General features: G+C 32.8%; 1 protein-coding gene across 1 annotated transcript; it reads right to left on the bottom strand.

Moving 5' to 3' along the window:
* Nucleotides 1-52,981: 52,981 nt before the first annotated feature.
* LOC124926695 lies at nucleotides 52,982-57,445 on the bottom strand. The gene is made up of 13 exons (XM_047466973.1): nucleotides 57,409-57,445; nucleotides 56,771-56,997; nucleotides 56,520-56,699; nucleotides 56,322-56,432; nucleotides 55,894-56,235; nucleotides 55,629-55,808; nucleotides 55,206-55,493; nucleotides 54,995-55,117; nucleotides 54,521-54,718; nucleotides 54,190-54,443; nucleotides 53,905-54,109; nucleotides 53,505-53,819; nucleotides 52,982-53,423 (listed from the first exon to the last, which is right to left on the bottom strand). Exons 2-13 carry the CDS (start codon nucleotides 56,957-56,959, stop codon nucleotides 53,130-53,132), a joined length of 2,679 nt encoding a protein of 892 aa, XP_047322929.1. The 5' UTR covers nucleotides 56,960-56,997; nucleotides 57,409-57,445; the 3' UTR covers nucleotides 52,982-53,129.
* Nucleotides 57,446-72,089: the final 14,644 nt, after the last annotated feature.

Genomic DNA, 72,089 nt, shown 5'->3' with positions numbered 1-72,089 from the left:
ACCATGTTATTGAGTGCAGTAACCAAGTCTTCTTAGGTGAATTCCTCAGAGGCAAAGTCAAATACCTCTTCTTCTTTTTCCATAAGACAATGGATTCCTTCATCGTCACTGTCCGAATCGTTATGTGCCCACTGGCTTCCACCAACATTAGCTATCAAGGCCTTTTGGATCTTCTTGCCTTGACTGTTTGATTGGTATCCTTCCCTTTGATTCTGTTCAGTTGGCTTTCGTTCGTCCCTTCGTGGCTTTCGGCACTCCGACCTGTAATGACCTAAAACATCACAATTATAACAGCGAACATTAGCTTTGTTACTATTAGAGTAGTTATAGTTGTATGAGTTGGTTGGTTGATTCTTCTTCATGAACTTTCCGAACTTCCTAACTAGTATGACCATCGCATCATCACTGAACTGCTCGGCTGATTTGACCGGTACAGGAGCTGCTGGTTCCATAGAGGTCACTAAAGCCTTGGTAGCGGTTGAGGATGAGATCTCGTTTTCATTTATGAATTTCATTTCGAACTCATATGCTCTTAGATCTTCAAAGACGTCGTGCAACTTCATCTAATGAAGACTATTTGATTCCCTCATCACCATGGTCTTAATGTCCCAAGAGTTGGGGAGTGATCTTAGAGCCTTAATAATCGTTTCTTTCTTATCATATTTTTTCCAAGGAGTGAGAGTTCATTCACCACACTTGTGAACCGGTCACCAAATTCCTTCATAGTTTCTCCTGGACGCATCTTGATGTTCTTAAACTTTTGAGTGCCCACCATTATCTTATTTTCTCTAGTTCTCTCATTCCCTTCGTGGAGTTGAATGACTGTCTTTCACACCTCTTTTGTAGTGGTACACCCTCGGATTTTGGCAAAAGTGTTTTTGTCCAGCGTTTTGTAGATAACACTTTTACAAATGTTATCAAGGTTGTTCCTTCTCCGGTCATCCGTTGTCCATTCGCTCCTTTCCTTGTCAATCTTTATTGGACCATCAGAGAGGATGAACATCATTTCATCGTCCACGGTGGTCAGATGCAGTTTCATGCGAAGCTTCCAATCGACAAACTCTTCGTTTTCTAGCATTGGAGGTTTGTCGCTGTAAGACATGTTTCTTGAGTATAGAAACTACCTGGCTCTGATACTACTTGTTAGGATCGGGATCGCCGAAATAGACTAAGGGTCTTTCTAGGACGAACGCTTACACATCTTTTAAAGGAGTTAAACGTCCTCGTCTAACTACGCTTCTCTTTAGACCACGTTTAAAGGAGTTAGATGACATCGTCTAACTACGCTTGCCTTTAGACCTCGTCTAAAGGAGTTAGACGACCTCGTCTAACTACGCTTTCCTTTAGACCTCGTCTAAAGGAGTTAGACTACCACGTTTAACTACGCTTCCCTTTAGACCTTGTCTAAAGGAGTTAGACGACCTTGTCTAACTACTCTTCCCTTTAGACCTTGTCTAAAGGAGTTAGACTACCACGTTGTTAGGATTGGAATCGCCAAAGGAGATTGGGGTCTCTCTAGGACGAACGCTTACACAACACGCTGGTTGATATGAACTCAGTTAGAAGTTAATATCGATCTCTATATTACGCAAACCATCACAAACTCTTGAACCGAGTTCAAGTGCGGAACTATTTGTTTCGATTTGAAGCAATACACACATGGTTTGGACAGAGATAAGAGAGTATGGAATGAAGAAGAAATACAACACATGATTTATGGATGTTTTCGGAGATAAAGCTCCTACGTCACCCCTTCTTCTCAAACGTTGAGAAGGACATTCATTCAGAATATTCAAAATAGTTTACAATACGTCGAACAACTGAGGCTTATTTATTGCTCATTTTCGACTTACAACACTCACTACTTAGACAGAATAGATGAATTTGTAATACAAGTGAAATTCTAACACACACTTTGAACTGTTTTACACAAGAGATTTTTGATGTGCTTCAAAAGTTGGTTGTCTATGTTTGTTGGATGCGCTTGTTCACTTGTCTATGGCATATGTTTCTGCTTGTGTACTGATCTCCTTAAGTAGTAAATATGACAACGGTCATATTTCTCATCTTCAACGGATACCTACATGGTATCCCTTTGATTCTTGATTCTGATTGGTTGATTAAGGAGGTACAGTAGGGCATTTAATGGGTTTAACACTTCCTAAAGAGCAGATCAACATGTATCTTTGTCTTCTACTGATTTGATTATCTGAAGTAATATGCCAAACATCTGCTCCAAGTAGACTTTTGTTATACTTATACCAAAATGGGTATCTGAGTATTTTGACAGTTTTCTGCTTCCCAAAAGATATCATCATACTTGTATTAAAATGGCAATAATATAGTTTGTACGTTTGAAAGCTCCCTTCTGTATTTCACCGAAATGGAACCAGCCGCTCTTAGTGTAGATCTGTCTTGGCATAGAGTTTGTTTCGTCTCTGATCGGTCAAACTACCGATCATCTTACAAATTGTCTTTGTATAGTAGCTTAGAATTATACTAAGTAGTTTGTCGAACAAACCATCGGTTGCTTTGCCTTTTTGATATCGGTCAACCGGTCATACTGCCGAAGTATGGAAACCGATTTCTCTTCCTATGATATAACAGATTCCTGGGACTAGTAGAGCTGATTTCTTTAGTTGATGAGGCTGAGCGGTAAAACCGTTATTCACTCCCGAGCTGATCCTCTACTGGTTTCGTTGTCAAGATAGCCGAATAAATAGTTTGTTTAGATGATCCTGGTTTGTGCCGTCTTTTTGATATCGGTCAACCGGGATGAACGATAAACCGATTCCTGCATTTCCTGCACAAATGGTGAGTTTGGTTAAATTCTTTAGATAGTTAATTTACTTACTAATTAGCTATTTATTTTATCTAACACGCGTCTAACTACGTTTCCCTTTAGACCGCGTCTAAAGGAGTTAGACTACCACGTCTAACTACGCTGACGTCTAAAATAGCCTGCTTTAGACCACGTCTAAAATGACATAGTCTTATATATGCACCTGCACAAAAACAAATAGACAACTTAGCTTTATTCACAACTAAGTTTTAACATAGATCATTAAAATAAAGTTATCATAAAATAAGTTTATTCTTTAGTTTATTTTAGACAAAATAATTTGAACCCAACAATTTTCTTCAAGCTTACCATCTAAAGCTTAACCATTTATCATCTCATTATTCAATTTCATTTTAACTTTGTTACAAATTCTGAATCCATTTTAAGTTAGGCAATGTTTATCTCTTTTTTATGCAAGAACTAGAAAAAAAAGCTAGAGCAGTCATGCAATGAATGGAATTTTACCTACTTAATGATTTATGCTTCAATTATCAACCTACATCTTATCTAATAGCCATTCTGAAATTTATTTAAAAATCAGTCTAATGTTCAGGGTTATAAGAATGATGTATATGACATGGAGTAATTTTATAATGTCCGACAATGTGATTCTTGTTGCATTGGACATTGTAAGTCTTGGTTTTTATTTCAACAAAGTTGAATGAACAAAGTTGAATGGAAGAGAATAGGACAAACCAACACTTGATCAAAACCAGGGGCGGAGCCAAGTACAAGCCGGCCCGGGCTGTAGCCCGGGTAGCCTTAAACAGCCTGTATGTATTTTATCAATAACGATGGTAAATTACTGTCGTTATTGGTTATTTTCCGTCGCTAAAAGGCATTGGTGACATCAAACTATAAAACTAGCCCGGATAGATTTTTTTAATAAAAAATTAGCACGGGTAAGTTTCAATTCCTGGCTCCGCCCCTGATCAAAACCCATCAAGTTAAACATTATAATTATGCACATGACACTGCCAAACTATATTTTTTATTTATAAATGTCCGACTTGCTTACATGTTTATGAGGTTTTAGCACTTGTACCACTTTCATTGCCTTATAATAAATAATATTCATTGAACTTTTTAATCTAATATTTTTATTGCAAGTGTTTAACCAAGTTTTTTTTAGCATACATAGACTCCAAACCACTAGAACCGGAGTGAATGATTGAAGAAATAAGAATGAGTTGTCATGTTTGTCTCTTACTCTTGCTCGTGATATTCATGGAACTTTTTATATCATTTTCTTTTTAGTTGTGAATATTATGACTATAAGAATTAGTTATATTTTTTTCTCACAAGATGGTAGGCACATCATTGGTTATATTCTCTGTTCATTTCAGATCAACTGTTTGTGGAAGGCAATGTTGTTTGTGGAAGGCAATGTTGAATAAGACTAAACATCATATGCTATTATATCCTTTTCTTGAAACAAGTATCGGAATATTGTGTTGGTGTTGGCTATCGCTCTTCGGCAGATGGCTTGTGTTTGGTGGATGCATTTTAGGTATTTGACTTAGACATAAATTATTGTTTGGGAACAGAGTCGGCCCGATGTTTGGGATGTCCCAGCCTAAAAAAAAAGTATTTTTGATTGCTAAAAAAATGATAAAAAAAATAAGTTTTGTGAGGTTTGAACTCAATACAAGAGGATAATTTTATGTTATTTTCCCAAACCACTAGACTAGACTTATTTATGTTTAAACAAATATAAAAAATTATTCTTTATTTTATTTAATGGGCTGCCCTGGCCTGCCTACAGGGTCAGCCCTGTTTGGGAAGCTGCTTCTGTTGATCTGAACCTCTAGAAGTTGAGAGGATTATTAGGCTAGATAAGAACATGGTGCTATTTTTGTAAGAGTTAAATGTATATTTTTTCCTATTGTTTAGATTTATTTCTTTTTTTTAATTGGTATAGTTTAGTGGATTTTCAAATGAAGAAAAATAGATACTTTTAGTATATTAATAGGTTTTGTTCCTGGGTTTCGCCCAGCCTAGTTCGGATGCTGACTCTCCAATCAGGCCGCATGACATGGTGGACGGTGTTGGTCCGGTCACCGTGCAAGCCGGTTTCCAACCCTTCAAGTTAATATTATTATTATTTAAATACCAATTCATATACAATAAAATTAATATTAATAATAGACATTTGTCTCCTATAATCTATTTACCAACTTATATATTTATTTGTAAAATTTGGATATTATTGGTCAATTATTCGAAATTAATTATTTTTAGAATTTAATAGATATAACATTATTTTGAATAATAATTTATCTTTAATTCTTGTGCAATCTGTTCATAAAGGAGTTTTCAAATTAATTTATTTAAAATGTAAAATTAGCAAGCAAAAATTGAGTGTATGCACTATCTTATTATTTACCTCTTATATATATATATATATATATATATATATATATATATATATATATATATATATATATATATATATTAAAAAAAAAAATAGAGAATATTATACCTATTATCACTTATTTATAAATTTAAATTAGCTAATTATACAATAAGTATATTCAATTTAACTTTGTGTTTTTTTTTATATTCAATTTAACTCACAGTTACTATGTATTTTATGTATTTATACTAACTTAACAATGATACTATATATTTATGATCTAAGCAAATATAATAAAATAATAAATTTTATTATATTAAAAAAAAATATATTATAAATATAAAAGAATTGTTAAAAAAATAAATAAATATATATTAATATAAAAACAATTTATTAAAATATATGAATGATTAATATAAAATTAAATATTTAAAATATATATGATTAATTTTATATATTTATAAATTAATTATTAAAAATATATTATACAATATGATTATTTTCAAATAAAATATATATAATATTTAATTTTAATATTTTAAAAATAAAATATTTAATTTAGGTTAAAAATAATAAATTTATATTATTTAATTTATTTATTGATAAAATCTTTATTATGAAAATTATTTAAATTAATTTAATTTATAAATAATAATTATTTATTAAATATTATGTTTTTTTAATTTTATATTTTAAATAAAATAATTTAATTTTATATTATAAATTTTAAAAATTGTATTTCTAATTTTATAATAAATTATTATTCTATATAAATATTTAACAAAATAAAATGAAATATCATAAATATAAAAAAGTAAATATATTAAATAAATATAATATTATTTTTTATAATTTTAACAAATAAATTTTATTTAATTTATCTGTTAAGTTATTCAACAAATAAACCTACATAAAATTATAAAATTCTAAATATAATAAAATAATGAGAAAACAAATATTTAATATAAAAAATTTCTTTAAAATAACTTTTCCATATTTTTCATTTTATAATTTAAATTAATAAATTTATTTTTTATAATAATTTCAAATCATATAATTATATTTTATTTATATTAAAATTTCAAAAATATTTTAAATAAATTTTATAAATAATAAATATTAATAATAATATAAAAACTTTTAAATAAAATTTATAAGAAGCAGTGTATAAAAAAAGCATAAGTTTATTATATAAATTTTATAATTTTCTGTTTATTTTATACTTTTCTAACATCAACACTGTTTCATTTATTTACATATTGCCCCTCTCTTTGTGAGAGGCAACATCAGTAGCAGCAGACTAATATGGTAGCAGAGGATCTCAAATGCCAAAATCAATTAATTTTGCATTTTATTTCCTGATTTTTAAAATAAAATAATAATTTTTATATTAGTTTAAATTATATTAATAATTACCATGTTTATTAAATATATTAATGATTAATAAAAAATTAAATATTCAAAATATATATTATTAAATTTATATATTTATAAATTATTATTTTATAAAATATTATAGATTTTTTCTATTTTATAATAAAAATATTTAATTTAAAAATATATAATATTTAATTTTAATATTTAAAAAATAAATATTTAATTTAGTTTAGAAATTATAAATTATAAATTTTATTATTTCATTTATTTATTAAAATGTTATTAATATTAAAAAATTATTTAATGTTTTATATATAAATAATTTATTTTGATATTATGTTTTATATTTTAATATAAAAAAACAAGTTTAAATAAAATTAAATATAAAAATATTTAATTTATAAAATAAATTTTATAATTACACAACCATTTATAAAATTATTCATATATATTTTATTTTTAATTTAATAAATGTGAATTTTATTCATATTTATAAACAATAACTCTTTTTAATTAGTCATTTTTTATTTTATTATATATTTATAATTTAATTTTATATATTTTTATTAATTTTATAAGTTAATAGTTTTGTAAAAATTATTAAAATATAAATTTAAAATATGAAAAACTAATATTTATTTAATTACGTATATTTAAAAATAATTATATAAATTATCTTTATAAATTAAAAAGAGTTTATATTATAAAACTTTATATAATTTAAAAATAATATCCATAATTTTTTTAATATTATTTTAAAAAATTATTATGATATATTGTATAAATATAAATCTCTTTAAATACTTACATTTATAATTAATTATTAGCTTGCATAGAAAATGATTTGTGATATAAAATTGTTTTAAATATTAGAAAAATAGTATTTGAATAAAAGATATTAAGTTTTTTTTTATTTTGAGAATGTTATATTTATTAAATATTAAATATTAAATATATTTTTGTTCAATTTTGAAAAAAATTACCAATATTATAAGTATATTAAAATAATGTATAACTGAATATTGACTTTTTTTTTTTATACTAAAAAAAATGTAAAGTATCACTGACCCAAATGAAATGATTGATAAGATCAATATACATATACGATATTTTCAAAATTTTAGTATATTTAAATAGAGAAATGATTAGATGAGGGAATTTGGTGAGAGAATGACTTAGCATAATCTTATTCGCTGAAAAAATCAAATAATTTCTCTCTTTTCTCTCTTTCCTCCCACTTTTACATTTTTCAACCCAACCAATGAAGGTGATACCAAGTCATTCCTCACCAAATTTTCTCTATCTGTCACTCCTAATTTAAATATGCGGTAAATATCAAAATAATACTATATAATTTTAAAAAAATTAAAAGTATACATTATATAATACTAATTACAAAAACATCACATTTAAAACTAAAATGATTCAATATATACAATTTTTAAATATTCTATTTTACAAAATATAAAACTAATTTTATTTCACTAATGTAATTATTTTATTTCAAAATAGACATAATGAAGTATGTTACCGAGTTAATCTCAAAATTGAAAGTATAATTCTTCTTATTATTATTTAACTTGAATTGTATTATCTGTTAGGATCGGGGACGCCCTTGGAGGACCGGGGTGTTTCCGGTTTCTAGGAAGGGTGGCCGCTTACAACACACACAACTCTTTTGGTGATAGTCCGGTTAAAGACTATAACCGTTCTCAGCACTGCACAAACTGTCACAGACTCTTGAACCGGGTTCAAGGGCGGAAATGTCTGTTTCAGGTTGAAGCAACGAATGCGACTTTAGATGATGTTTAAGAAGGAGTCGGTTTGATGGATGTGAGTGACCGGTTTTAGGAGTAGGTTAGGCTAAGTAATAAAAACAAAGGAAAGAACACGAGACAAGGATTTGTTTATGGATGTTCGGAGCAAACTCTCCTACGTCACCCCTTCTTCTCAGGTTATGAGAAGGATCTCCACTAACTCTTTAGAGTTACAAAGACACTTCCGGTCGAGCCCAACTTCGCTACTCGCCAGTTACACCAAACTCACACTTTGATGTAATACAACAACTCAACAAAAACACACACAAAAGGGCTTCCGGTTTTAGACACACCGGTTTTACAGTATGTAGGACTTTATCTCTCTAGAATTTAATGCTTTTTACAACTTTCAGAACTAATGATTTTGTAACTTGTTGTTGCTTGTGTTAAATGAAGACGTTTGATCTTCCTTTTATAGCTGAAAGTTTCCAACGGTTACTTTCTTCTCTCTCCTGCGGATTGGTCGATCGTCATCACGCCTGTTGCAGAAAAGGTTGCTTGCACGCTTCACTTTCCTCAACACCTGGCATTCATGCAGGCAGCTCTGAGCAAAAGATGACGTAGCCGGTTTTCAGATTGAGACACGTGTTGAACATCCACTTCCGGTTGTCAGCTTCGGATCGATAAAGCATCATTGCTTTCCTCGCATGCTTCCGATCGGATCCGATCTTCTTTTATTCTTTCAAGACACGTTTCTTCCGTCATGGTACGTCACTCTTGAAGTTTGAATCTTCTGACTTTTGTTCTGAACCATCCGGTTTTTGTGTCTTGTGCAGTATGATCCGGTTGGAATGAAAGTTTCTGTCTTGGCTAACCGGTTGCTTGAGAAGGTGAAAACCGGTTCCTCTGATCTTTAATTTCGATCACTCGAAACTGGTTTCTTTGAATTGTAGTATCAGCCGTTTTTACAATGCCAACCTGTTCATACGGTTTTAGAAGTACCTGCACACGAAGATTAACTTCTGTTTAGTTCGTCTGGCCGGTTCCAAAATTAATCTACTTAATTTTTCTATCAATTTCTCCCTTTTTAATTATTTAGAATAAATATTCAAAAATTGTAATGTATGGCCGGTTCCAAAATTAATCTACTTAATTTTTCTATCATTATCAATTTATAAAAAATAATTATAGATGCAAATGCTATTAAAAACTTATTCTCAATCTCATTATTTCACATCCACTTTAATCTAACTTGAAAATTATGGTTATGTTTATTTCTGTTAACTTTAATTTTTATAAATAAATTTAATTATTATGATTTACATGTTTCAAAAAATTATTTAATTTTAAAATTTATATTATTTTTGATAAATATCTTTAATTTTTAATTGTGTGTAACGTTTATGTAGTAACCATATTAAATTATTTTTTATTTAAACTAATATATTTTTTATGTAACAATTGTATAATATTAACACCTTACTAAAATTAAGTAAGATAAATGTATGATTTTTCTTTAACAAAATTTTCAATAAGATATAATGTATGAATAAAAAATGAAGATAACATACCCAACTTACCAACTTTATTTTTTTTAGTAAAAAACTTATTTAGACATATACTTGTACAACCAACTCAATTAAATCGTATGAACTAATAAAAAATCGTACGATGAAAATCTCTCTTAATAAATATAGTTAATTTTTATTTTTTAATTAAATATTAATAATTTTTTTCTCTCATTCTTTATCATTAATTAACCAACATTCATAAATTTCTTATTATTCCTATATGTGTATTTAATATTAATTATTTTAATTTTATATCTTTTCTTCTTTTTTATGTCTTATTTCAATATTAACATTGATTATTAATTATTTTAAAATAGTATGATTTTGAAGGTTGAATATAACATTGACTTATTTCTTCAACAAAAAAAAACCTTCAACAAAAAAAACTATTAATCAAGATTTGGATAATAATAGCAACTCATTCATCAAACAACAAAAGAGTAATAATCAAAATATTAAATAAAACGAATATTTTTTACTACTATTATAAGTCATGAATAAAAAATTAAATAAAAAATTATTAGTTTTATTTTTATTTATATTGAATTAAATAATAAAGAAACTGTTATGTAGACATAGAAATTTGACATACCCCAACTTATATATAATATTATTATTTTTATAATAATATTAGGAAAATATTTAAGTTTTATATTCCAAATAATTAAGAGAAGGATTAAAACTAAAATTAGGACTAATTATTGTGATAATTAAACTCTAATTATAAAAATTATTGGAAAATTCAAAAATAATTTGAGGTTAAAATATTGTATTTATTTTACCCAAATTAGGCCAAAGAAGAGGTTAAAATTTAATTGTGATTTAATAATGAATTATGTTTTATTTATGACTTAAAACAACTAAATAAAATACCATAAAATTCTCAAAAATATCAAAAAAGTAAAATATGAACATAATTATTATTATTTTGATAAAAATATTTTTTGTGTAATTTTTGGTGAAGAAAGGAATTTAAAAGGAATTAAAAATCGATTTTAATAAATCTTTTAAATAAAAATAAAATTGAATGATTCTGTGTAGCAGAAATTTTGTTAAATCTTTGTAGTAGGATTCCGGATCATCAGATGAGTGCTCATATCTCATCCAACAACCTAGAACATGTCAAACCCCCGCTAAAACGGATTTAGCGCGCAACCGGCTGTACTGGATTAACTAACGGGTTAAGCTAACCCCGTTAGCCTAATCATTGACGGACTGGATGGAACGTCTAACGACGCCATGAAACGACATCGTTTTAGGTCATCTTCTTCTCTAGAGCAGGTCGCTCGCCAGAAAACGACTCTCCGGCGCGATTCCTCTAGAAGTTGTAGCTTCCTCAACATGCAATCAAATCCTTTGATTTTTTCGGCCATGTTCTCACCTCAGCCTCGCCTACAATTCATCCTTATCCAAAAAAAATCTTATCCTTTCTTGGATAAGATTCCCACGAATTAGGGTAGAATTAATGATAAGTCCGAAAATTGCCGAAATCAATTTGAAATGGCTTTCCTCGACTGATCCACAACCCCTATAAATAGTCCCCTATGGTTTGTAAACAAAAACATCAAACAATAACACAATATCGATCCCGATCCAAATCCAAAGATCAAAGAATTTCAACGAACTGGTTTTTGTCAAACATTGTTCCGACGACTCCTTCTTTGATCCAAGCATTGGGATAGCTTCTAACACCTCCAAGTAGTGTTCTACAGCTCTTGGTATGCTTCCAAATAATTTGTAACATGATTTGTGATAAAAAATTTGAATGTTTTCAAAAATATATAGTTTTATCTGTTCTTGAGCTTGATTATGTAATTTCTTTGTTTAGAATCATTTTATATATCATATATGAACTTTCCGTTGAAAGAAATCAGATCAAATCACTTTAATTCAAAATTTTCAAAAATTTGAGCTAAAAGCTGAGTGTTTTGAAAAATGTGTGTTTTTTGCTTTAATATGGATTTTCAATCCAAATAGTTTATATACATGTTTGTTGATATGTTAGGATGAATTCCAAGCAACTATAACAACGTTTTGATCACGTTTGATCAAACTGCGTTTTTGAAAAATTAAGCCTAAAACTAGATTTTTAAAAATTATGTGTTCTTGGTTTTAATCTGGAATTTTTAATCCAAATAGTTGCTATACATGTTTGTTGATATGTTACAATGAATTCCAAGCAATTGTAACAATATTTTGATCAAGTTTGATCAAATTGCGTTTTTGAAACATTAAGCCTAAAACTGGATTTTAAAAAATTATTTTTCTTGGTTTTATTTTGAATTTTTTGATCCAATTAGTTGTTATACATGTTTGTTGATTTGTTAGTATCACAAGAAACTATTTCATTATTTTGATCATATTTAATCAAATTGTGATTTTAAAATTTTTTGGATTCTGATCCAATCTTCAAAAATTGTTTTAATGCTTGAATGATGTTCTTGTTTTGGTTGTGTTCAACTATATTCATCATTTCAAAGCAAATGGACAAAAATCAGACCTTGAAATGGTCTAATTTAAAAATCCCAAAATTTGACCTATAAATGACTATTTGAAATCGATCTGTATAAAGGTTCTAAAATCATGATTTTTGTTAGGGCTTTCTTCTTCATAATCATATAAACTAACTGAAGTTTATGTATCATGATTTCATGATCCCAATCAAAAGTTATGGACTTCTGAAATTTTGACCAAAATAAGAACACTCGGTCTTAAGGTTTTAGCTTAGAACCGAGAAAACGACCCCACGTCAAAACCTAGAACCGAGAAAACGAACTTTAGGTCCAAAATTAGGACCGAGAAAATTGACTTGGGACTGAGGATCCCATGGCCGGATTTTCTAACCCAGGACTGGTGTTCTTCATTTAGGACTGAGCCTAGGACCAAACTTTTGAACCTAAGACCGAGGAATCTGACCGAGTTTTTTGACTTAGGACCGAGCCCTTCCCTTAGCTTAGGACTAATTTTTCTAACCTATGATCGAGCCTTATTTTAACCTAGGACCGAGAGCCTTTAGCCTAGAACCGTGGAATAGGACCGAGAGTCTTTAGCCTTGGACTAGTAAAGTTAACCCTAACACTAAACCTATGACTGATGTTTCTAACCCTAGGACCGAGTCATCACTTAGCCTAGGACCGATGGACCCTAACCTTAACCCTAGGACCTTAAATCTAGGACCTTGACATTAGACTTAGGACTCACATCCATGACTAAACAGCCCGAGTCCAAGACTGAGCCTCCTAAACCCCGAGCCTAACCCTTTGGTCAGTTGACCAAAAGTTCCCAAGTCATGATCCAAACCACCTAGTCTAGAGCGAACCCGACTAAGCCCGAATCAATCTAAGTAGACCCAAACCCTAGAATCCTAATCCTAAGGCATGTTTGGTTCTGCTTTTCAAAATCCAAAAGTATTTTGATAATTTTAGAACTCCACTCCATTTTTTAATGGTTTTCTTGGTTAGAAAATAAAATATTTTTTAGATATTTCCTAAAATAAATATTTTTGTCTAAGATCCCGTTTGAATTTATTTTTAAATTCTAATACTTTCCTCTGATATTTTTAGGTTTTGTTAAACATAATACCAGCACAATAGGTACACACCCCTTTCAAATAATTTTGTACAATTATTCCTGCAATATAAGCATATCCTTGTTAGGACCATTATACTACTAATTAAAGAAAATAAATATTATAAATAAATTTATCATATCTAGACTTTATTCTTTTTTAAAAACCGTCCTTAGGCGGGCGTGGAAGACATAGCGCGAAAGCCTTTTCCCGAACGTAAACAGACAACGAACCCCTTTTTAGAAACTCTAGTATAAATGCGTTTGTACGCGTATCATTTTATTGATTTTCATAAAATCACTTGGCGACTCTGATTTTCAAATAAATAATCTTTTAAATTAATCATGTTTAATTAATTTAAATAGGGATCTGGATAAATTGTTATTTAATCCTAGATTTTTAAAATTTGAACAAAGAATTAAGTATTTCTACATAATTAATTTTTTCTACTCCATGTATTATCAAAATCTTTTAAAAACTAAACGTTTCATTTTAAAAGATGTTTGGCACACAAACCAATGTTGAAATGCATCGAACCTCGAGTTTACCCGCAATATTCCCCTCATATTGCCATGCGTCGCCTCGACACGCGTTCTAAGCTATGAGATGGAAGATAGATCCCGTGAGTTGCATACACCTTCACAAATTTATTACAGTAGAAAAAAATTCACAAATAAGTACCTAAAATCTGTTAAAAATGAGAATTTAAGTATTAAGAGAAATAAAAACGGATAAAAAATTAAGATGAAATAAAAGAAAAAGAAACTAGTATATAAATAATAAAAAATTTAAGAATGAGATAAAATTAGATGGTATAATTAATGAAAAATAATGAGAGAGAAAATATTTTAATATTTAATTAATAAATATATAAATTAAAAAATAAAAATTAACTCTGTTTACTAACATAGACTAAATGAACTTATTTTTAGCCTATTTTTGATAATACATATGTTTAAATGATCTTTTATTAATCTATACGTCTAAGTGAGTTAGTTGTACAAGCACATGAGTTTTTTTTTACTAAATAAATAAAATGGTTATTATGTGTTATTTTTAACTTAATTATTTTAATAGTTTATAAACATTTTGATTAAGTTATCTCACATGCAATCTTGAATATATAGATAAACATGTCAGAATGTAATTCCTCTTCTATCGTAACGAAAATAAGAGATGTATATCCTCAGCCTCTTTGAGAGGTCCTGGGTTCGATCCCGTCAGACGGCAAGTTCTGCGCATATGTGCTTAATCCCCTTGTGGTTACATTTTTTTTAAAATGTCAGAATGTAATATTGTATATAAATAAATATGTTAGGATGTAACCTTGAATTTGTTGGATGTAATATTGTAAAATTTGTATAAAAAGACTGCTCTAAGACTAAGGATGATACTTTAAAAAAGATGACAATTTGAAACCTCCCGCGGTAACCAAATCGAATTGTCTTATTTTAACAGTTTTTCTTGATTGAATAGGGGATGAGACGATGATGATATTTGTGTCCCCGCCCCGACCCAATTTTACCATGATTATATCCCGAGCACTGTAAACTCAATTAAATATATAAAATCAGCACTGTATATGTTTATTCATTATATTTTATAATAACTTTAAATTTATTTTTTATAATAATATACAATTTTAATATATTATATTAAAAAATTCATTTATATAATTTTATTATTTATGAATTCCTCGAAACCAAACGGGACAAGTAGTAAAAAAATCTTAGAAGTAAACGGTGATCATTTACCTATCGTGTCTCCCGTGCCGATCTGCCTTGCCCTTGTGCCAATTGCACTTCCTTTGGATAATGGTGATTTCGTCATCGATTTGAAGACTTACGGTGCAAGAAAATAACGTGTCGTCCATGCCCATCGTGTCTTTTTCCTGTGTCGTTGTGCCGATCGTGTCGTGCCGCCTGTGCCGATCGCGCTCCCTATCAAAATCTCACAATATTTTCTTTTTCTTCCATTAATATAGTATTGTCTTTAATGGTTAGCACAAACATTTATCGAAGTACTAAAATGAATCATAATTTGTTATCTATAGGGTTATTTTACGCTAGAAGTAGAATATCCATTTGCGACGCCATATTCCTACAAAGTTGTTAGCAATTATTCGCAATGGCTTTCTACCAAGGCTACACAGATTTATCAACCGTTAGTTGGGAAGAATTATCTATGTCTTAATTTGCAATGTTTTCACACTTCAACATGTTAACAATTACAGAGGCCTGAGAAGAGAATTGGTAAGTTCAACATTTAATGTTCTCTCATATTGATATGACAGTAGGAAACATAAATTATAGCTTGGAGAACTTATGCCTCAAATTCAAATGGAATATCATCTAAATTCTAGCTCAATTACAAATATCCCTTATCTGAAATCATTTGACAAAATATGTTAGATCTATTTTATATATCAAAGTATAAACATTATAATTGTTTGCTATAAGGTCTCCTAGTGAGGCTTAAAATTGCTCATACATGGTAATAAAAACTTGTTATAGAAGGATATATGTATTTAATCCCAATCTCAACAATTTAGAATCTAAGCTTAACAAAATAACTTTTGCAATAGAGCACTTACAAGAATTAGAATAGTTATGTTAGATTATCATGTTGAGTTTGTAAGCTGAAAGGCAACTGTTTGGCTACAGAGGTTTTCCTCAAGCTTACCATCTAAAGCTTAACCATTCCTTTCTCATCTCATTATCCCATTTCATTCTAACTGTTACAGATTCTGAATCAATTTTTTTTTAAAATAATCTAGAGAAGTCATACAATGAATGGAATTTTACCTAGTTAATGATTTATGCTTCAATTATTAACCTACATCATATCTCTAATAGTCATTCTGAAATTTATTCAAAAATCAGTCTAATGTTCAGGGGTTACAAGAATGATGTGTATGACATGGGAGTAATTTTATAATGTCCGACAATGTGATTCTTGTTGCAGTGGACATTAATTGTAAGTCTTGGTGTTTATTCCTACAAAGCTGACTGGAAGAGAATAGGACCAACCAACACTTCATCAAAACCCCATCAAGTTAAACAATAGAATTATGCACATGACACTGCCAAACTGTATTTTTGTTTTATAAATCTCGGACTTGCTTACATGATTATGAGGTTCTAGCACTTGTACCACTTTCATTGTTTTATAATAAATGATATTCATTGAACTTTTTAATCTAATATTTTTGTTGCAAGTGTTTAACCAATTTTTTTTAGCATACATGACTCCAAACCGCTAGTTGTCATGTTTGTCTCTTCCTCTTGCTCCTGATTTCATGGAACTTTTTATATCATTTTCTTTGTTATTGTTTATATTATGACTATAAGAATTAGTTATCATTGTCTTCTCTCAAGATGGTAGGTACATCATTGGTTATATTGTCTGTAAATTTCAGATCAATTGTTGAAACCAATATCGGAATATTGTGTTGGTTATCGCTCTTCGGCAGATGGCTTGTGTTTGTTGGACTTGGATGCATTTTAGGAATTAGGCATTTGCCTTAGACATAAATTATTCTTTGGGAAGCTGTGTTTCTGTTGATCCTGAACCTCTAGAAGTTGAGAGGATTATTGGGCTAGATAAGAACATGGTGCTACTTTTGTAAGAGTTAATTGTATATTTTCCCTATTGTTTAGCTTTATTTCCATTTTGAATTGGTATAGTTTAGTGGATTTTCAAATGAAGAAAAATAGACACTTCATGAGTAGATCTGGGTTTGGGTTTTGTTCATGGGTTTGGCCTTTTCCAAATTACAACCTTTAATTAATGATATATTTTATTTAATATATGTATTATTAATTTTAAATATATATTTATATTTATAAAATAGAGTAATTAATGGATTAGTGTGGAAGATATGTAATTAAAAGAATAATTAATGATTTAGAGAAAGAAAGATGAATAGTTTGAAAAAGTGAATAGAAATGTGGATAGTTTGGGAAAAATTGTTTGAAAGTGGGTAGAAAAGGAATACATATTTGTCTCTGTATTAATCTATTTATCAACTTATATATTCATTTGTGAAATTTAAATTTATTGCAAATTATTCAAAATTTATTGTTTTTGAAATTCAATCGACATTATTTTCAATAAAAAAAAATATATCTTTAATTCTCGTCTAATTAACCCATAAAAATAAAAGGAGTTTTAGAAAAATAATTTTATAAACTCAAAATTATTTAAAATATTAAATTAGTGAACAAAAATTGAGTGTTTATATCATCATATTATTTACATTTACATATATGATTATCCATATTTTTTCTCTTCTAAAAACAATATTCTTCATTAATTAGAAATAATTTTATGTATATAACAAAAACACATAATATTTAAGTACAGAAGAAATAAAAAAAAATTATAGAAAACATTATCCCCTATTATCCCTTATTTATAAGTTTAAATTAGTTAATTATACAAATAATTGTACATCAAAATAATAATTTTTTTAAAATTTTATATTCAATTTAACTCAACATTTACCATGTATATATACTAAACATTTATTGTGTATATATACTAAATTAAGAATGATAATATATAATGATCTAAGCAAATATAACAAATTAATAAATTTTATTCTATTAAAAAAAATAATATATTATAAATATAAAATAAATTTTATTCTATTAAAAAAAATAATATATTATAAATATAAAAGAATTGTTATAAAAGATATATATATATATATATATATATATATATATATATATATATATATATTAATATACAAACGATTTATTAAAATATATGAATGATTAATATATAATTATTTTTTTATTTATAAATTATTTATTAAAAAATATTATAAAATGTTATTATTTTGAAATAAAATAATATATATATTATTTAACTTTAATATTTTAAAAATAAAATATTTAATTTAGGTTAAAAATAATAATTTTATATTATTTAATTTATTTATTGATAAAATCTTTATTAAAATTTTTTTAACATTATTAAAATTAATTTTATATTATAAATAATAATAATAATTTATTAAATTTTATATTTTAGATAAAATAGTTCAGAGTAAATATAAAAATATTATATTATATATATATATATATATATATATATATAAAATTTTAAACAAATTTGATTCTGTATTTCTAATTTTATATTAAATTATTATTTTATAGATATGTTAACTTTTCAAAATCTAATAAAATCAAATGAAATTTTATTTAAAGAATAGAAAAATTATCATAAATATAAAAAATATATTAATAGAATATAATATTATTTTTTTAAATTTTAACAAATAAATTTATTTAATTTAGTTAACTTTCCTTATATTCAAATATTATCTTATCAAACTCTTTACGCAACAAGATGTATTATTATAACTAATAATATATATTATAAATTTATTAATAATATTAAATTTTGAATATTATAACTAATAATATATATTCTAAATTTATTAATAATATTAAATTTTTAATTAATATTTTTGGAATACTTTGTAAAATAATGTATAAACACAAATCTTATAATTAATAATAAAAGATTTTAAAATAAGTTTTCCATATTTTTATTTTATTATATTTATAATTTATTTTTATATTTTTTTTAATTTTATAATTGTTTGAAAATTAATTATTTTTTATTTTTATAAATGTATTTATTTTAAATAATAATTTATAATTTTGAAAAATAAGATTAAATTTTTTTTAAGACTATAAAAAATTATTAATATTATTTAATCATTTAATTCTTATTTTATTTTTAATATTTTTAAATAATTTGAATGATATTTATATTTACAAAATATAAATAACTTTTTAATTTGTTTTATAGTAATTATACAGAAGAATTCATTATTTAAAATAATTATAATGTTATATTATTTTTTAAATGTTATTAATTTAAAAATGGGTGTTATAATATAAATTTAAAATATTTTAAATTTATTTTTATAAAATTGATATAATTATTACAAATATAATATATAAGAAATTTTAAATACTGTAAAAAAATAATATATTATATATAATAATTGTTTATTTATAATTATTAATTTTATTAATTTATAATTATTAATTTTATTAATTTATAATTAATAGTTTTATAAAATTAATAAAAATTATGAAAAACTAATATTTATTTAATTATATATATTTAAAATAATTATATAATTTATCATTATAAATTAAAATGGATTTATATTATAAATTTTTATATAATTTAAAATTAATATCTATAAATATTTTAATATTATTTCAACAAATTATTATGACATGTTGTATAAATATAAACGTTTTTAAATACTTATTTTAAAAATCAAATTAAATTAATCTTTAATTAATTATTAGCTTGCATACAAAATGATTTGTGATAAAAAAAAATATATATATATTAATATTGTGATGATATTAATATTGTGATGGTTAAAAATATTTTTATATAAATAAATTTTAAATAAAATATATATATTTTGTTTTATGTAAATTTATAATATCTAATTAATTAAATACTTTGATTGTTTTAAATATTAGAAAAATAATAGTATTTCAATAAAATATTAGGTTTTTTATTTAAATAATGATATTTATTAAATAAGTTAATATATTTATTTTAATAAAAAATTTATTGATATTATAAGTATATTAATAATAATATAATAATATATCGAATATCAATTTTTTCAATATAAGAAAGAAATTGTAAAGTATGGTGCTTGAGACTCAAATGGATGGTATAGTATATGAAAACTTACCGTTTTTCTTCGCATCAAAACAGTATATATAAAATATATATCCATTTTCACCATAGCTAAGAAAAACTACTCTCATACATTGTCATCTGTTTCATCACTGTTCACAAGCGGAATCAATTCCTTCAAGTTCTTTGGAGTGTGTGGAGTCCGGGGAGGCGTTCCTAGTGTCTGTTGGGAAAACATGTGCCTTACATACCCATAAAACATACACCCAACAAGTGTGATCCCACATCCAATAGCGTTCGAGACGGATATAGGATTTCGGAATATTAGCCATGAAAATGTAATTGCAACTGCAACCTAACAAAATATCAATAACCAAAGAAGGGTATATATAAGAAGTCAATTGGATCATGAACAGAAAGCTTATATTTGAAAAGTGTAACTAGTTAGTTATTAAACCACCTTAAGATTTCCGGCGAGATTGAATGTAACTGCAGTTGTGGAATGGATGACGTAAAAGATAGAGAAGTTAAGGCAGAAAGCGGATAAGGCACTCTTTATGTTTGGGGGATATTGATGTTTGCAATATCCCCTTTTATTGTATTTCTGCTTGTAATTATTTATTTTGGCCTTCCTAATATATGTTTTATTGCAGTAAAAAAATGAGAACATGATAACCCAGTAAATAATCAAAATCATGAGGAAGAATAACGAAAATGTGGCACTCACAAAATCTTCTTCCACCCCAGGAGAAGAGCTCAAGGACCAATTGAACATGACATGATGACTTAGTTGTTCCATAAACAGCTCGCAAGTTCAATACTAACTTGGTATAGTATTATTAAAAGTTTGTGTATTTTTTTATTAATACAAACTTCAAGGTTAATTAGTTTGGTAGGTTCAAACATAGAATGCCTCTATTTAACAATGTTTAATGTTATTTAGGCCTATAAGTTATTTTCAAATAATATTGTTCGATGTAAGTTATATAAAATTATGTTATTTGGGACTAAACGGATAAAAATACATTAGTGGTAAGAATATATATAATGGTTTTTAACTTTTTAAATAGAGAGTAATTTGGTATTATAGTTGATGATTTGAATGATGTTGATTTATGAATAGATTGTTGATTCGATGGTGGGTTATTTGGAATTAACCCACATCAAATAAGGCCTTAAAGGTTAGTTGATAAGGGATTTTGTCCAACCAACCCATTTCCTTTGTGGTTTGTGTGACCAAGGTTCATTACTCAAGGTTATAAGTTCTGTATAAATCACTCCTTGATATATAAAACTATTGCACTTGTTTTACAAAAAGGAAAAGAAAAATAACCTACATCAAATAAGCTCATAGTATAGATGGTTTCTAGTTCACATTGAGACATATTTCATAAATTTGTGAAAAAGCAGTCAAAATTCCATGGCACATAATTGTCTTTTGATGATATTGTTTGAGCAATGAGCAGGTAATGTGTACAGAGTACCATCAAGAGAGAAAAGAATTGATTTAGGCATTACATAAAGACAGAAGATTGGCTGAGCTTCCAAAAATTAATCAGGTGATTTCCTTCTTCTTTGAAATTATTGTTAGTTTTATCTTCCATATTAATTAATAAAGTGGTACACATGTCATATTTGAGTAGTAGCCAAATGTCGTATTTGATTAAGCTACTTAGCCAAATGTTCACTTCGCTAAATGTCCACTTGTTCACTTGGTTAAATGTCCACTTGTTAAATGTCCACTTGTTAAATGTCCACTTGTTCAAACATGGAAATAACACATAGTAGGATCAAGTATATCCCTACATAGCCAAATGTTTACTTGGCAAAATATCCACTTGTCCAAACATGGAAAGAACACATATCTATAACTTTATTGATGGAGAGAAGTTTCTAGATTGCTTCCATGGTTTATATATAAAAGGTCCATAGGCTTATTTTTCATTAAGTTTCATTCACCATCTAAGAGAGAAAAACAAGAGCCTAGAAATACCAAAAAAATCAGAAAAGAAGGTTTAAGTGATTAAGCAATGGCTGGAGGTATGTAACTTGATCTGTTTTCCGCTTCCACGTTAATTGCATGATTTGACCAAATTGTTACTTACATTTAGTATCAGAGCATGATTTTGCCTTCGCCTTGCTAATTATTATGGATATATGAATTTATGGTTTTGTTCATGTATTCGATTTTGCTAAGACTAAGTTATGAAATCAGATGCATGTCAAATACAAATCATGTTTTTGATCAACTTAGCTCAATTTTTCCGATGGAAATTCTTGTTTATATACTCGCATAGTTAAAGTGTAGTGAAAAGGAGCCACGGTTTTGAATAGGTTAAAGTGTATGGTTTAATTTAAAATAACATATTTGATATTATTTTTAAGAGCTCATTCATTATGAATTGCATAAATAATTTATTTTGTAATGAATAAGATATTGTTTAATTTAATGTCAAGTGATTCATATGATTTTATTTAATTGAGGAATAGCAGCATCCCTAATTAACTGAAATTATATATATAGTTTTTAGAATCACATCTGAATAATGATATTAAATTGTGATTAATCCTAAGAAATGTGATAACTTTTATCCCACAGGAATTTTAGAAAAGGAGACTTAATTTAATAGTTTTATCATATAATCAGAATAATTAATAGAATTAGAACCTTAGCTCACAGGTAAGTTTTATGTCTCTAGATTCATTATTTTATTAACATGAATTACATTAGTAACATGTTATAAAATGAGCATGTTTTCTTTATTTAAAATACAGTAGTACAGGCGGTTAATTACTCTGATATGAAATTGGACGTTCCCGAGCTAAATGGGGACAACTATAAGATCTGGAAGGAGAGAATTCTTCTTCATTTGAGATGGTTGGACATTGATTATGCTATTAGGAAGAATGAACCCCTATTATAACTAGAGAAAGTATGCCAGATTATATTGATCTTTATGAAAAGTGGGAGCGATCTAATCGTTTTTGCATTATGTTTATAAAGACAAAAATATCTGATGGTATTAGGGGTTCAATCGAGTAGTATGATAATGTTCATGCATTGTTGAAGGCAGTTGATGATCAGTTTGTGTCTTCGGACAAAGCATTAGTTAACACCCTTATTTTACAATTCTCGTCATTAACCCTTAAAGGGGTTAGAGGTGTGCGTGAACATATCATACGCATGAGGGACATAACAGCTAAGATAAAATTGTTGGAAGTTGAAATGTCAGATTCTTTCCTTGTTCACTTCATTTTGTGCACTCTTCCTTCACAATACAACCCTTTTAAGATTTCCTACAACACACATAAGGATAAATGGTCCATTAATGAATTAATGACCATGTGTGTTTAGGAAGAGGGTAGATTGGCTATGGAAGAAGGTGAGAAAGTGAATATGGTAACACAAGGAAAGAAGAAACAATATCAGGCCAAGGACAAGGGAAAAGAAAAAATTCTTCCTCATAAGGATATCGAGAAAGAAATCAAGTGTTTTTTCTGTAAAAAGAAGGGGCACATAAAGAAAGATTGTCCTAAATTCAAGAAATGGCATGAGGATAAAGGTACTCAGCTTTCATATGTTTGTTATGAATCCAATATAATTGATGTTAATCATAACACATGGTTGATTGATTCTGGTTCTACAATCCATGTTACTAATTTCTTATAGGGATTGCAAAACCCGAGGAAACCAGTGGGAAGTGAGCAAAGCATCTATTCTGGAAACAAGATCCCCTTACATATGGAAGCAGTAAGAACGTGCAAACTAGTCTTAAGTAGTGGTTTTATTTTATTTTCGGAAATCCGAACTTTCCTAGGAATTTAGTTTCAATATCTAGACTAGTGTCATGTGGTTATTCCTTTAACTTTTCATATTCATGTTTAAGTTTTACTTATAAATCTGATGTTATTGGAAATGGTATTTTGTTGGATGGTCTTTTTCGTTTTAATTTGCAAAATGATCACAATATAGCTACCATGCATGTTCATACTACTGTTGGTGTTAAAAGATGTGTTGTGAAGAAGAATCATTTATGTTGTGGCATCGGAGATTGGGACATATCTCCATTGATAAAGTTAAAAGATTGGTGAATGATGAGGTACTCAGTACTCTAGATTTTACTGATTTTGAGACTTGTATTGGTTGTATTAAGGGAAAATAGACAAACAAGTCTAAGAAAGGTGCCAAGAGGAGTTCTGATATATTGGAAATCATTCATATAGATATTTGTAATCCAGATATAGATGCATACAAAGATAAGTACTTTATCACCTTTATAGACGATTACTCGCGGTACATGTATCTCTACTTACTTAATAATAAGAATGAAGCACTTGATGCTTTTAAAATCTTTAAAGCTAAGGTAGAGAAACAATGTGTAAAACAAATTAAAATCTTGAGATCAGATAGAGGTGGAGAGTACTATGGTAGATACACTGAGAATGGATAAGCATCTACTATGTCTGGTTTTCCGGACCAAAATGGTATAGCTGAAAGAAAAAATCGAATATTATTGGACATGGTGCGTAGTATGCTTGTTAGTTCCAAACTTCATAAGTCTTTATGGACTGAAGCTCTTAAGACGGTAGTGTACCTATTAAATCGAGTTCTAACAAAGGTCGTTCAAAAGACGCCATTTGAGTTATTCAAGGTTGGAAACCGAGTTTACGACATGTACGCGACGCCTTTGGGGATGTCCGTCTGAAGTAAGAGTTTACAATCCTCAAGAAAAGAAGTTGGACCCAAGGACTATTAGTGGGTATTTCGTTGGATATGTCGATAGGTCTAAGGGATACAAATTTTATTGTACGTCTAATAACACTAGGTTTGTGGAATCAAGGAACACAAAATTTCTTGAGAATGACTTGATCAGTGGGAGTGATCAATCTCTAGATATTGGTCCTGAGAAAGATTATTCATACGTTCCGTGTACCACTTCGAGTTATGGAGTGACTTGTTAATAATTTGCCTCAAGTTCAAGACAATGTTGAACAATCAGTCCAAGATATTCCACAAAATGTTGAACATAATCTTTTAGATTATGAAATTCAATAGATACATGAACCTGTTGAACAACCTATTGAACAACAGGATCCTGATACTCATGAGAATATTGATCAAATGGTAAGAAGATCTACTAGGATAAAGAGGTCAGCAATTCCTAGTGACTATATTGTGTATTTACAAGAAAATGACTACAATATTGGAGCCAAAAATGATCCTAAGACGTTTTCACAGGCCATGAGTTCTAAGGAATCAGACTTATGGTATAATGCCATGAAAGATGTTATGAATTCTATGGCATGTAATAGAGTATGGAATCTCGTCGAGTTGCCTGATGGTTTTCGAACCATTGGTTGTAAATGGGTCTTCAAAACAAAGAAAGACTCAAATGGCAACATCGAGAGATATAAAGGCAGACTTGTTGCCAAAGGATTCACTCAAAAAGAAGAAATTGATTATACAGAGACCTTTTCTTCTGTATCTAAAAAGGATTCTTTTCGAATAGTTATGGCAATAGTAGATCATTTGTTAGATAAAATTAGACCGGTTAATAGAACTTAACACAAATAAACTTCCTATGCAGGAACAGACAAAGAACCGGACCGGTCAAATCAATGAACCGGTTAAGAAGCTCAACCGGTCAAACACCTAAACTGACCAAAAACCTGACCGAACAAGAAAAAACAAGATCGGTCAAAACTGAAGGCCGGAAACACCAGATAGTCGGTCATTAACCGACCAGAAGTCAAAGCAATAACCGGAAGCCATCCGGTTAAGACAAATAACCGACCAGCATAAGAAGATACTTCGGGTATCTGTTGAGAATGATACCAAAGGAACAGACTAAACATTGCCATATCCATACAAGTCTGAGGACAGTCTGCAGGCTGCAGAAAACCGTCCTACAAGATCTTTCCACTTCAGGATAAATCAGAAAGGCAATCTTCCAAGTACAGACAACTGTCTAACCGACAGTTACCACATTGAGTAAAAGACAAACCTAGCCGGTTTGACCTACACACTGGAAGAACAGACCGCCAGGTCTGAAAAGTTGACCGTCAGGTCTGAATCACTGAACCTCTGCTCAACCAATCAAATTCAAGAAAATAAAATGTGACCGTTGGCACATTTCACCTATAAAAGGAAAAGCTGAAGAGGAGTAAATGCGGGACACAGTAGACAATTAATTTACAAGTGATAAGATTGTGTTCTATCTCTAGAAAAGCTTAAGTGCTAAGTTGAAGTGTGTATTTACAATTTCGGTGTAAATTGTACGGGTGTTATCGAGCAGGAAATAAGTCTCGATCGGATTGTGTTTGTATTCCTTAGTGAATATCCTTCTTGCGGTTTCGAGAGGAATGGGTGACGTAGGAGTTTTATCTCCGAACATCCATAAAAATCTGTCTTGTTATTTACTTTCTGCCGGTTCTACACTCTAACCGATCTATAGTAACCTACCTACACCGCTTTGACCGACTCTACACTACCTAAACCGAATCACCGAACTACAAAACCGACCCAGCAACTTCCAAACATGTCCTATCCAAAACCGGTTCTGCCTATCTCGTGAGTGTGCTGCTTCAACCTGAAACAAACCTCTTCCGCGCTTGAACCTGGTTCAAGGGTTTGTGACAGTTTGTGTAGTATTAAAACCCCGGTGTTAATCTCTAACCAGATTAATCACCACCCTTTGAGTGAAACGCGCTAACCGGCCCAACCCCGGTCCTCCAGCCGCGACCTAGATCCTAACAATTGGTATCAGAGTAGTTAGTTTCAATACTCAAGCAAGCATGTCTTTCGATAGGCCACCAATGCTAGAAGGTGATGACTTTGCCAACTGAAAGGCACGCATGCACCTACACTTAATCACCATGGATGACGAAATGCAGTTCATAATAGCCGAAGGACCGATAATCATTGATAAGGATAGGAAGGATTGGACAGCTGAAGATAGGAGAAGAAATAACCTGGATAACCATGCCAGAAACCGGATCTCCAACGGTGTGGACAGAAACACGTACTGCAAGATCAGAGACTGCAAAACCGCAAAGGAAACATGGGACACGGTCATTCAGATTCATGAGGGAAATGAAAGAACCAAGGAAAACAAGGTAATGGTAGCTACTCAGAAGTTTGAAAGCATATAGATGAAACCGGGAGAAACAATGAGAGAATACAGTGACCGGTTCACAGGTGTGTTAGACGAGCTAACAACTCTTGGCAAGAGGTATGATAACAAGGAGGTCATCATGAAAGCATTAAGATCTCTTCCAAGTGCATGGGATATAAAGACAATAGTGATGAGGGAATCAAACTGCCTAAGCAAGATGAAACTACATAATGTATTCGAAGACCTTAAGGCATATAAGTTCGAAATGAGATCTAGGACTGAAGAAGAGGTTTCGGCCTCAACCTCAACCAGAGCACTGATCACATCCATAGAACCTGTTGCACCTGCACCGATCAGAACCGCCGAACAGTTCACCGAAGATGCCATGGCAATGCTTGCACAGAAATTTGGGAGGTTCATGAAAAGGAGCCAACCGACAAACAACTACAACTATGGTGATAAATCTAATGTAAGATGCTATAACTGTAACTGTTTGGGACATTTCAAGAGGGAATGCAGAAAACCGAGGAGGGATGACCGGAAACCGGATAATCAAAATAACCGAAATAACTATCAACAAACCGGTGAAGGAAGTGAGGTTCAGAAAGCACTGATAGCCGATGATGGAGGAAGTCTATGGGCTCACAGTGATAGTGATGATGAACTCACATACCTCATGGCAAATGAGGAACAGGTATTTGACTCTCCTTGTGAAGAATTTACTAAAGATGAGTTATATAATGCATTAAATGATATGGTAGTAGAGTATAAGAACCTACTAGCCCTATTACCTAAGCAACCCAACTTTAGAGCCGACCTTATAGTACCCACTCTGACCGAACCAGAGATCATACAACCTGATAAAACCCCTGTCTTAGAAACAGAATTAGCACCCGAACCATCCTCTGAAACCTAACAGTTCAATGAGCCAGTTCGAGAATTGACCGAGGAGGAAAATGCCCGACTCCAGTATAAAATGGCCGCATATAAGAGATCTAGTGAAATGGTAAAGAAGATGTGTATTTATAAAAGACACCCTTTTTGCATGTTTGGTCTAGGTTACAAAAATAATAGATCCCAAAACCAAAAACCCGTAGACAAAGTAAGGTTCACAAAGGATGACCTTCCCCTTATAAGTTTCGTTAGAAGTTCCTTAACCGTTGAAGAGGAATTGACCGCCTATTATACGGAAGAAAAACTAACCTATGTAGGTCCAACCGATTCTGAGAAATGGCTTCACCCTGAGAAAAGGAAAGCCAACCTGTTCAATAATAGAAAAGCCAACCCACAACCGCATAGGATAAACCTAAGATCATCCACACACGAGACCTTCTTAGGAAAACCGAAAGACTCAAAACCGAGTGCCAGAAAGATAGTTAAGACATTGACCAGGAAAGTTGTCCGGTTTGTCAAGGTCTGGATACTCAAGGGACTAATCGCATGTGGACCTAAGTAAATGTGGGTACCAAATAGTTGTAAATATGTACATTTTGCAGGATTTAAAGAAATGGCTAGGAAACTCTGAATGGTACTTGGATAGTGGTTGCTCCAGGCATATGACCGGGAATAACAACCTTCTAACCGACATCAGAATAAAAACCGGTGCATTAATCACCTTCGGTGACAACTCAAAAGGTAGAATTGTGGGCAAGGGTAAGATTGTCCATGGTAACCTTACAATTGATAATGTACGCTTAGTTGAAAACCTACATTTTAACCTACTAAGCATTAGTCAAATGTGTGATGTTGGATACACTGTAGAATTTCTTAAACATGCATGCTTAGTTAAGAACTCTCAAGGTACCATACTACTAACCGGAAATAGGCTAGGAAATATTTACAAGGTAGACTGGAAAACTAAAGTAGAATATCCTGTGCATGATAGCCAAGACTGATCAAACCTGGCTGTGGCATAAGAGACTAAACCATCTGAACATGAAAACCTTAAACTATATTCGCGGTAAAAAGTTAGTCGACGGAATTCCTGACATAGTATTTAATAAGGATAAGGTTTGTTCAGCATGTCAAATGGGTAAACAAACTAGGTCAACTTTTAAGAGTAAGGACACATTCAATCTAACCGATGCTTAGATCTTCTTCACATGGATTTATTTAGACCGATTCAGGTCATCAGCCTAGGAGGTATGCTTTACACTATGGTAGTTGTTGATGATTATTCTAGGTTTACATGGGTAATATTCCTACCATCCAAACGTGAAACCGCATCAAACTTGATCACACTACTTAAACGTTTGCAAAATGAAAAATCAACACGCATTAATAGCATTAGAAGTGATAGAGGTACCGAATTTACAAACAGTACTTTAACCGCATTTCTTGATGAATCCGGTATTAGACACGAGTTGTCTAGTGCTAGGACTCCTCAACAGAACGGCCTGGCCGAGAGAAGAAACCAAACTCTCAAGGAAGTCGCACGGTCCATGATAGCCGATTCGGGTATTGCTCAAAAATTTTGGGCTGAGGCTATCAATACTGCATGTTATACACAAAACCGGTCTTTAATTAATAAGTTTCATAACAAAACATCTTATGAGGTATATTTTGATAGAGTTCCCAACCTCAAGTATCTTAAGATTTTCGGTTGTAAATGCTATATTCACATAGATGGTAAAACCTACCTTTCTACTTTTGATGCAAAAACCGATACTGGGATCATGTTAGGTTACTCAGCAGTGAGTAAAGCATATAGAGTGTATAACAATAGAACCTTAACCGTGGAGGAATCACTTCATGTTGTTTTCGATGAATCGGTTGAAAGTAATACTGCATCATGCTTTGATCTACACAACAGACTGGAAAATAACAATATCCACTCTGATAGTGAAGATGAGATTCCGGTTTTCAGGCGGTTTGTCCATGACCAAATGGGTAATGATGAAACCCAGCGGATCAAGCTGTCCCACGACAGGAAGCTGACACTTCGGTCCAAACCGAGGAAATCGGTTGGTCTGACAATCCTATTCAGCCTACCGACATGTCTAGCCTTGATCAAGTAAACGGTAATTTGGTAGACATCGCTGAACCGAACCTTAAAAGGAACACTAAACATCCTCCTGAGCTAATTATAGGTGACCCTTCAGAACCTGTTCGAATTAGGCGTCAAATTCTGGAGGAATACTTTAATTCCGCCTTTATATCCCAGATTGAGCCGAAAAGAGTGGATGAAGCATTGTCATATCCGAATTGGATCTTGGGAATGCAAGAAGAGTTAAACCAGTTCGAGAGTAATAAAGTCTGGTACCTAGTCCCTAGACCGAAAGATCAACCGGTCATAGGAACAAGATTGGTATTTAGAAATAAACTCAATGAAGACGGTTTGGTCACGAGGAACAAAGCCAGATTAGTGGCACAAGGTTACAAACAGGAAGAAGGCATTGATTTTGAAGAATCATTTGCCCCTGTAGCTAGGATTGAAGCTATTAGGATTTTTCTAGCTTTTGCTGCCTTCAAAAATTTTAAAGTTTTCCAAATGGATGTTAAAAGTGCATTTTTGAATGGTGACCTACGTGAAGAGGTATATGTTGAACAACCACCCGGTTTTAAAAATGCTGAACTACCCAACCATGTATACCGGTTAAACAAAGCTTTATACGGTCTAAAGCAAGCTCCTAGAGCCTGGTATGACACACTAACCACATTTTTGTTAAAACATGACTTCACCATCGGTTCGGTGGATAAAACTTTATTTAAGTTTGAGAAAAAGGAACATATCCTACTTGTTCAAATTTATGTAGATGATATCATCTTCGGTTCAACCAATCCTAAGCTATGTGATAAATTCTCAACCCTGATGACTAACAAGTTTTAAATGAGTATGATGGGAGAATTAAGTTTCTTCCTAGGTCTTCAGGTTAAACAACTCGAAGAAGGAACTTTCATTTGTCAACCCAAGTACACTAAAAAACTGTTAAAGAAATTTGGGATGGATACATGCTCCTCAGCCGCTACTCCAATGAGCTCATCGGTCAAATTGGACAAAGATGATGTGGGTCAAGCAGTAGACCTGACCGCGTACCGAGGCATCATTGGTTCTCTTCTATATCTGACAGCAAGTAGACCGGATATTCTATTTGCAGTCAGTGTGTGTGGACGATTCCAGGCCAACCCAAAACAGTCTCACTACACAGCCGCAAAGCGAATCTTGAAATACCTAAAGGGAACACCTGACGTCGGCATGTGGTATCCAAAGGACTCATCTTTTAACCTAACAAGTTATTCAGATGCAGACTATGCAGGTTACAAGGTTGATAGAAAAAGCACCAGCGGAACATGCCAATTTCTAGGTGACCGGCTTGTTTCATGGCACAGCAAGAAACAAACATCAGTTGCCACATCAACCGCAGAAGCTGAATACTTGGCAGCCGGAAGCTGCTGTTCACAACTTCTTTGGATCCAACAACAACTGAAGGACTTCAGTGTCATAGCCGAAGAATCTCCAATCTTCTGTGATAACACAAGTGCCATCGCAATCACCTACAATCCGGTTTTACACTCTAGAACCAAGCACATTGACATAAGGCACCACTTCATTCGGGAACATGTCATGTTGAAGCATATCCGGCTGGAATACGTATCGACAGATCAACAAGTAGCCGATATCTTCACAAAGCCTCTACAGGAAGCTAAGTTTTCTCAATTTAGACTCACACTCGGTTTAACCGACATTAGTCAGATCATTCCTAAGGATACTTAAAGAGGGAAATCGGTTCGGACAGACAAAACCGGTAGTTCCTCCTAAACTGTCGAATTTCAAATCTTCCAAGGTATGTATGGAAGAACCGCCTGGTCCATCAGTCAGAGTAAACCGACCGGGTATTTAGTGCATGCACCAAATAACCGCATCGGGACGAACAACTGATAATTGACCGGTTCGGAAATAGTTTATCTTAGATTATTTGGTCTTCGAACAAAAGTAGAATAATTACTTGTGTTTAAACTTATCTGTCCTGAAATATTACCTTTTCAAAGTAAAATGGTCGCACCTAAAAAGACGTGAAGATTTGATATCTTTCATGTCTAGGTCTATGACCAACATCCTAGGCTGTAGACATGCTTATTTCATGCAAAACTCTTTATCCTATGGTTAATAGACATTATTACCTGTGTTACCTGGATAATAAGATGCTCTCTCCACTAGTATATAAGTTGAACAAACCTTAAACAAAACAATCACAAGTTATAACTCATCCTCTCACTAAGACAAAATGTCTCAATTTCCAAACATCCTTCAAGTGGATTTCAACTCTGCTCAAAGCACTGAGCATTATGAAGTCTTCAAGATGATCAAGTCACTTGAAGACACTGGTCTTCAACACTTTCTAGATGACAAACATGTTATCTATTCTGAGTCTGTCCTAGAGTTCTTCTACAACGCCATGGTTTTTCGTGGAACTCCTCACTTTGACACACACATCTAGTCAAAAGTGGGAGGGATCGTATTCAACTCTACCGAAAATGACTTTGCCAGATGTTTTGACCTACCAAAGCAAGGACTAACCGACCTCAATGTACCGGCTGAACTAAAAGCCGAGATCTCCTTAGCCTTTGCCCGGTCAGGTCATCCAGTTGATGACCACGGTGCCAAGTCACTGTTGAAGGCTGAATACCAGCTTCTCAACGACGTGATCGGTCGAGGCATCCTGGGAAGGGATGTGACCAACACGTACTGCACCGCTGCTTTCAACATCATGGCCGCGATAACCACTGGCACACCGGTCAATTGGTCAAGGGTGTTGTTCGACGTCCTAATCCGGATGATTGGCGTTCGAACAGTCGGTCTCGTTCCTCAAATAAGTTGTCTGCTTCTGGAGCTTGGGGTTCCAACCTGTCCGGGCGAAGGGCTGAACCAAGCCCAGGTACTAACCAAGGAAGTCACCGACTCATTTTATGAGCGGTTTGAGAAGGCTTGGAAGAGGAGGAACCGTCACATCCACTCCAACGGCCACGCCAACTCCAGCGGATATTAAGTCACTCCTTCCTACAACCGGTCATTTTGCTGTACGCACCGGTTGTATCTTTGTTTAACTTCCTTTATGATCATCTCGGCTAGGCTTATGTTATCTTCGGTTTCAATCGGTTACTTTTCTTATAACATCCGTCATTAATGAAAAGTAACATTTAATTAATGAAGTAAACCCCAACTACATGAATAATTACTACCCAACTAACTTGGTTACCTTTGAACTAAATCCCTACCTCGGGCTCCGCAATCGGTCAAAAGTAACCTCTTCCCAATACACTTTGGAAACATAAATATTCTCTTCTCTAATAAGACAAAACTGAACTTCAATGTTGATATTTTCCCTCCAAAACCGGATCTATATAAAGAGCCATCCCCTAATCAACTTAACACATCTCAAAACAAAAAAAATCTCTTGAACTCCATCTCTCTCTTAGCAAAGTTTGAATCATGCCGAGCCGAACTCTACCAAACTTCCTAAGCATTGATTTTGACTCTTGCCTGGAGATCAATGATCAAGAAACAAAGGAGATGTTGTTTGAATCCCTCATTGACACCGGTCTTCGCACCTTTCTCGAAGAATCCGGCCCTATACTCCTTGAGGATGTTAAAAATTTGTTCAGAAGTGCTTGCATAAGAGGAAACTACATTGTTTCCACGGTGAGAGATCACACCTTCTGGCTGGAGGACAAGTTCTCTAGGATGGTTATTGCTTAAGTTGTATCGTCATCTCTTCTGTACTCCTTTTCCTTATATTTTCAAACCGATCCATATATCGGTTTCTATCTTGTACCTTTATTCAATGAATATCCATTTCAGTTTTATAACCGGGTCAAAAGTTGCAAAAACCCCGATCACTCATCTAGCTAACCGGTTGATATTTCTAAACAACTTTGTCTTCATTAAAATATCCGGTCAAATTCATAAACCGCATCTTCGCGGTTAATAAATAACATTAGTTAATAGACGGTTCTCAAAAGAACCGATTGTTCAAAGGTTAAAACAAAAGTCCAATCGAAATTTTTGGAGGGAAATTTCCCGCCCAAAAACTCCCGCTCATAAATCCCGCCTTTGGTTTCCCGCTCTAATTTGCCGCCCTTTTGTTTACCGCCCTTTGCCGCCCTTTGGTTTGCCGCCCAATTCACTTGGAGGGAAAATTCCCGCCCAAAGGTGATGGGACGGTTTGCGACGGTTGAGCTTCCAAACCGCGCCTATAAAAAGGGTCCTTGGCCATTTCATTTCATTCTTACGCGAAACAGCTTTCTCTCTCTAGCTCTCACACTCTCTCAAAGCGGTTTTTTTCTTTTGCTCTCTCGATTCAATCATCAACAATGGGTCGTGATTCCGCATTGTTCAAACATATCATCCAGGTGGACTTTGAGGAAATTAGACAAAACGGTTTGGCTCCGGCAAAGGAAGTTCTATCCCGGATTTCCGAGGCCGGTCTCGAATACTTCTTAGGTGGTCCTTTTGTTTTATACAAGGAAGAAGTTGAAGAATTCTTTAAAACCGCATCTCTCTGGCAGTACAATAACTGCAACCGTCGGCGGCAAACAATTCGACATAACCGAAGAGTCGGTTGCTGAAATCCTACGCCTACCAACAGATGGACGCAACGCTTCAATGGATCTAGATCGAAAAACATTCGAGGCGGCTTGCCAGATTCTCTCGGCAACCGCGGCTCCTGTAGAAGTTTCCGGAAAGAAATCAACATTGCGACCGGAATACATACCGCTTTGTGACATCTTCACCAAGTCGGTTCAGGCGAGAGGTGGAAATTTCGACAACCTCACCAAGGCAAAAATCGAGATGTTTGCCGGTCTACTAAACGGCATAAATGTTAACTGGACAAAGGAGGTTTTCAACAATCTAAAGAATATGGTGAAACCGGATTCCACCCGGTCATGGGAATACGCCATCCCACTCGGGAAGATCATGCTCCACAACAACATCAACACCGGTCCGCGTGTAATTCTTTCTTCAATCAAGATCATAAGGTCTCGCCAATTCTTAGAAAAGAAGAAGCCGGGCCCCGGTTCTACAGGTGGCGGAAGGAAGAAGTCTGCCGCTAAGAAACCGGCTCCGGTAAAGGGCAGGTCCAGAAGCAAGAAGGACAAACAACCGATGGAATCCGCGGAACCGCCATCTGAAACGCGAGATGAGGACGATTCGGCCTCCAGCTCAGACAAAACTGCCTCACATTATACCGATGAAAATCTGTCCGGCAAAGAAAAGGAACCGACTGAAGAAGAAGAACAATCGGCAAGTCTTGAAAATGCCGATACCGGTGCAGACGGCCCTGGGGAAGAAGACGTCCACAATACAAACAACATCCAGGAGGTGGCTGACACTGTAGTGCGCAGAATCATGGAGGAAATCGATCTGCAAGCTCATGCAGCATCGGAAGTATACAGTGAGTGGTTCCGGATCCGGTGCAACAAATTCTTCAAACATGTGTTACCGGACCTAACCACTGGACAAAGATTCGAAAGGATTTTAGAGATAGAGGAAGACGTCATCAGCCTCACAAACTCTACGGATCCCAACGAAGCCATGGACCGACACGCAATAGTAGAACCGCGTGCTCGGCTACAAAAGCTAACCGAACATATGCGAAAGCTTACAGAAAGGTATATTCCAGGAACACCGAAGTCTCAACTACAACTCTTGGTGTTGGATATCCTTGCGGTCAAGAAAGGAGAATTTATCGACGAAGTGGCGCGGCTTAAAGCGATGCGCGAACAACGAAATACAACTCTTGAGACCGGTGACGGTCAGAATCCAGGTGATCGGTCTCCTCTAGCGGATCAGGCTATCAACGAAACCGACGATAGGACAGAGCCTCATTTCACCGACAATCTTGAATCAGATCAAGTCCGGGATTCAGAAGCGGCCGTCAAAGAAGAAAGAGTCAAGTCTCTCATTCAAGAGTTTGTCAACGACGCGGTTAAGCCCTGGAAGAAGAAAGCTAAGAAGGTCGCGGTTCAAGCATTCAAGATGGCCGAGACAACAAGGAATGATCTTGGGAAGGCAAACGACCGGATCACAGAGGTCGAAGTCAACTACCGTGACGACACTGTTTTGTACGACGCTCATCTTAAACGAACCGTAGCCTTGGAAGATACGACCTCAAAGCTGGTGGATGACTTAGAACGGTTTCAAGGGAAAACCGAGCAACGGCTTACAAAGGTCGATGAGGACCTGGGGCGGTCAAGCACCGAAGCCGGTTCCACACTTGACAGGGTCACAAGCCTCGAAGAAAAGAATGCAAGTCTTGAGGAGCGAAACGACAAACTTAAAGCCGACCTCAAGGCAGTCACCGAACAGGTGAATGAACTGATAAATGCCAAGCTTCCTGCCGATAAAGCGGTTGAGGAGGCAAACGCTCAGGCGGCTAAAGAACTTCAAGATGCGCTGGACGAAGAAACGCGGAAAACGAAGGAAGCACCGCTATTGTCAGATGCGGAATTGGCCGAACGCGCACGAAATATAGCGGCCAGAAATCCGGAACTCGCAAAAATCATGACGGCAAAACAAGCCGAAGAGTCCAACCGGTTAAAAGCTCAGCAAGACACATACCACAATTTCGAAAAGGCTCACAAGAAGTCCAAGGCGGCTCCCTCCTCTTCGGTTCCGACAACACGAAAGAGGAAAGTTCCTTCAAGAAAGACTCAAGTCGCCGAGATGCTGGGAAGAATCAACGAGACAGTTGTTGACTCTCTACCGGACCCGGCTCTGTAAACCGAGGATGACTTCGAAGTAGATCTCGAGCCGCGACATACAAGACAGTGGGTTTTCAATGCGGTTCCAGTCAGCACGGTCGCTCAACCGTTCTCTCCTCACAAGGACACCACAGAAGCAGGAGGTTCTTCTTCAAGGCCGGCTCAACCGGCTAGGGGACAACCAACAGATGACCTGATGGGAGACTTCCTGCCATCCAGATTGAACTAGGGGCTTTCTTTTCCACCTTCACTTATGTTTATTTCATTTTTTTTACATATATAATATTTTGGCCCTTTTGCGGTTATCTTTACTTATATATATAGTTATTTTGGGAAAACCGACCTATATTAGCATTCCGACTAGATTTTGAATATTTTAAATAAAATAATCAAAAAGGGAGAAATTGTTAGATAAAATTAGACCGGTTAATAGAACTTAACACAAATAAACTTCCTATGCAGTAATAGACAAAGAACCGGACCGGTCAAATCAATGAACCAGTTAAGAAGCTCAACCGGTCAAACACCTAAACTGACCAAAAACCTGACCGAACAAGAAAAGACAAGATCGGTCAAAACTGAAGGCCGGAAACACCAGATAGTCGGTCATTAACCGACCAGAAGCCAAAGCAATAACCGGAAGCCATCCGGTTAAGATAAATAACCGACCAGCATAAGAAGATAGTTCAGGTATCTGTTGAGAATGATACCAAAGGAACAGACTGAACATTGTCATATCCATACAAGTCTGAGGACAGTCTGCATGCTGCAGAAAACCGTCCTACAAGATCTTTCCACTTCAGGATAAATCAGAAAGGCAATCTTCCAAGTACAGACAACTGTCTAACCGACAGTTACCACATTGAGTAAAAGACAAACCTAGCCGGTTTGACCTACACACTGGAAGAACAGACCGCCAGGTCTGAAAAGTTGACCGCCAGGTCTGAATCACTGAACCTCTGCTCAACCAATCAAATTCAAGGAAATGAAATGTGACCGTTGGCACATTTCACCTATAAAAGTAAAAGCTGAAGAGGAGTAAATGCGGGACACAGTACACAATTAATTTACAAGTGATAAGATTGTGTTCTATCTCTAGAAAAGCTTAAGTGCTAAGTTGAAGTGTGTATTTACAATTTCGGTGTAAATTGTACGGGTGTTATCGAGCAGGAAATAAGTCTCGATCGGACTGTGTTTGTATTCCTTAGTGAATATCCTTCTCGCGGTTTCGAGAGGAAGGGGTGACGTAGGAGTTTTATCTCCGAACATCCATAAAAATTTGTCTTGTTATTTACTTTCTGTTGGTTCTACACTCTAACCGATCTATACTAACCTATCTACACCGCTTTGACCGACTCTACATTACCTAAACCGAATCACCGAACTACAAAACCGACCCAGCAACTTCCAAACCTGTCCTATCCAAAACCGGTTCTGCCTATCTCGTGAGTGTGCTGCTTCAACCTGAAACAAACCTCTTCCGCGCTTGAACCTAGTTCAAGGGTTTGTGACAGTTTGTGTAGTATTAAAACCCCGGTGTTAATCTCTAACCGGATTAATCACCACCCTTTGAGTGAAACGCGATAACCGGCCCAACCCCGGTCCTCCAGCGGCGACCTAGATCCTAACATCATTTTAACCTTAAGCTACATCAAATAGATGTGAAAACGACTTTCCTGAATGATGATCTAGATGAGATTGTTTTTATGAAACAGTCAGAAGGTTTCTTATCTAGTGGTAATGAGAATTTGGTTTGCAAGCTTAATAAATCCATATATTATGGAATGAAACAGGCTTCCCGTTAATGGTATTTAATTTCCATGAAGTTATCACTTCATTCGGTTTTGAAGAGCACCTCAGAGATGAATGTATATATCAGAAGGTTAGTGGAAGCCATATTTGTTTTCTAGTGCTATATGTGGATGACATATTACTTGCTACTAATGATAAATGTTTGTTTTATGAGGTGAAACAATTTCTCTCAAGAAACTTTGATATGAAGGAAATGGGTGAGGCATCTTATGTTATCGGGATTAAAATTCATAAGTATAGATCTCGAGGCATTTTTGGTTTGTCTTAAGAGACCTATATAAATAAAGTTCTTAAGAGATTCCGTATGAAGGATTGTTCACCAAGTATAGCATTGGAGATTCCGTATGAAGGTTTGCTGTTGGAATGTTAGGAAGATATTAGAGTAATCTAGGTCTTGACCACTGGAGAGCTGCAAAGAATGTATAGAGATACCTTCAAAGGACAAAAGACTACATGCTCATATACAGACAAACTAATAATTTAAAAGTGATTGGCTACTCCGATTCAGACTTTGTTGGTTGTGTTGATTCTAGAAAATCAACATATGGTTATGTTTTCATACTTACCAGTGGAGCTATATCTTAGAGAAGTGCAAAGCAGATTTTGATTTCCACTTCTACTATAGAAGAAGAATTAATATCATGTTTTGAAGCTACTAATCATGGTGTATGGTTGAAGAATTTCATATCAAGACTTAGAATTGTGGATTCAATATCTAGGCCATTGAGATTGTACTGTGATAATTCAGCTGCTATATTTATGGCTACGAAATAAACACATTGACATTAAGTACTTAGCCATAAGAGAACGTGTTAAAGATAAGAAAGTGGTCATTGAGCACATTAGCACTGAATTAATAATTGCTGATTCTTTGACTAAAGTCATGCCACCAAAGAATTTTAAGGATCATGTAGTACGAATGGGACTTGGTCCCGTATTATAATTTTGAGTTGTACGTACGTTTATTGTTTTTGTAAAACTCTTATCTAGTTGATATTTTCTCATTTGGTTTTGTATAAAATTTTTTGTCTTGAGAAATATCATTAAAGCTTGGACCTATAATAAACATGGGGTTTATTCATTAAGTAATAGAGTGGTAATTAAAAATTAAAGTATATTGTAATACATGGAAGATAATACTCATTCTAGAGGACATATCGCCATGATTCATTTACTTTGCTTCTTATGGTAATTATTATTATGACATATGGACCAAGTGGGAGAATGTTAGTTTTATCTTCCATATTAATTAATAAAGTGGTCCACATATCATATTTGAGTAGTAGCCAAATGTCATATTTGATTAAGCTACTTAGCCAAATGTTTACTTGGCTAAATGTACACTTGTTCACTTGGTTAAATGTCCACTTGTTCAAACATGGAAATAACACATAGTAGGATTAAGTATATCTCTACTTAGTCAAATATTCACTTGGTTAAATATCTACTTGTCCAAACATGGAAGCAACACATATATATAACTTTATTGATGGAGAGAAGTTTCTAGATTTCTTTCATGGTTTGTAAATAAAAGGTCCCTAAGCTCATTTTTCATTAAGTCTCACACACCATCTAAGAGAGAATAACAAGAGTCTAGAAGTACCAAAGAAAATCATAGAAGAAAGTTTAAGGGATTAAGCAATGGCTGAAGGTATGTAACTTGATCTGCATGATTTGACCAAATTGTTATTTACAATTATTCTCACCATAATAATATTAATGCCTCTTTCTTTAATTGTCCATTATCTTGGCAGCCAACATTCATCATATGCGGAGAGAATGATAATATATTCCCACTTGAATTGGACCTCTTAGAATAAAGAAAGATTGTATTGAATGGTATATTGAATTAAATAAGTTATGTCTATTATATAGAAATTACATTGAGCTTATAAGGAAACTAATATAATATAATAATGATATAATATAATATACTAATGATATTATCACAATTTATATAGTATTGTGATAATATTATATACAGTGGCGGACCTTAAAGGGGGGCCTTGGGGGGCCCGGGCCTCCCCCAACCTTAAGATAAATTATTTTTTATATATATATTTGACAAGTAAGTCTTAGTCCAGTTGGTTTGGTAACCAAACTCTGAAGATGAGGTCAAGTGATCAAACCCTGGTCTCACCTTTAATTTATTTTAACTTATAATAATAGTGTTTACTATTTTAAAAATTTATAAGAAAATATAAATTAATATTAATAAAAAAAATTATAATAATAGTGTTTACTATTTTAAAAATTTATAAGAAAATATAAATTAATATTAATAAAAAAATTATAATAATAGTGTTTACTATTTTAAAAATTTATAAGAAAATATAAATTAATATTAATAAAAAAGTTAAAATAGTTAGGCTGAAATCTATTAAATTAGATTTTCATATTTTTTTTATATAGTTAATTTTTTTATGAATTTGTTTTTGTGTTGCATTTGATGAAAAAATTATTGGGAATTACAAGTGAGTTGTCACTTTGCCTACAAAGAGGAGAGCAAAATATAGTTCAAGCCATGTCATTGATTTCGAGTTCGAAAAATCAATTACAAAAATTTAGAAAAGATGGATGACATGATATTTTGGACCAAGTTAACAGTTTTTGTCAATTACACTCGATCTTAATATTTGATATGAATAAACATATGATAATTGATAGCAATGATAGGCGGAGAAGAAAAGAGGAACTCATCACTAATCTTCATCATTATCGTGTGAAAATCTTTTGTCACGTATAATAAAAATTATTTCTTATCTATTAATAGTTATTATTTATTATTTATTAATAGTTATTATTTATTATTTAATGTTAGGTTGTTGACTTGATTATGCAATAAATGAATAATCGTTTTTCAGAATTTAATACAGAATTATTTGGCTGCATATCATGTCTTCCTCCCAGAAATTCATTCTCCCAATTTGATATTCGTAAACTCATTCGTCTTGCCAAACTTTATCCCAAAAATTTCACAGGCAGTGATTATTTATTTTTGGAACAACAACTTCGGGCTTACTTATTTAATTTGCGGGATGATCCTCAATTTTCTTAAATTGAAGACTTGGGAATTCTTGCTCAAAAATTGATTGCAACAGAAAAACATATAGTTTTTCCATTGGTTTATCGATTGATAGAGTTGGCTTTAGTTTTATCAGTTGCAACTGCATCCGTTGAAAGAGTTTTTTTCTGCAATGAAGACCGTGAAGACTGATTTGCGTAATCGAATGGGAGATGAATAGATGAATGATAGTTTAGTTGTATATGTTGAGAAAGATATTTTCTCAACAATTGAAAATGTTCCAAATATTGTAATATTTTCAACAAATAGAATCTCGTAAAATAAATTTGTCTTCTTCTGAATCGACTCATGAACAAGAATAATTTAGTGATTGTGTTTATTAGTATTTTGTAATTGTGTTTGTTAGTATTTTTATGTAATTATCGAGTAAAATTTTAATTAGAAAATGTATTTAATTGATCACCAAAAAATGCTACGTTACTATATATTTGCCCCCCCCGAGAAAACATTTCTGGGTCCGCCACTGATTATATATATATATATATATATATATATATATATATATTTTAACATCCCTTCTCAAACTCAAGATGAAAAATGCTTGAACAACTTGAGGTTGAAGACAAGATGATGAAATGTTTATGTTGTATTCTTCAAGTTTCAAAAACTCGTGAGCTCCATCCAGTTAAAGGATGACAGTGTGTTGAAACAACAACCAAATGAACTCCGAAGGTACTCGCGAGTCTCAAAATCCATCCAACGGTGGGATGATAGTGTGTTGCATTAAAAAACCAGCAAAGAAGATAGAATCCCATGGGAATAGAATGTTGGGGTGAAACAACACTTGTAAAACCCATTCTAACGAGAGAATGACAGTGTGTTGACTAAATAAACAGTAAAGGAGCACATATGATTGGATTAACACCAAAAAATATGGCATTAACTAGTGGGATAAAGCAACAACTGGAAACAAACTCAGAGAATATAATTGTCGAAAAAAATAAGAATATAAACATAATTATTTGAAAGAAGAAAATATTATTAAGAGATAGTAATAAATCCATGCCTTACCAAAAGAAAAATGATCCTAACATGGAACATGAGAACATGACATCTCAAATTCCTGAACCAATGTGATTGAGCCCATTTAGATAAATTAAAGTTCCCTTTTGATTTGCTTTGTTTGTAGGTATTTGGGAGAGAATATTGCAGAGATGGTGGTAATAAAAAATGCAGGGCATGCAATCAACGTGGAGAGATCAAAGGAGATGTTCAAACATATGAAGCGTTTCCTTTATCAATCTTTATCTTCATCAAAGTAATCATCACTAGTCTACTCACTCTAAAGGACCCATCATAAATTCTTTGTCTTTGTGGGTCTGCTTTGTTTCTGATTAACCTTAAAAGACAACCATTTAAAACCAAAATCTTCTTGGATCTATTTTTCTTTATTGTGCAATTTGGAAAAACAAAAAAGTTATAAGCAAAATTGTATGTAACATAGGGAAAATTTATTTTCTTTTATCAAAACCAATTTTATCTAATTCAATAATATTTTTTATAACATATCCAAATAATAATTTGACTTTCACTTTTTTTACGTTTGACAATTCTTACAAATAATAATGAATGTAACTAATAATACTTTATACAAAAATAAAATAAAATATATCTTTTTCCCAAAAGACTGATATTTCTTAACACATTCTCCTATAAAAGTGACTTATTTATGTATAGCATGTTTTTTCCAAATTAATATGTTAGTTATGACACTAACTCCTTAAAAGAAAAATTATTCAAGTAAAAACATTAGAAGGTACAAAATAGGATGCAAACCAGAAAATTCAAGTAAATACATTGGAAGGAACAAAATACGATACAACCGGTGACGTCATCAATCAACAATTATCGGGACAAATTTTCTGCTCCTAACTGTTTCATGTTCTCCTCAGATCGGGGAACATGAAAAGCAGGTTAGAGCAGACAACCCAAGTGCAATTATTTTGGATACTAATCCAATCTCCTTGAAAAGAAAAAGGATATTCTACTTTAAAAACTTGGTTTGAGACCATAGTCCAATTATTTTGTATACTAATCTAATCTTCTTGAAAAGAAAAAGGATTGACTTTAAAAACTTTTGGGTCGGAAGAAGAGATTTGGCGTATCCTTATACAAAATCCAAGGCAAAGACAATCTCTTAGTTGTAGCTGGGAAGCTATTAAAAGAAATTTTGAGAGGTATCAGGAAACTTTTCGGAATGGAGCTAAATGTTCTAAGAAAATTTAGTATTGAAATTGAAAAAAAACGTTTCAAGGAATTGAATTTGAGCAAAGGTAACTGTTGTCAAAAAGAGGAAATCAATAAGTTTCAAGAAAGAGAAAAGAAAAGTACTAGATTCTTCCATGCTTCAACAATGCAAAGACGTTATTTTAATCAGATATCCTAGCTAATTCAAAGCTCCAAATGGAACCATGGTTGGATTGAAAAGTAGTATAGTGATGTTCAGACTGAAGTTAATAGTTATTTTAGAGATATTTCAAATAGGAGGAAGATATAAACATTACTCCAGTGATACAACTTTTCAGAACAGGCACAGTGCAGGGAAACATGTATTGGACTATCATTTCACTAGTAAAAAAAGGACCTTTACCGACGGTTTTTCCCGAAGGTTTTGTAAAACTCTCCTAAATACTCCCGAGAGGGATAAATCCTTCGGGATTAAAAATAGATTCCGAGTGGTGTGTAAAACCTTCGGGTTTATTAATTATTACCGAAAGTTCTACAAAGAACTTTCGGTTTTTACCTTCCAAAAAACCCAAAAAAATTCTAAGTGTTGGATGTGGGTTAATTGCGAAGGTTTTTGTAAAAACCTTCGGTTTTGAAATCCCTTGGTTTTTTAATTGCGAAGGTTTTTGTACAAACCTTCGGTTTAGAAATCCCTTGGTTTTTAAATTGCGAATGTTATTCAAAGAACCTTCGGTTTTGCCTTTTTTGAAAATTTCATTTCCGAAAGTTTTACAAAGAACCTTCGGTTTTGCTCAATTAAAAAAATTTCTAAATTTGGTAATGGTTATTTCCGAAGGTTCTTGAATAAACTTTCGGTTTTGACTAATATCAAAACCGAAAGTTATATGAAAACCTTCGGCATCAACCTCTATAAATACAAACCCTAACCCTTCTCTTTTTCATTCCACTCATCTCTCCTTTCTCTCTCTTCCGCGCCGCAGCCACCTGCCTCCTCCAAGCCGGTTCTTCTCCTCTCTCGTTCAGGTAATTTGTTTCATTTGGTTTTTTTTTTGTTTATTATGAGATTTATATTTCTTAAGTTTATATTATATATCTAGATTTATGCTAGTTTACGTTATTTTGTTTGATTAATTTATATATATACATATATCTGAAATGAATTTAGGATATGGGTGATTCGACATGGAAGAGACTTCGGCGTACACCGGAGAAACTGCATTCGTGTTACCAGAATCTGATAGCACAATCAGAAATTGCGGCACGTGATGAAGAGTTAAGACAGATGACGCTGGAAATGGAACAAATCCGATTAAGGGATACGGAAAGAGGTCGTTTGCTTAGTGAAATTAAAGCGGACAGGGCCGAAATGGCCCAGAGATTAGAGAATCTCGAACAGGAACTTGTGTTGTTGAGGAGTCGACTGAATCAACCACCCCCTCCTTCCACCCCATCTAATAATTAATTAATTTCTAGATTTATTATGTTTTTATTAGTTTTTCCGTACGAACGATGGCAATATTTTTATGTGTTTTGTTTTAATATTCATGAATTATTAGTATTATGTTTGGTTTGGTTTGGTTTGGTTTTAATATGTTGTTAATTAATTATATGTTATATTTGTTTACTTTTCATCTTTTAAAAAAAAAACAGCATGGCCAAAACCGAAGGTTTATTTGAAAACCTTCGGTTTTGACCCTAGATTAAAAAAATCTGAAAATTTTCTAAGTATGGGGGAGGGTAAAAACCGAAGGTTTTCAAATAAACCTTTGGTTTTGACCCTAGATTAAAAAAATCTGAAAATTTTCTAAGTATGGGGGAGGGTAAAAACCGAAGGTTTTCAAATAAACCTTCGGTTTTGACCCTAGATTAAAAAAATCTGAAAATTTTCTAAGTATGGGGGAGGGTAAAACCGAAGGTTTTCAAATAAACCTTCGGTTTTGACCCTAGATTAAAAAAATCTGAAAATTTTCTAAGTATGGGGGGTGGGTAAAGACCGAAGGTTTATTTGAAAACCTTCGGTTTTGACCCTAGATTAAAAAAATCTGAAAATTTTCTAAGTATGAGGAGGGTAAAAACCGAAAGTTTATTTGAAAACCTTCGGTTTTGACCCCTGTTTAAAAAAATCCGAAAATTTTCTAAGTATGAGGATGGTAAAAACCGAAGGTTTTTTTGAAAACCTTCGGTTTTGACCCTATATTAAAAAAAATATGAAAATTTTCTAAGTATGAGGATTGTAAAAACCGAAGGTTTATTGGAAAACCTTCGGTTTTGACACTATATTAAAAAAATATGAAAATTTTCTAAGTATGAGGAGGGTAAAAACCGAAGGTTTATTTGAAAACCTTCGGTTTTGACCCTAGATTAAAAAAATCTTAACTCCTAAATTATTTTGTTTTTAACCAAATAATCTTAACTCCTAACTAATATAATCTATTGTGTGTTGTATTTTAAAAATTAATATTGTGTTTAATGTTAAAGTGTTTATGATTGTGTTTGATTATTATTGAGAAGTGTATTTGAATGTTTATGTTTGATTATCTTATGAATGTGTGTAATGTTTGATCATATGGATTATGCAATATTTTAAGGATATCAAATGTGTTAAATTAATGTTGTTCAAGGTTATTAGAAGTGATAAACAAATGAATTTATCAATTGGTCAAGTGATAATTCCGAAAGTTATATAATGAACTTTCGGAAATAACCATCAAAAACCGAAGGTTAATAATATAACTTTCGGTTTTACCCTTTCCCAAAAAGGTCAAGACCGAGAGTTTTATCTAAAACTTTTGGTTTTGATAGCTATTTCCGAAAGTAATGATAAAACTTTCGGAAATATCACTTCTCATTTTTTTTTAAATTAAAGTGTTTTTTACCTTCCACATATAGACTCCTAACTAATATATCAATTGTGTGTTGTATTTTAAAAATTAATTTTGTGTTTAATGTTAAAATGTTTATGATTGTGTTTGATTATATAGAGAAGTGTATTTGAATGTTTATGTTTGATTATCTTATGTATTTGTGTAATGCTTGATCATATGGATTGGGAAATGTTTTAAGGATATCAAATGAGTTAAATTGATGTTGTTCAAGGTTATTAGAAAGTGATAAACAAATGAATTTAAAATTTTGTCAAATTGTAAAACCGAAAGTTTATTATATAACTTTCGGAAATAGTTATCAAAACCGAGAGTTTATTTTACATCTCTCGGAAATATGAAAATCAAAACCGAAAGTTTTAGTACAACCTTCGGGTTTTACATTGATAAAACCGAAAGTTTTAATAAAACCTTCGGTTTTTACATTGATCAAAAACCGAAAGTTATTTGAAAACTTTCGGAATTAACCTTGGTCAAAACCGAAAGTTTTCAAATAACTTTCGGTTTTAACCTATTAAAAATTAAAAACCCTCTTCCTCTTCTTTCCCCGATCCCTTCTCTCTTCCCGATCCCTCTTTCTTTCCGTCGCGGCTCTCTTCCCCTGATCCCTCTTTCTTTCCGCCGCCGCTCTCTTCCCCGATCCCTCTTTATCTCTCCGATCTGACCACGCCGGCAACGACACGAACCGACGACGCCGACATCCTATTGAAGACCCCCTCGATGGAACCCTCCATCGACGACGCTGCTGGTTCATCCTACCGCTGCTTGTTCATCCTCCCGCCGCGGATCTCACCTGGGATTCAAGCTACAGCCAACCACTACACCTGCGGACGACTCCACCTGCAACCTCCACCTGCCGCCGCCCACTTCTCCGTCGCTCCGCCGCTGCACAGTGAAGGTAAGTTTTATTTTTTTTTTTGAATTTTGTTAGGGTTTGTTTATATAAATTGTTGGATTAATTTAGTTTCTATTTGATTTGGATTATATTTTGTTTGATTTAGGTTAGATTTTGTTTGAATTGGATTAATTTAGGTTTGATTTCAAATTCAATTGATTTAGGTAATTAGATTTTGAAATGAATTGATTTAGGTTTGATTTTGAAATGAATTGATTTAGGTTTGATTTTGATTTGAATTGAATTGATTTAGGTTTGATTTTGAATTGAATTGAATTGATTTATGTTTGATATGGAATTGAATTTATTTAGGTTTGATTTTGATTTTGAATTGAATTGATTTAGGTTAGAATTGAATTGGATTGAATTTAGAATTGAATTGGATTGAAATTTGTATGAATTGGATTAAATTTAGAATTGAATTGGATTGAAATTTGTATGAATTGGATTTAGTTGGAATTTGTATGAATTGGATTAAATTTAGAATTGAATTGGATTGAAATTTGTATGAATTGGATTTAGTTGGAATTTGTATGAATTGGATTGAATTTAGAATTGAATTGGATTGAAATTGGTATTATTTGGATTTAGTTTGAAATTTTGTATGAATTGTTGGATTTGGTTTTTGATTCATACTTTATTGTTTGATTAATAAGGTTTATTATTGTTCGATCTACGTACACCGCCCACTCTTCTTCTTCGTTGCTCTTTTTGTGCAAGGTTAGTTATTGTTGTTTTATTATATGGTTAGGTTAGTAATTTAATGTTAGATTTAATGTTAGATTTAATGTTAGATTTAATGTTAGATTTATGTTAGATTTAATGTTAGATTTATGTTAGATTTTAATGTTAGATTTAAGTTTGATTTATGTTTAGGGTTGATTTATGTTAGATTTTAATGTGAGATTTAAGTTTGATTTATGTTTGGGTTGATTTATGTTAGATTATGTTTGAAATGTTGAATTAGACTGAGTTTGAATTAGATTTCATTTTAGGTTAGAATTGTTATATGAAATGAATTGTGTATGAATAAAATTATGTTGGATTAGAATTGATTGCTTTGAAATGTGTAAGAATGAAATAATGTTAGATTATATGTATGCTAGATTTACGTGGAATTTTGGTTGGATATGTAGAGATTAAGTGGAATTTTGGTTGGATATGTAGAGATTATGTTAGAATTATGTAATCCTAATTAATTTAGACAAAGTTAAGTAAATAATAATGTGGGTTGTTTTCCATTTTATTAGAAAGATGGAAGTACCTTAACTCTCGGATTTTGGTCTATACCGAAAGTTATAGGGTCAAAACCGAGAGTTTTCACTCTCGGTTTTGACCACTTTTTTACCAGTGTTTATATAAAGCCATGTTCAACAAAAGTTTTTTAAATAACCTCTCATTTGAAAAAAAAAATATATATTTTGAATGATTTTTAGTTGATGAATTTTTTTTTAATAAAAACATTTAAAGAGTATTAATATATAATTATAAAATAAAAAATAATAACTTAAAATAAAATTTATTTTAGTTAATAAATTTAGTGATTTAATGGTAGGAGTGGAGTGCTTATTAATTTTAAGTTATTTTAATAACCCATATCGAACCAAGCCTAGATATAGTGATTCGGATAGTCAATTTCGTCCTATTATTTTATCTATATTTTTTTTGTGTATGAAGTGACTTAGAAAGTTATTATAACTAGTAGGGGTGGACAAACCTACGGATCCGATATTTCAGATCGGATATCCGCCTCTAATTTTTTCAAAAATTGCGATCCGTATTCGATCCGGTATCCGACCACTATTCGATCCGAAAATACCGAATTGGATCGGATCGGCCAGCCGGATACCCGCTGATCCTTTTTTTTTTATATTTTTAATTTTTTTCATATGCTAGAAATTTGAAATTGTTCTATTAAGGATCTCAGTTATAAATAATGACGATTTAAGAACAAATTCACAAATAGATCTAAAGGGAAATGGGAAGAAAAACAAATGGAAGAGACATATTTTTGTTTGGGCTTGTAAAGGAAAATGGGAGAAAACATAAGGAAGAGAGAAATTTTGTATTTTTGTTTGGGTTTGTAAAGAGAAGAAAGAAAGAGGTAGATTTTTGTTTGGTTTGTAATTGTTTAATAATATTTTTATTTGGGTTTGTAAAGAAAAACGGGAAGGAAAATATAGGAAGAGAGAGATATTTGGTTGGATTTGTATTTATTTAATAATATTTTTGTTTGGGTTTGTTTATTTAATAAAATTTAAAAATCATCGGATTGGCTTCGGATATCCGAAATTTTTTTGCCCGATCCGTATCCGAACCGGAAATCCGGCAAAAATATCGTATCGGATCGGTATCCGAATCCGATCCATCGGATACGGATTTTTTTCGGATCGAATTGGCCGAATCAACGGATCGGATCTTTCGGATCGGATTTTTTGACCACCCCTAATAACTAGCATGTATCTCGTGCATTTGCATTAGTAATAATATAAAAAATCGTGAAAAAAATATTAAGATAAAAATATTATAGAATTTTAAATTTTATTTTTAACCGTTTTAAATTTATAGGCGAGTCAACCGACAATTCGACCCAACTATCCATTTACTCTCACATATATATTCAAATTAACCACAACTCTCGACCCGGCAACCGGGACACTTTAAAAATTAAGCATCATTATATATATATATATATATATATATATATATTAGTTAGTTAAAAAGTTTAACTTATATTGTTAAAATGTCATGCATTCATCAAATTTTGTGTTGAATTTAAAATATAAATTGTTATTAGCCTAGTTGGTTAAAGGGTTTTACTTGTTTTTGTTAGGTTGCAAGTTTGAACCATACTTATAATATTTTTAATTTTATTTTTAACCGTTTTAAGTTTATGGACGGGTCAACCCACAATCCGACCCAAGTATCCATCTACTCTCACATATATATCCAAATTAATCAAAGCTCTCGACCCGATAATCCGGACAATTTAAAAACTAAGCATTATATTATATATATAGATTCTCTTTAAAAATTTCTCTCTAACTACCATTAAAGAAATATAAACAAGGAGTTATATTGTTATTGAATTTATATTAACATTTACATATACTAATACTAGTATTTATAGTGAATAAAATAGTAAATGAAAGGTTACAAGTAACATTTAATGATGACTTTTTCTATTTTTTGTGTAGATGAAACTAAGAGTTTTTTAGAAAACCCAAAACTTTTAAGAGATAGTGAATGATCTTGACTCTTATCCTTACATTGATGATATTTTAGTCTTTAATAGCTTCCCTCAAACCTCAAAAAGAGTGGTACATATCATGAGTTGCTACATTACAAGATAAAATAATTTGAGAGATTTTAAGGAGATCGAATAATGATTTGGGACGAATGATCCTTAACTCTAACGTGACTCATCCATTTGTAGTTGAAGTGGTTATAGTCTTGAAATAAGAGATTGAGGTCTCATGTTCTGTTATCACTAAAAGCACCTTAAAAGAAAAAAAAAATCAGTCTCATAAGAAAACTGTAATATATTAGTTGTCAGAAAGTGAAGAAGGTAGGAATGTTGATTTATGTAGATTTGGTTATGTATTTCCTTTTCAAGATGTTTTTTTTTCTATTTACTTAACAACCTTCAAAACTTTGCAACTTGTCTATTAGGCTTGTTTGGACTAATTCTTTGAGTTTATGTTATATATAGTCTATTAGGGTTTAGGGTTATTTCTGATAAAATAAAGGACTTCCACTAAAATGGTTTCAAGAAGAGGAAGGTGTTTGATCAGCGCAGTGATTTGGCTATTGCAGCATGGGCTGAGCAGCAGCAGTGCGCTATGAATCTCCGTGGACGCCGCCTTTCTCACTCCAAGGTATTTTAAACAAAAAAATGAATTATTGCTTATATTTATTTATCATTCGTGAATTCAAAATATACAAGTGTTTCCTTCCATTGGGTATGGACTAAAATTGAAAAAACAACTTTGTTGAAGTTTTGGGCTTAATGTTAAAGTTTGTGTTACTATTGTTTTCTTGTTTTTAGAGGTTTTGAAATGGTTACGAAAACTATTTCAGGTTGATCCAGAAGAAGGGAGGAGAATATTAGCAAAAGAAAAGAAGGCATTTGTGGAGTATTTGCATAGTACTCTTAGGAGTTAGGAGACACACTTGTCCTAAAGAAGAGGGACATAATGCGAAAGAAAGCCAAAGGGGATAAGAAAAAAGTTATAGTCAACTTCTAGCCTTAGAAGGACTTGAATTAATAATACATGACGAAGATGACGACGATGAAACAAGACCGAAATAATGTTTGTTACACATATAATAGTTACGCAAATGAAAGAAAAAAGAAAATGGTTGTACATATTATTGTTGTTCTGCTCTATTTTTATTGTTATTAGCATCCAACTTGATAAGATTTTCTAATACTAATATTAGAAAAAAAGAAGAGGAAGATGCAACACCTTAATTAAAAGCTCTCTTCTACAAAATATATTTTATAACCCAACAGCTAAGATTTGATGCATACGGTACTTTAGTTATTAGACAAATCTCTAAAAAAGTACACAATTTGTGAATGAATGGTTATCCTCAGGCAGATCAATCAGAGAAAACATTCTATGATTAATTCATTATAATGGATCACTTGCGAATTACAATGTATGATTTTTCGTAAAATAGACCCTTCATATAATCAAAGCTATAAATTCCACCTTAAGATAACCACATCAATCATTGGCAGCATAGGATAAAGAGTTTTTCACCGCATCAAAGATTTTAATGACTTAATGTTGTCTTAAGGTTTTAAGCTATAATTAGTGTTGTCTTAATGATTATCCGTTTGATGCGAATTATTGAAATTCAAAAGAGGTTGCCAACAATTCAAAGGTTATGCCAAAAACTTTTAGTTTCAGCATTTGTTGTTGATAATATCTGAATACGAGGAGAAACCTATAGTTCGAGGAGGCTCGGTCCCATTCCCATTCGATCTCCCTCCAACATCTTCCATCGAAATGAAAATAAGTGAATTATTTGGTTTGAAAGAATTAATATTGGTGGTGGATTATTTGAAATAAGATGAACAATAAAATCTGTCTACACTATCAAATAAAAGAGACATGAAATTATACCCCAAAATAGTTCTGACCCATTCATAATAATTGCAAGACCTCAAAATACAGTTCATGAGACAGAATATAATAATCCACTGAATAACAAACTAAAATAAGCATACAAAATTCCAACAAATTTGCTAAGCTGAAACTTTGTCTAACCGATTGTAGGTTCACTTGGGTGGTTTGCTCCAAGTTTGTTTCTGTTCCTCAAAACTTCCAACAACTGCCGATTGTTGTCTGTCGGCTAGTCGAGCCACAAAATCATCATAGCATGCAATTGAATCCACATTTTCCAAAATTCTAACCATTTTTCCCATATTAGCATCAGTAATAATTGTCTGCCCATCTTCAGATTCTGATCCCATTGCCACTACTACAACAGACTTCTCTATAAATTCTGAATTTAATTGAGACCGGTCGCAAGCCATTACTACTGCACCTAATATTTCACCTAAAAACATGCCCTGTAGAAGAACATAAACAAATGCCAATTATTTATTGTATACAAACTAGTGTAACTAACCAATGAATGGATATCAACTTACCACATGTTGATATCTGTGTTTCTTTTGTTGCAGCTTGTATAGAAGAGACAGTAATCGTTTAGCTAGAAAAGCTTCAGGTGTCTTCTTGTTGATACGAAGCCTTTCTAGAATCACGGGGAATTCACTTAGCTTACGCTGGACACTCAATGGGATAAGTGTGATGTTAAGACCAGATTCGAAAACTGTTTTCGCAGCCATGGGATCAAGAAACATGTTGAATTCTGCAAATTTGTTTGCGGGAATTGTAAAGATATTGCCATTTTCTGTATTTTTATTATCACCACTTCTTATGTGTCCACCATTTATAAAGACCTCCTGCATCACATCCAGAACCGTGAAGATTTTTTATATAATTTTTTCAATCAAACTAATAGAAATGAACTTGTATTATTTAGTGTACCTGAATAAGTTTGTTTGCATTTTTGTCATTAATGATTATCTTAGCCAGATTTGTCAATGGACCATTAGTCAGTATGGTAACTTTTGATCCTGAATCAAGATTTTTTGATACAGAATCCCACACTTCCATGGCCAATGGCTGCCTAAGTTCAGGATGATCAGTATCCCGAGGAGCTCCATATTTTACTGAGTTCTCAGAAGTAAACCTGAAACCAAAACCAAAAGAAAAAATGATAATGGTGAAATGTTTTTTACCCAAACAATGCAATTTACAAGGACAGTTTACCTTCGTGGGCTTCGTGGTAAATCACGAGCTAACCCATAAAGGGTGTCTGAGTCGAGGAATCCACCATTACCATTAGGGATAGCTTGAGTGTACTTGCAATCACCAACAGCCGAGAAAATAGAGTCAGACTGGTTCATTGGAAGTACATCTCCTAGACCAACAGGAATGTCATCGCGACCCATCATGTGTAGTAAATCATAGATGACATCTATGGTTGCTGCATTTGCCCAGCCAGTAGCAGACACAAGTATAGCCTGGGTACAAAAAAAAATGTATTAAAAAACAAAATAGATATCATCAAAAGATGAAACAGAAATGGAATTCTAATTACCTTAAGGTTGATAACCTCTACAGGTTGTTTAAGGAGATAAAATAGAGCAAGGAAATCTCCAGCACTCATATCCATGTCAAAGACCACATTTTTACCTAGTTTTCTCCCTTTAAAATCAGGCGTATACAGAGTTTCCTTATAGTAAGGAAACTGATTCGTGAAATTGAACCTCCCAGTGTTTTCGGTTTTATTAAGAACCTGGAAACAAATAAACCATCAAGATAAACTAATTATATGCTGAAAAAATAACACTATCATATCATTAAATAAATAATGATAGATTGCTTACTTACTTATCTTGTGACTAGTTCAATTTTCTTGTAATTTCTACCTTTATTTCTTGGTTAAGTTAAAAAATCATTTTTACACAATTTTTAAGCTCCTCAATCTTAATACTTAACTAAATACGTATGAAGAGACAATAATGGAGTTTAGTAATGAAGTTCTTTCCGATTAAAAATAATATAAACTTACGTCCAAGATGACCCAAAAGTATTCTCTGTTTAGGGGGTCAATGGGATCCAAATTTGGTTTTGCTCTTGTAGCAACACGAACAGACACTGACTCAGGTCCACTAATTTCCTTAGTGTAGCCATCCTGAGTAGAACATAAGAATTTTGTCAACATTAAAACTAATGGAATATTGTTAAACTAGCTAGCCAACATTAAAACTAATTAATTTTACCTGACATCTACCTTTCCCATTTTTGACAATGCAAAAAGGGTCACGAAGTCCGGTTTGAACATGACCACTATGAACTCCATTTTCTGTCAAGTTAAACTTTGGAGACATGCGGCCATCAAAGAGAGGATTTGAACCATCAGATATTCCATAAGGTTTGTTTGATGTAACTACGGTTATATTCATGAACTCCATTTCAGCAAAGGTATTCACCCCTGTTGGATTATACGAGGTGTTCCTCATGATTTTACTAGCTACACCCGCAGTGAATGAGTCCCACATAAAATAGGTCTGCATGCAAATAATGGCAAAGATGTTTACATGAATCGTTGTTTAACAACATCTATGGAGAACAACACTAAAAAAAAACAGAGAGCTGCAATGTTTTGTCTCTATAATATATATACATGGTACATACATACATACCGTGTTGAATTGGTCATCAATCCAAGTGTCGCGAGTAATTTTCATGGATTTGAAGCAGTATTGTGCCTCGTATGTAAAGTACTGCATCTTCTCAAATCCGTCGAAAAACTCCTTAGTTATAGGAATGGTGTTTGTTGCATCAAGAGGAACCAATGTCAGAGGAATTCCTGAATGGATTACCTAAAATAGCAAAACAAAAGTCAGTTGAATGTGTTTAATTAATTAATTATTAGGTATTGTTGAGAATGAGAAATTAATCCAACACCTGGTATGCAGCAAAAGGATCTCCAAATATGTTGAATTCTGCATAGGGGTTGCTAGTGTAATCAGTGAACAGATTACCACGATCACCACATTCTTGAGGCTGGAAAGAAGATGCGGTGGTGTTTTCTTTTCGAAAACAATCTGTTGGGTTCTTAGACCTCACACCACCACCCATGACATAAATGTGTTGAATGTTCTTCTTAAGATGAGGATTAGTCATAAGAAAAATGGCTAAATTGGTGTGTGTTCCGATAGTGATAACAGTAATAGGACCGGAAGATATCGTGTCAATCATAACTTGTTGAGAAGTAGGTTGTCTGAGAGGAGAATATCTCCTGCTCCCCTAATAAGCAATCATCAAGAAAATTCAGATTGGCTTTTTTCATTTGATCATACATAACATAACATAATATATAGATAGATACATACCTGTGGAAGAAAACTTTTCCTCAAACCATAATTTGAATTAACATCTAATCGTCCTCCCCGACCTGCATGAATTGTTTGTCTGTATCTACAATAACCAGCAGTGCCAATCCCCTGGTGATATTATTAATAATTAATAATGATATTATTAACTAACTGATTGGTGCATGGTCGTTTATATACAAAACAAAAAAAGTTAACCTGTTCAATTAATGGAAGATATCCTCCAACATTTGGTTGTATGGTTCCATCTTCGTCTATTCCTCCTTCACCTCCCATTCCAACAACAATGTCATCGCGGTTCATCATGTAAAGGACATCGTAAACTTGATTTACAGCATGACCGGCATCGGTCCATGCATTTGTGTTAATAGTTATAGCCTACAAAACAATCAATCAATGTTACTACTTACTTACTTAACTTACTGTTATTTTATTTATGATTAATTAACCTGCAATTCGATCTCCGATCGGTTAAACTTCAATAGGTATATGAGAGCAAACAAATCGTCAGTGCCAACATCCGTATCAAGCAGAATCCGGTGAGGCAAGCCGTCGGAAAATATTGAAACAACTCCGAGTAGTGTTACAACAAAGATCAACAACGAGGATCTAAGCGTCCAAATTGTCTCCGCTTCCATCGCACCAACTTCAAATTCAATCGAGTTTTCTCCGCCGCCTTCAATAATATTTACTACTATTATCAATACTTTATTCAGGTAGGCATAATGTCAGTACAAAAAGTAAGTGAATACAACTTAGACTTCTAATGCATAAATAAATAAATATATTCACAACCGCATTAATAATATCACATGTTCTTTATAATAGTTTAACAAATTCATTTCAATCACATGCACTAGTGACATAATAAATTTTCAATATATAACTCTACTGCATTAATAATATCTCATAAACTATTAACAGGACATATGTAATAATTATCAAATCAACTACTACATAATCATTTTCAGAATAATAAAAATCTTTCAAATCTTTATTGTATCATATTTTTCAAATCATTCTAACAACTCAACTTGTATTATTGATCCAAAATATGATTTTCAAAAATTATAATAAAATTTCTTACCAATTATCCCAATCGATGAGGAAGGCTATGCTCTTCTTATCCGTTGAGAAAATGAGAGGAAGGCTGCTTCTTTAAATAGTACATGATTTAATTAGCATGTAGGACATGTGTTTCAAAATCGAACACATGTAATACATGCATTGCATTATTTGACTTATATCAAAGTAACAGACGCATGCGTAAATTAAAAGTGAAATTGGCATGCTTAAATTAAAAGTGAAATTGGCATTATATATAAATGGAATATAAATATACTTTTGCAGATAATAGAATAAAAACATACTTTTACAGATAACGAGATGAGAGGAGATGATTGGGATAACTAATTAGATCACCTATATACCTATAGAGATATCTATATTGTATTGGTTGTAGGGAATCAATAATCTATTAATTATTTTCAAGGCATTTCAAAAAATGAATTTACATTAGAGTTTTTTTTTTTAATATTTGATCAAATGTACGATTATTTACAAAAATGATAGAAAAAAATATTGATAAAAAGTTCACACTAAAATTGGAATGAATTGAAAATTTAATAAATTAGAGATTTTTTTTTAAAAATAATCTGTGCTCCTAAATTCTCTTTTAATCATTTCATTTTGTTACGTCTTTAATAGCAGGTTGGTTACACTTTAACACGACATAGACAACACAAACACGCTATCATTTCCCTATAAAAAATAATAGTTTATTAATTTAATTAATAAATTTATTAATTTAATTATTAAAATAATATTTTGTTATTTTTATTAAAAAATTAATTTAATTATTAAAATTATAGTAATATTATAAATAATTTTTTCTAAAACCAAACAAAATCTAAAACTATAGATTATAGAAACTCTAAAATACTAATAATATTTCAATTAAATCTTGGCTACAGTAACTAAAACTAAGATCATTATATATTAGTTTCTAAATTTTAAAAAATTGTATTTGAATTATTATTTTATTTTATATTTACTTTTATTATATATTATAAAATTTTTAAATTATGAAAATTGTTTAAATATATCACTTTATATATATATATATATATATATATATATATATATATATATATATATATATATATATATATATATATATATATATTGAGTAAGTTACTTCTTATAAAAAAGGAAAAAAAATAAGTTTAGTTTTTGGTGCTAATATTTAAAAGATGTGGTTACAAGAGAGTTTAACACATAGCCCGCAAACATAATTAACTATTTATTAGACGCAAATTATGACGCATAACGGGCTCAAACCTATGATCTCTCAAGGAGCCTAGAGATATTCACCTCTTGTTGTCGTTAATCTAGAAGAGATGATGCATTATTATATATATATATATATATTAATTGGTTAAAAAGATGAATTTATATGGTTAAGAATGTCTAATTTTCATCAAATTTAGTGTTAAATTTAAAATATAAAGTTTTAATAACTTAGTTGGTTAAATGTTTGTACTTGTTTGGTTAAGTTGTAAGTTCAAAATATATATATATATATATATATATATATATATATATATATATATATTATTTTTTATTTTATTTCTAACCATTTCAAGTTTATGTACGGATCAACCCACGATTCGACCCAAATATCATTTACTATCACATATATATCCAAATTAAGAGGTGGATACTAACCCTAAGTTTCTGAGTTCGAGTCCGTCAGACGGCAAATTCTTCGCTTGGTTAAATAGTTAAGTGTGCTTTGAGGGTTACAAACTTAATCCGATGTATCCAAATTAACCACTGGACCACGCAAACCAACCCAATTCAAATTAACCATTATATATATATATTGTTAGAAATTGGTTCATCAGTTAAGTTAATATTAAAATTATGTTGATTTTTTATTTTCATTTCTTATATTTTATTTAATATATATAATAATTTCAATAAAAAAAAGTAAATCTAACTTACTTTCTCTTTATTCATTTTTTATCCATATTCCTTCGGACTATTTCAAATTAACAAGAGGATAATTTGTATTGTAGATCTAGTGAGGAAGAAACACTTGAAAATACATTTCGACTTTTAAGATCTCCTTTCACTAACGATCTTAAAGGCAATAATTTTGTATGTCGGTCACAAAATCTGGAGCAGCATGCGAATAGAGAATGAAAGACGGACGAACGGAGAATGAACGACGGAGCGAGAGAGAGGAGAGTAGCGATGGACGAACGGCGGGCGAACGAAGAATGAACGACAGAGCGAGAGAGAGTAGAGTAGTGGTGGACGAACGACGGATGATCAACAACTGTGTTGAGGAGCGAGAGAGAGCGAAATGAGAGAGAGAATTGCGGGCAGAGAAGACAGAAGAAAAAAGAAGAAGTGTAGAAGTTTTATGTTATATAATTAGCGACATCATTATCGTGTGCCAACGCTAATACTTTTCTCCAAAAACGTTTTAATTCAGCAGAAACTCCTCTTTATTAACGTCGTATTTACCGTGACGCCGATGCTAAAATGTTATATTATTAGCGTCGATTTTACCCTAAAGCCGATGCTAATACTCTTTTCTAAAAACGTTTAGATTCGACAAAATCTCCCCTTTATTAGAATTGATTTTAGGGTAAAATCAACGTTGATAATATAATTTTTTTTTATATACTAATCAAATTGAATTTGAGTTGATTTAATTTTATTAATAATCAAATTGTAACTTACACAAATTAATATTTAGTTGACAGTTGTAAATAGTGTTATATATTTAGATTGTTTTCCTATCATAAAATTTACAAATCACTTTATTTTTTCATCTAAGTTACAATTTTAGATTTTAAATCATAAAGAAAAGTTAAAACAATAATCAAAGAAAAAACAAATTAATATATAAAATAAGACTTCTAAATCATTAAACCCCACTTAGATGTCTGCACGTCCCTATTGTAAAGATGTCTCGCGCATCTGCTTCATCTGATTTCGCACATAAATTGATGTCATTTGATAAATTTCTTATAGCCACAAAAACAAAATTGATGACTTATGAAGAGTCATTAGAAACTCTTAACTTCCTACATGTAGTGAAGAAGAAGGGTCAAACGAAATGGTGGTGATCCAAGCAGTGAAGGAAAAACTTTATATGTCGATAATAAGCAAGTAATTAAATAAACCACATTGATGGACGACTTGAAGTCAATAAACCAAGACACTGAAGTGACCGCAGGACTTGATTTCTCCTTGTCTTCTTCTTCATCCAATGTGCTTCTAACCAATAGACAATTAGGCTCTTTTGGGAAATCTTCATCTTCAATAGCACACACATTGAGTGTAATTGTGATTGTCTATTGGTCAAAAGAAAATTGAAGATGAAGATTTCTCCGAAAAGATTGATGATCATTGAGAAGAGCCCAATTGACTATTGGTTGGAAGGAAATCAGTAGTTTCACTTTTTACCATTAATGAAAATCTAAAATTCCTAAAGGAGAAGCGAGAGATGATCGTGTTATTTAACAGTTCATGTAACTTATTTGGCAAAGAATGTCAGCGACGCCATTTGTTGGCAGGTCACTGGTATTCAAAAGACTATTAAGGAGGGCGATAGCATAATGCCATGGTTGATAGTCTTTATAATGTCAGCCACAACATTTGTCGGTATCATGGATGATATTATAGATTATCAAACACAATATTATGTTAGCGTCGTTCCTAATAGTCTTTAGAATATCTACGACGACGATAGCACAATGTCGTGACTAATAATCTATAATATTATCCACGACATTATGCTATCGTCGTGACTAATATTATTTTTCAAAATAACGGGAATAGGGCAGGGAAACTTGAATTTTAGCGACGACGTTAACAACGAAAACCGTCGCTAATAATAATTGCATATTTAGTGATGGCAATGAAAACGAAAACCGTTGCTGATAATTATTAATTATCAGTGGTAGTGTAACTTTGCCGACGCTTATATTTTTTATTAACCATGGTGCTTTGGTCGCCGTCGCTAATAATAATTATCAGCCATGGCGTATTTTTGTCGTCGCCAAATACTGTCGCTAATAACCCTTATTCTACTAGTAAGCTAACCAAAGTGTATATGGAGAGCTAGTGGCATGCATCTTATCATGTACTTGTAACATAAGTAGTAAGAGATTTAGCCATGATAATTTGTACTATGCTTTCCATCCTACTACCTAGAACTTCCAAGGAACTAGATCAAGAACAAACCATCGAGATGATAAAACTTGTCTAAACTGTCTATAAGCCAACTTTATCTTCTCTTCATCAGCATCCTCCTTCCAATTCCTGCATTTAAAATAACATTAGTGAGAAAAACCATGTAATCATTTTACACAATTCTAAAACAGACGAAATCTTCTTTAACAGGGGAATAAGAAAATGAATACCTAGAGTTTCGTAGGGAGATTTGGTATCAGCCCAGTTGGATACTCGAACCATCGTCTTCCTATGACTAAACTTCGTTGCCCATAATTCAGTCTAGATAAATTCTGGTGAATCAAGTATTAATATTTGTTACACATATAATAGTCATCGATTGAAGTTTGCTGTTAAGATGTAAACTTAATAAAGTGTAGACAATCTTAATCATTCTTTGGGTATTCCTTTTAGGTTATAAGAAACTTCCTGACAATGTCCTTGTATCCATCAAAATAGAAATTCCTTGTCACTCACTCAAACTCAGAATATTTTAGTTAGTTTTACTTTTCATTCCTCTTTATCAAAATTAAATGGTTTTCTAAATTTTGTTGGGAGGTACTTTTCCAACTCTCTGGTTCCACTTTTCACTCACCTCCAAAATTACTTATTTATCCCTATCACTTTTATATATTTACCTTTTTTATTTTATTTATTTTACTTTATTTAATTATTAAGTTTTTTTTATCATTAAATATAATTAATTAATTAATTTTTAATATATTTTTTCAGATTGTCAAAGATAACCAAAGACCAGTTGATCGGATGACCGCAAACTATGGCGATCATCATTTCGAAAATTTTCTTAGTGTAAAAGTGGGTGGATCCTTAGCCAGAATGGATCTGCCGATTATGTCATTAAGAATCTGGATGTGACCACAAAGTCTGAACTTGATCCCCGTGATTTTCGACCGGATTCATTGAGTTTGAAAAGAAAAAGGCAATTTCGTAATTGATGTTGTTTGGTGATGGAGGGAAATCGGAGAAACCCTCATAGGGCAGGTAGAAGAACTGAATGAATACTTCTTCGTCAATTGTGATGGGTTCTCCTCTCACCCGGGACACGATTGAACCATCTATGATTTCAGCATTGGAGAAGAACTCTATAACCTCTTCTTCAAGGATCATTCAAGATTCTTCAAGAAACTTTCGCAAACCGGAGCTCTCAAGATTTTCAAAAACGATCTCTCTAACTTCATTATCGAGTATGGTTAGGACAAAATCGAAACGACGATAAGAGATGTGTGAGCGGATAATAGACTCATTTTGAGAAGTGGATTTCTAAGGAAAGAGGCTCAGATGTTTGAGAGAGAGATATAAGATGTGAGTTTGTATGGTTTGATCTGGAAGAGTTGTTTATAAATAGAAAGCTGGTTGAGGGGCATTAGAAGTACATTGAATGAATATAGTTTATCCATTATGATATGGTCTTTTCACATTTTCCGAAAGGACCTCTTTGGATATTGGAAAGGAGCTTATCTTTTGCAAAGAATATCAAGATAATGTGTTAGAGTAACTGACTAGTCAAGATTAATTGACTAGTTTTCAAAAACACCATGTTATTTTAGTAACCGAATTTGAGATAAAGTCATTACACAACCGATTCATGAAGCAAAATGATCGGTTTGTTTTTAGAAATAGCTTGATAAGTTTGATCCTAATTCTGCCGTTTTGAGGATCGAAGAGTTGATTCTTTCCAACCTACCTCTTGCCCTATTCCACACAGTCCCAATTTATGCTTGCAGTCTTCCCTTGTAAGGAGTTGATATGGATGGAGATTGGTCCCCCTCGACCGAGAAAGAATATCGATATCAAAGAATAGACCGAATAGCTAGGGAGCATATCCGGTCATCGTTTTTGTCCGAAGAGATCATCTTCTTCAAATTATCGAAGAGATCCTAAACTAGGTTCACATGAGTTCTTTCTTTCGTGATGGAAACCATCATTTAAGATTCTTTGAGAGTAACGTTGAGTGTGATCCTTAGCAAGAAACATTTTTGCCAATGATTTCACTAAGAATTTGAAATTCGGTTTGTAAGGATGGCTTTTGCTCCATACGTTTTCAAATGGATTTAGAGAATTGGAAAAGTGATGACGCATCTCGTTGATACAATGTTGAAGAAGGAGAGGTTGGAGAAACCTGTCAGTGGGTAGCTCGCAGCTTTGTGCAAAGTTGCTAACTCACTGAATACAAATTCTTTGCCTGAATAGTAGCATAAGATAAGGTCCTTACGGATTACTGTGCGATTCTGAAGAATTCTAGGGCAACTTTGTTTGTTTTATGGAATATCGAGTCCTCAAAGAAGGGTCTTAAGCTTGTTGCTTCAAGAGACCTAAACATTGCTGAGACTTTACTGTCTTCACAATGTAGGGTTGACTCAAAATCTACTAAGAGAGTGTTGTTTGAGAGATTCATCTTTAGAGAGCAATCTTTAGAGAGCAGTTCTTTTTCAAAAGAGTGTTTTTGAAAATTTTCGGTTTGTTTTGGATATGGTAGGAATAGCATTAAATAGATAAACAAGCGTTTCCACTCGTTAAAGTAAGTCTTAGATTTTGTTAGGGTATGAAGGAGATTTTCATTCAGATTTGATGATGGGGAAGAGGATATTTATGTCATATTCATAGAGATTTCTTTTTTGTTGAAATGTTAGTCCTTCATTTTGAACAGTTGACAGACATAGGTCTTCACGTTGTTTGAGGATGAAACTGTTGTACTTTTCAGAAGAGATATTTTCAAAGCAGTATTCATGATCACTGTCCAGCTGTCCCATGTTGAATGAAAAATAAAACTACCGAAATTAGAGTATAAATAACTAATTGGCTTTTTAATGATGTCGGTTGTATAAAGATCGGTTATTCTATTCTGAATAAAGACCGCTTCAGAGGAGCTATCATGCGGTGGTTGTTCAGTTAGAGAATAATCTATCTGTTTTTCCGAATCACTTAGGCCGTTCGAATTTGTTTACACTTAATTTGATAAGGTTATTTTACCGATTTTAAGAGGAGACAATTGTTCGGTTGATTTTGTTTGAATTGCGTTTCTTATGATTTTTATGCACATAATATGTATGTTAATGTTCGGTCGAATTTAAAAAAAATACCGAACTTTGAGATCCGATCGATAAAAATGTCGAAGTCATGATTTTCTACTAAGATTACTTTGAGAAGCGGAAGCTTCTCCCTGAAAATATGCTTGGTTTTTCAAGTATGCAAAATTGCGAAATTATTTTGAGAAATTTTCTCCCTAAATGCATGCCAGTATTACTAAGGTATGATTTGATACTATCAGCAAGTCCCAAAATAGTTCTGAAATAAGAGAACTTAGCTTCCCGTAGTGGCTTAGTGAAAATGTCGGCTATTTTTTGTTCGGTTGAGACATATTCTAACCGGATATGTTTCTGCTGCACATGTTCTCAGATAAAGTGGTGTCGGATGTCAATGTGCTTTGTTATTGAATACAACACCGAATTATATGTTATTACAATGGCACTTGTGTTGTCATAGAAGATCGGTGATTCCTCAGCTGTGATGCCGAAATCCCTTAGTTGTTGTTGGATCTAGAGGAGTTGAGCACAGTAGCTGTCATCCACAAGATACTCCACCTCTACAGTTGCAGTTGTAACTGGTGTCTTCTTCTTGCTGTACCAGGATACGAGCCAATCACCTAAGAACTGGCAAGTTCCGCTTGTACTTTTTCGGTCTACTTTGTAGCCTGCATAATATGCATCAGAGTAGCTTGTTAGATTGAAACTGGAATCCTTTGGATATCATAGTCCCACATCTTGAGTTCCCTTAAGATATTTCAATATTCGTTAGCAGCAGTATAATGAGATTGTTTGGATTAGCCTAGAATCTCCCGCAAACTCCGACTGCGATAGGATGTTCGGTTGAGTTGCTGTTAAGTATAGGAGTGAGCCGATTATTCCACGATAAGCGGTAATATAAACACCTTGACACGTCTTCGGTCCTTGTCCTAATTTGATTGAAGGGCTCATTGGGGTTAGAGCAACAGAACAACTTTCTATCCCAAATTTCTTTAATAGCTGCTTTTGTATACTTGGATTGATTTATGAACGTTCCTCCTTCAACTAGTCTGACCTGGAGACCTAAGAGAAGCTTAATTCTCCCATCATACTCAATTCTTAACTGTCAGTCATTATTTTAGAGAAGTATTACACATAATTTTGGATTAGTATTGAACCGAAAATAATATCATATACATAGATCTAAACAAGTAGAATGTGTTCATTTTTCTCAAATTTGAATAAGGTCTTGTCTACCGATCCTATGGTAAAATCATGATTGAACAGAAACTTTGTTAGAGTATCATACCATGCTCTAGGAGCTTGTTTTAAACCGTAAAGAGCTTTGTCTAACCTGTATACATGACTAATTAAATCAAGATTTTTGAAACCAAAAGGATGCTCAACGTATACTTCTTCACTTAGTTCACCATTGAGAAAAAGCACTCTTGACATCCATTTGAAAAATTTTAAATTTGTTGAAAAGTGTCAAATGCAGAAAAGATTCTAATAGCCTCCAGTCTAGCAATAAGAGCATTGATTCTTCAAATCATGTTTTGCTTCCTATTTTGGTAGCCTGGCCACTAGTCTAGCCTTGTTCCTTGTAATCAACCGTTTCTCATTGAGTTTGTTTCGAAAGACCAATCTAGTTCTAAATTGACAATTGATTATCTAGTCTTGGAACTCGATGCCATACTTTGTTTCTCTCAAATTGGTTTAGTTCCTCTTGCATGCCACGATCTAATCGGGATCCAACATGCTTCATCCACCCTTTTCGGTCAATCTGTGAGATAAATGCTGAATTTGCATATTTTTCTAGCAATTGATGCCTATAGTTTCGGATGGGTAAGGAGGGATTACCTATAATTATCTCAAGAGGACGATCTTTGTTCCATTTAAGATTCGGTTTGGAGATGTCTTATGACTGACCGGTTATTTGATCAAGGTTAGACAGACCGGTAGGATGAACAATGTTAGGCCAACCGTTTCCTCAGTTGCTTTCTAAGGTGTCAATCTTCCTGTTGTGAAGCATCTGATCATTGCTGAACTTCAACATTATTAACCGACTGGTCATAGACAAATCTCTGTAGACTGGAACCTCATCTTCACTATCAGATTGTATATGTAAAGATTTTCCAATCTATAGATAAATCATTGTTGATGCAGTATTAATTTCAATAGATTCATCAAAGACAATATGAGATGATTCTTCAACAGTAAGAGTCCTATTGCTGTATACTCTATATGCCTACTAACTTCAGAATAACCTAAACTGATACCGATGCTGATTAGCATCGAAAACATTCAAATAATCTTTGTCATTGTTAATGGATGTAAACACTTACAGCCAAAGATCCTAAAATACCGGATATTAGGAACTGTTGTTATGGGTATACTTCATACATCGTTTGTTTAGACGCTGTATTTATCATGGATCGGTTTTGAGTAAAACATGCAGTATTGGTAGTTTCTATCCATAATTTTTTAGCAATACCTAAATTGGCTATCATGGATCTTACAGCTTCCTGAGGGTTCGATTTCTCCTCTTAGTTATCCCGTTTTGTGAGGAGTTCTAGCACTAGACAACCTGCATGTCTAATATCGGATTCTCAAGAAATGCAGTTTAGAGTATTATGGTAAATTCAGTACCTCTATCACTTCTAATTTTGTTAACAGCGTAGAAGATTTCTCATTTTCCTACTCGTCTAAGCATTTTGATCAGATTTGGAGTAGGTTGATTTTTATAAACTAAGAAAATAACCCAAGTGTATCTATTGTAGTCATCAATAATTACAATAGTATAATGCATTCCTCCTATGCTGGTTACCCTAACTGGTCCGAAAAAATCCATGTGAAGTAGTTCTAAGCATCAGTTAGATTGAGTATTCCCTTTACTTTTAAAAGTTGATTTAATTTGTTTTCCCATTTGACATGTAGAACATACTTTATATTTTGAAAACTTCAAATTAGGTATACCTTGAACTAGTTCCTTGGTGCAAATATAATTAATTGTTTTAAAGTTCAAATGATTTAATCTTTTATGCCAAAGCCAATTTTGATCATTTTTAGCTATTATGCAAACAAAATTAGGACATTTTACTTTCCAATCTACTTTATAAATATTTCCTATACTATGTCCTGTCAATAGTGTACTGCCCTGTTGGTTTTTAATTAAACATGCTTGCTTGTGAAATTCAACTGTGTATCCTATATCACACATTTGACTAATACTAAGTAGGTTGAAATACAAATTCTCAACAAGTAATACTCTTTATTAATTAAGTTTTCATTGATATCCTACCCCTGCCACAGCCTTACCTTAGAGTTATCACCAAAAATGATCTTTGAATCGGATTCTTTTCACAATGTCAGTTAACATCTTGCTGTTCCTATCATGTGCCTAGCAGATCCCGCTGTCCAAATACCATTCCGAGTTCCTCAAACACTTTAATCTATTTCCCCTGCAAAATATAAGTATTACACCTTTCTGGTACCCATGTTAATTGGGTCCACGGTTAATTAGTCCCTTGGGGATCCATACTTGAATTTAATCGGATGAATCTCCCTATATAGTCTTAATAGTTCTACTTGTACCACCAGTCTTGACATCTCCCTGTTTGCCTTTGAGTACCTTATTCTTTCGTGGTGGTGATCTTAGATGAAACTGATTTGACCTCCCATCATGTTCTTGTCTAATCGGCCGGTTTGATTTCCTTCTCTTAAGATTAACCATCCTGATGTGGCGGTTGGTCCTACATATGTTATTTCCTTTGGCCAAGTTTGAATCTTGATTTTTCTTCACTATCGGTTGATGTACTATTGACAAGTTTATAAATGGCTACTTGTCTTACTAAGTTTCAACTCTTTGCAGTGATAAGACTTAGACTTTTCTGGATTGTTGGTGTCCGTAGCCTAGACCGAATTTACAGTTATAAGGTCTTGATGACTCGTCATCTGGCAAACAACATCTCCAGATTTCTTCCATGCAGTAATCACGTTATTTAGTTCGTTCATTTTCTTCCGTCAATGATTGAACTGTCTCCTTGAGCGTCTCAATTCTCAGAGGATAGTTCAATCAGTCCATCGGTCTGAATTTCACTCGGATTCACCGATCTGGAAATTTAGCCAGGTTGGTACGGGATTTGACAATTCCTATATCAATGACCATATCATTGAGTGTGTAACCAATTCTTCTCAAGTGAATTCCTCATAGACAAAGTCCAAATACATCTTCTTCTTTTGCCATAAGACAACAGATTCCTTCATAGTCACTGTCTGAATCGTTATGTGCCCACTAGCTTTCCACCAACATTATCTATCAAAGCCTTTTGGATCTTCTTGCCTTGACTGTTGATTGGTGTCCTTCCCTTTGATTATGTTCAGTTGGCTTTCGGTCGTCCCTTCGTGGCTTTCCGGCACTCCAACCTGTAATGACCTAAAGTCTCACAATTATAATAGCGAACATTAGCTTTGTTACCGTTAGAGTAGTTATAGTTGTATGAGTTGGTTGGTTGATTCCTTCTTCATGAACTTTCCGAACTTTCTAACTAGTATGACATCGCATCATCACTGAACTGCTCGACTGATTGACCGGTACAGGAGCTGCTGATTCCAAGAGGTCACTAGAGCCCTGCTAGCGGTTGAGGATGAGATCTCATTTTCATTTCTGGATTTCATTCGAACTCATATGCTCTTAGATCTTCAAAGACGCGTGCACTTCATCTTATGAAGACTATTTGATTCCCTCACACCATGGTCTTAATGTCCAAGAGCTGGGGGAGTGTTCTTAGAGCCTTAATAATCGTTTTCCTTATCATATTTCTTTCCAAGGAGTGAGAGTTCATTCACCACACTTGTGAATCGTCACCAAATTCCTTCATAGTTTTCTTCGGACGCATCTTGATGTTCTCAAACTTTTGAGTGACCACCATTATCTTATTTTCTCTAGTTCTCTCATTCCCTTCATGAAGTTGAATGACTGTCTCCCCACCTCTTTTGCAGTGGTACACCCTCGGATTTTGTAAAATTGATTTTTGTCCAGCGTTGTTATAGATAGCACTTCTACAGATGTTATCAAGGTTGTGCCTTCTCCGATCAATCCGTTGTTCATTCGCTCCTTTCCTGTGCCATCTTTATTGGACCATCAGAGAGGATGAACATCATTTCATCGTCCATGGTGGTCAGATGCAGTTTCATGCGAATCTTCCAATCGACAATGTCTTCGTTTTCTAGCATTGTAGGTTTGTCGCTGTAAGACATGCTGAAGTCTAGTTGCTTGTAGTATAGAAACTACCTAGCTCTGATACCACTTGTTAAGATCGGGATCGCCGAAGGAGACTAGGGGTCCTCTCTAGGACGAACGCTTACACATCGTTTAATGGAGTTAGACGTCTCGTCTAACTACGCTTCTCTTTAGACCTCGTTGTTAAAAGAGTTAGATGACATCGTCTAACTACGCTTTCTTTAGACTCGTCTAAAGGAGTTAGACGACCTCGTCTAACTATGTTTTCCTTTAGACCTCATCTAAAGGAGTTAGACTAACATCGCTAACTACGCTTCCCTTTAGACCCGCGTATAAGGAGTTTATGACTACCACGTCTAACTACGCTTCCCTTTAGACCCTCATCTAAGGAGTTAGACGACTTTGTCTAACTACGCTTCTCTTTAGACCTTGTCTAATGAGTTAGACTACCACGTTGTTAGGATCAGAATCGCCAAAGGAGACTGGGGGTCTCTCTAGGATGAACGCTTACACAACACGCTGGTTGATATTAGCTCAATTAGAAGTTAATATCGATTTTTATACAATGCAAACCGTCACAAACTCTTGAACCGAGTTCAAGTGCGGAAATATTTGTTTCGATTTGAAGCAACAAACGCGGTTTGGATAGAGATAAGAGAGTATGGAATGAATAATAAATACAACATAGAATTTATGGATTTTTCGGAGATAAAGCTCCTACGTCACCCCTTCTTCTCAAATGTTGAGAAGTACATTCACATAGAATATTCAAAATAGTTTACAATACGTCGAACAACTGAGGCTTATTTACTACTCGTTTTCGACTTACAACACTCACTACTTACACAGAATAGATGAATTTGTAATACACGTGAAATTCTAACACACACTTTGAACTATTTTATACAAGAGATTTATGATCTGCTTCAAAGGTTGGTTGTCTATGTTTGTTGGATGCGCTTGTTCATTGTCTATGGCATCTGTTTCTGCTTGTGTACTGATCTCCTTAAGTAGTAAATATGACAACAGTCATATTTCTCATCTTCAACGGATACCTGCATGGTATCCCTTTGATTCTTGATTCTGATTGGTTGATTAAGGAGGTACAGTAGGGCATTTAATGGGTTTAACACTTCCCAAAGAGCAGATCAACATGTATCTTTGTCTTCTATTGATTTGATTATCTAGAGTAATATGCCAAACATATGCTCCAAGTAAAATTTTGTTAGACTTATACCAAAATGGGTATCTGAGTATTTTGACAGTTTTCTGCTTCCCAAATGATATCATCAGACTTGTATTAAAATGGCAATAATGTAGTCGGTACGTTTTAAAGCTCCCTTCTGTATTGCACTGAAATGGAACCAGCCACTCTCACTGTAGATCTATCTTGGCATAGAGCTGGTTCCGTCTCTAATCGGTCAAACTACCGTTCATCTTACAAATTGTCTTTGTATAGTAGCTTAGAATTATACTAAGTAGTTTGTCGGACAAACACACCAGTTTGCTCTGTCAGTTTTGATATCGGTCAACCGGTCATACTGTCGAAGTATGGAAACCGATTTCTCTTCTTAAGATATAAAAGATTCCTGAGCTAGTAGAGCTGATTTCTTTAGTTGATGAGCTGAGCGGTTAAAACCGTTATTCACTGTCGAGCCGATCATATACTGGTTTCGTTGTCAAGATAGCCAATAAATAGTTTGTTTAGATGATCCTGGTTTGTGTCGTCTTTGTGATCTCGGTCAACCGGGATGAGCGATAAACCGATTCCTCCTGCATTTCCTGCACAAATGGTGAGTTTGGTTAGTTCTTTAGATAATTAATTTACTTACTAATTAGCTATCTATTTTCTACATCTAACACGCGTCTAACTACGTTCCCTTTAGACCGCGTCTAAAGGAGTTAGAGCTACCACGTCTAACTACGTTGTGATGTCTAAAATAGTCTGCTTTAGACCACGTCTAAAAGGACATAGTCTATATATGCACCTGCACAAAAACAAATAGACAACTTAGTTTTATTCACACTAAGTTTTAACACAGATCATTCAAATAAAATTAACATAAAATAAGTTTATTCTTTAGTTTATTTTAGACAAAATAATTTGAACCCAACAATTTTTCTTCAAGCTTACCATCTAAAGCTTAACCATTTCTCATCTCATTATTCAAGTTCATTTTAACTTTGTTACAGATTCTGAATCCATTTAAGTTAGGCAATGTTTATCTCTTTTTTATGCAAGAACTATAAAAA

This window comes from Impatiens glandulifera, chromosome 2 (assembly GCF_907164915.1).
Source record: "Impatiens glandulifera chromosome 2, dImpGla2.1, whole genome shotgun sequence".
Classification (NCBI taxonomy): domain Eukaryota; kingdom Viridiplantae; phylum Streptophyta; class Magnoliopsida; order Ericales; family Balsaminaceae; genus Impatiens; species Impatiens glandulifera.
The sequence above is the reverse complement of the archived record's forward strand: the minus strand, read 5'-3'. Positions and strand labels throughout refer to the sequence as shown.

What these genes read in the sequence shown, in the direction of transcription:
- LOC124926695 (XM_047466973.1), bottom strand. Translation starts at nt 56,959, where the DNA reads ATGGAAGCGGAGACAATTTGGACGCTTAGATCCTCGTTGTTGATCTTT. An exon ending in ATCCTTTTGCTGCATACCAG is followed by an intron (nt 55,809 to 55,893) that starts GTGTTGGATTAA and finishes TTGCTATTTTAG; the next exon opens with GTAATCCATTCAGGAATTCC. An exon ending in TTGATGACCAATTCAACACG is followed by an intron (nt 55,494 to 55,628) that starts GTATGTATGTAT and finishes ATTTGCATGCAG; the next exon opens with ACCTATTTTATGTGGGACTC.